Source organism: Hirundo rustica, chromosome 14 (assembly GCF_015227805.2).
Source record: "Hirundo rustica isolate bHirRus1 chromosome 14, bHirRus1.pri.v3, whole genome shotgun sequence".
NCBI classification, from domain to species: Eukaryota; Metazoa; Chordata; class Aves; order Passeriformes; family Hirundinidae; genus Hirundo; species Hirundo rustica.
The window spans coordinates 16,726,458-16,796,948 of record NC_053463.1 but is presented as its reverse complement, the minus strand read 5'-3'; the positions used below and the strand labels follow the sequence as shown (position 1 = coordinate 16,796,948).

General features: G+C 52.3%; 1 long non-coding RNA gene across 2 annotated transcripts; it reads left to right on the top strand.

Moving 5' to 3' along the window:
* Positions 1–60,450: 60,450 nt before the first annotated feature.
* LOC120759274 (uncharacterized) lies at positions 60,451–65,404 on the top strand. 2 transcript variants are annotated; one of them, XR_005703144.2, is made up of 3 exons: positions 60,451–60,581; positions 60,706–60,898; positions 64,990–65,404. It is a non-coding gene; the product is annotated as an uncharacterized LOC120759274 (long non-coding RNA). The 2 variants fall into 2 exon arrangements; XR_005703143.2 differs by lacking the exon at positions 64,990–65,404 and adding an exon at positions 62,255–64,907.
* Positions 65,405–70,491: the final 5,087 nt, after the last annotated feature.

Sequence of the window (70,491 nt, the reverse complement as noted above, 5' to 3'; positions counted from 1 at the left end):
GGAAACAGGGTGGCTGCAGTTTGTCAGGAGAGCTGGAGATGCTCCAGGACCTGCTGAAGTCAGTCCTGTGCCGTGTGCTCCAGGATGACCCTGCTGGAGCAGGGGGATCAGGTGACCCCTGGGTTTCCTCCCTGCCTTCCCCACCCTGTGATTCCCTGATTCCATGTGGCTCCAAGCTACACTTGCCCGTGCTAATGACAGGCTAGAAAAAAACCCTCCCTGCTGTGACCCAGAGCTGCTCTTTCCTCCTCAATGACGGTTCATTGATTCCTGTTGCTTCCCTTCTGGCTGAACAGATTTTGATAAGTTGGGCATTTCCAGATCTGCTGCTATTAACGTTCAGCGGGGCCCAGAGCTCCTCTGCCAGCGGTGCTGCCGCTTCCAAGCCTGCTGATTTCAAACTCCTCATTGCTGAGAGACCCTAACATCGCTCTCAGTTCCTAATAGACTGGAAAGTATTTCATCATCTTCAAGCAACGAAAGCAAATCATCCTTCTTTCCAAATACCGACTAAAAGGCTGTTTGAACCCTTCTGCATTTTCTGCATAATCCTTCCCAATTCTCCTGTCTGCGCCGAGCAGTGACCCCATACTGTTGCTAGGATTTCTTCTGCAAACATAACTTTCCTGTGCTAAGCTCTGTCAGCCATGGATTTTATTCTGAGGTTTCTTTGTTTCCTGCTTCTGTTCATGTAGGTCAGGAGTTTTTCCTGGCGATTGATTTACAACCAGCTCGATGTCGTAGCAGTGTTTGACATTTTGGGGCTTTGTTTTCCTTTGCTGATGTCACCAACCAAACTTTGACCACGCCAGTCAATTTTTTTTAAGGTTTCACGCCGAGTGTTTGACTCTGTGATATTTTTTAAAGTGTCAGGTGAAATGGCAAGAGGATTAAGGAAAAGACACCATTTTCCTGGTGCTTTTGATATGTATCTATCTCTGTATAATATGTTATTATGTGTTATCCATCAGGAACTGCAGTGACAGGACAAGGGTTCAGCCTAAAAGAGGGGAAATTTAGGTTGGATATTGGGAAGGAATTGTTCCTTGTGAGGGTGGGCAGGCCCTGGCACAGAGCAGCTGTGGCTGCCCCTGGATCCCTGGAAGTGTCCAAAGCCAGGCTGGACAGGGCTTGGAGCAGCCTGGGACAGTGGGAGGTGTCCCTGCCATGGGGGGTGGCATTGGATGAGCTTTAAGGTCCCTTCCACCCCAAACCATTCTGGGACTCTCTGATCCCATTTTTAATATATTTATATTTATTTTGTAAATAACCCCCCCCCAAGAGCAATGCCAAATTTGCCAAGCCTGAGTCTTAACCTTTGAATGAAAGGCTTGAAATTTAGGAAAGGAATAACCCCAGTGAAAAGTGTGCAGGTTTTTTTCCCTTTTCCTCTGAAATATGCCAATGTTCTGAGGCTCTCTCCTTGCCAGCCTGTGGATGCTCAGCTCTGGATCCACAGGGCCCTTGTGCAGCACCAGCCCCGTTCCTGGCTGGAGGCAGGAGCAGGATTGCCCTGCAGGGCAGAGCAGAGGAGCTGGGATGTGCCAGCAGGGCTCACAGCCAAGGCAGGAGGGAGAATTTAGAAGATAAACAGATGTAAGGTAGGAAGAGAAACAGAAATAGCTGAAGAGGCACAGGTGGGACCAGGGAAAATCTGCAGCGGAGAGGTGGAAAATTGGTGCTTTTCCAGGTGTGATGTCTATTGAGAGTGTGGGATGGATCCCAGCACCACCCTGTGCCTCCAGATTTGGCCAAATTAAAGTCTTTGTCAGGGGTGACAACACCCTGTTGATCTCAGAACCCCCTTTATTTGTAGATCCCAGGCCACAGAAGGGGATGAGGACACTGCCATGCTGTTTTCCTCCTCAGCAGTGTGTGGGGAGAGCTTGGGGCTACCTGTGCTCTGCCCTGGCATCCTGATCCATCCCCAGCAGCGCTGCAGGTACAGGAGATCATCCCTGAAGCTCAGGTGATCCCTTTCCAAGCCCCTCCATGTTCCCCAGGCTCTCCCATGCCTTGTGCTCCATCCCCAGCCGTCAGAGATCCCTTATCAAATCTCATTCCTTTATCAGAGCTGTTGTCTCCTCTTCCCAGCAGCCTCCTCCTGGAGTCCTAGAGTCCCAGAATGGGTTGGGTTGGAGGGACCTTAAAGCCCATCCAGTCCCACCATGGAAGGGACACCTTCCCTAGCCCAGGTTGCTCCAAGCCCTGTCCCCCTGGCCTGGCTGATTCCCTCGGAGTGGATGGGCACAATTCCTGCCTGGAGACATCCACGTGTGCAGCTGCTCCTCCATGGCCTAACAGAGCCCTGTGTCCCCTCCCTCGCTTCGCTGGGGTTTGCTTTGGACTGTAAATGTTGGTGGCCACAGGCCAGGAACTGATAACCAGACAATTAGGCAGGAAAAGTGTACTTATTTATCCTCTCTGTTAGGCCTTCCCACAGGCCACAGGAGGTGAGCAGGGAGAGCCCCCGGTCCTTTGCTTTGTCTGAGCAGGATGATTGTTGTGTTCTTTGCACCTGAAAGGCCCCAGCTTTTTTTTCTTACAACTCCACTTGCAGCGCTTCCAATCTGCAGGGCTTTTCCCAAGCGAACCTTTCCTTGTTCTCCCACCACTGTGTCTCCTCATTTTCATTATTAGCAGATGGAGTGTGAGTCCCAGCCCTTCCCTTCCACCCCTCCTGCCAAGAGGTCTCTGGGTTTATTTTCTGGATATTTAATCTTGCGCTGCTTTTCTTCCACTGGTTTTGATTAATTTTATTCAGGTACATAAAATTATTTTGTGAGTGACACTCACCCATAAAAAAATCCTGTGGAAAGTTAAGATGCTCTAACCTGATTCCAGTGAGAACATTTCAGGCATCCTTCTTCTCCAATTTGAACTTCATGATTATTTTCCTGTAATCCACTTTTAATTGCGAGTCCCCTGCATTCTGCTGGTTCACACGAGGTGGCTGCTGGGGAATATGAAAATTCCGTGGAAACGTCAGGGCCATCCTGTGAAACGGCCTCTCCAGGCAAGCCCATCTGGGGTGCCACATCCTGCCACGTTCAGAGGGAGCTGCAGCGCTGCTGGGCTGGGGCTGTGCAGCTCTAATGAGCCATTGCAGCAGCCAGCAGCTTCCCACTGGATTTGCTGCATATTCATGTGGCTTCCTTCCCCTTGTTCCAAAATTCTTTCTGGTAGATTAACTAGGAATTCTCAGTTGTTCTGTCAAGTACTGTGGTGCCCGAGGATGGTCCTGCCCTTCCCAGCCCTGGCTGAAGAATGGGGCTGGTGTTTAGAGAGCTCTTCTCCTGTGGAGCCAGGCTGGGAGAGCTGGGGATGCTCCCCTGGAGAGGAGAAGGCTCCAGGGAGAGCTCAGAGCCCCTGGCAGGGGCGCCAGGAGAGCTGGAGAGGGGCTGGGGACAAGGGCTGGAGGGACAGGACACAGGGAATGGCTCCCACTGCCAGAGGGCAGGGCTGGATGGGAGATTGGGCAGGAATTGTTCCCTGGCAGGGTGGGCAGGGCCTGGCACAGGGTGCCCAGAGCAGCTGTGGCTGCCCCTGGATCCCTGGCAGTGCCCAAGGCCAGGTTGGACATTGGGGCTTGGAGCAGCCTGGGACAGTGGGAGGTGTCCCTGCCATGGCTGGGGATGGACTTTAAATCCTCAAACCCACCTGAACTATCCCATGATTCCATGAAATTGTAATTCTCTCCTACCTCATTTTGCCCATCACTCGGAGCTGCCTTTGGATCTGGTGCCCAGTTCCTAAGGCAGTCGGTTAACTGGGGCAGGGTGTTTAGGAGTGGCCAAGGCCGCCTCTGTGGGTCAGGGAAATCCTTCTCATCCATCCATAGCAGTGTGTTGGAAACCCATCTCCCTTCTCCAGTGGTGCTGGCAGGAACAAACCTCTCTGTGCTTGGAGCACAGCCACTGGAGGTGGCCGTGGTGGCCCTGTGGCTGCCCTGGGCTCTGGGCTGAGCTTTGGCAGAGATTTTACCTTCCCCAGCTGGGGCTGGAGCTGTCTCCTGCTGAGGAAGGGAAGCCTGGGCTGGGCCAGGGGTGCTGGAGCAGAGGGGCACAAATCCATAAATCCAGGGTTCACATCTGCCCCTGGCTGGGTGAAAACAGACCTTTCACTCCCGTTGTTTGTAAAGGAAAAATGCCCAGAGTCTTTCCTGGTATTTCTCTTTCTTAGGTGTTTATTGCTAAGAATAAACTGCTGCTTCACCTCCTGCCCGCCCTCCGAGCTGCTTGGGGCTGGCAGTTTAGACTTCAGCTGGAGCTGCACAGAGTGGGTGACCTTGTTTTCCAGAGAACTTGCTCAAAGGAGCAGGAACTGGATTTTGCTCCATTCCCCCTTCAGGAGCTGCCCCAGCAGGGAAAGGCCCCTGTCAGCAGCTCCTTGCTAGGAACTCACACACAGGGAGGCCTGAGCAGGAGTCAACCACGCTGGCATCACGCTGGGATAGTTTTCCTCTCAGAAATAAGAAGTGGAGTGAGCCACAGGCTGAGACAAGATGATTTTCGGTTTATTTAATGCATTGTTGACTTGTGACAGGTCTCTGGAGCAGGCCTTGCCCTCCTGCTCCTCATCCTCAGCCTGTCCCACAGCTCCTGCATCAGCCTGGCTGCGAAAAGACATCCAAAGCACAGAAATGAAAAGCTGTGGGGGAGGTTTGGGAGAGCCTTCCCCGTTCCCTTTGCTTTTGCACACAAACTTTGCCGTTTTGGGTCCTGCCCCGGCCTCCCTGCGGTGGGGTGGGGCTGAGACTCCCGAGGGCCCACAGAGCACATGGAGAGAGCTCCCGAGGGCACCAAAGCACAGATTTCCAGGGAAAATCAGCTTGAGAGCACTGGGACACCCTGCAAATCACATCGAGGCCTCTGAGGGCACTGCAAAAGAAACAGGGGGGCTCCAGGGGCACCCAGATCCTCTGAGGGGCACAGTCGGAGCAGGACAAACAGAGCAGCGCCGCTTTCCCTCTTGGCTCTCCTCTTCCCTTTCCATCAAGGGAACACAAAAGCAAACCGAGAGCTGAGGGAAGTAGGGGGAAGCAGAGGGATTTGGGGCACTGAAAAGCAGATGGAGGGGTTTGAGGGGCCCTGGTGGCACCAAAATCCACATGGAAGCATGTGTGGGCTCACCATGAAGGAGCAGAAGCCTCTGGGGACACGGGAGGGGCACCAAACCCAGATGAATTCCATATATGAGAGACCAGGTAGGGTTTTTTCAGCCTGAGTCCTGGATCTATCCTCTCTCCTCCATGTGCTGGCATCCAGGTTTCGGATGGATTTCACGGTGCGTGAGCATCCCGGGAGAATTTCCTGCTTGTGGAGGAGAAACGTTCCCGTTCCCACCCGGATCTTACAATGCCTTGTCAGTGACAAAACATTCCCAAATCCTCTCATTTATCAAATGGCCAATCCTGTTAACAGCTTAAGAAACATAATTACCTGCAATCTCTTCTGCTATTCATTTTCTGCCTGTACTTCCCTCTCCCTGGCAGCTTCCCAGGAGCCAGGCAGGAGCTGCAGCCTCAGCACTGCAATTCCCCCTGCAGTGGGAGTCACGGTGCTCCTGGGGTTTTTTCCTCCCTGTTTGGAGCAGCAGCGCTCAGGTGAGGGGGGAGGCACCAGTTGGCTGCAGCTTTCTGTGTGCCGGCTGCCTTGGAAGTGCTGAACCCTCTGGACAGGGGGAACATCATTGACCAGGGTCTGCTTTTAGGGTGGAAAAAAATCACAGCCAGATTTCACGGAATCGTGGGGTGGTTTGGGGTGGAAGGGACATTAAAGATTACTCCCATGGGCAGGAACACCTCCCACTGTCCCAGGCTGCTCCAAGCCCCAATGTCCAACCTGGTCTTGGGCACTGCCAGGGATCCAGGGGCAGCCACAGCTGCTCTGGGCACCCTGTGCCAGGCCCTGCCCACCCTGCCAGGGAACAATTCCTGCCCAATCTCCCATCCAGCCCTGCGCTCTGGCAGTGGGAGCCATTCCCTGTGTCCTGGCACTCCAAGCCCTCCCCATGTTTTTGGGAAGCTCCCCATAGGAACTGAAATGCTTGTAGCCACAAGGTCTCGCCAGTCCTTCTCTCGTCCAGACTGAATTCCCTTGCATTCCCTGATCTGTGGTGTAGGTGGCTCTGGGAGAAGCAGCAGGAGAGGCTGGGGCAGCTTTGGGTGCTGGAAGGGGCTGTGGGAGCTCCAGCAGCAGCAAAACAGGACCTGAAACATCAGGGGACAGGTGAAAAGGGGGAAATCAGATCAGCTGGAGCCAGCGTGATCTCCTGGTTATGGCACTGCTGAAAGGAGCTGATTTCCTGATTTTCCAGTACATTTCCAACTCCTGAGAGCCTTCCCAATGCCTTGTCTGGCCCAAATCTCAGGGAGGATTTAGAAATGCAGTGTTTGCAGGCTGCAGATTTGTGCTGCCCTCCTAAAAGCTGGTTCTGCATGGAGCAGCTCGATGCAAGGAGAACTCTCCAGGACCACAACAGCTTCTTGCAGAACCAGAAAATTCCCAGCTCTGTCCTCACCGTGCCTTTTGTGCCTTAAAATCCTGTGCCATGCTGACATCCTCCCTGTGCAGTAACTGGCCAGACAAGCCCTGTCTGCTCTCTGTGTTCAGACCTGCCTTGGGTTGGGACGGATTTTTCCGATTCCCGCTCCCCTCCTCTCTCGGCTATTTTGGATCCTCGGTGTTTTGGATAAATGATACACATTCCTTCTGACACTTTCATATGTTATTTTTAAGCAGTTTTGTTATGCTGCTTGCCAACATTTTCTCCTCGCAGTTCTTTGAATTTTGTATTTAAAACCCCCATGAATAAACTGTGTAACTGTGTACAAATCACAAGGTTTTTGTGTGTTTTTTTTTTTTTTTTTTTTTAAAGTCAGGCAACATCTTAAGGGATTTGGGGCTTTTTGATCCTAAGATGATGAATTCAAGAATATTTTGGCCACTATTTTACAATAACCCTTTCTTAAGAACAGTGTGAACCTCAAATACTGCGTGTGGCCAGAACTGCCTAAAAAACTGCTTTTCCTTTTGGAAATGGTTTAATTTATGTCTCAAAATTCAGCCACTCACAGAACAAACATCACCCAGACCCAGAGGTTTTGGATGGCTCTGGGTACCTGCCTGGAGCAGGGAAAGGAGTGGGATAAGAAAGTATCCAAGTCTTGAGGAGGGGTTGAACCAAGCTGAATTCTTGTGTTTAACAAGATATAATTTATATATAGGGAAATGAAGGGCTCCAAGTGAATAAACTGCACCAAAAAAAAAGGGAAAACAGCCCCAATAATAATAATAATAATAAACTAGGACAGCTATGCTTTTCTAGCAGAACTTGCTATTTCTTTTATGACATTTATCTCAAATCATGCAAACCCTTCAGAGCAGCGCTAATGCCCAGTGGAGTTCTCCAACCTAAATGTCTCGTTGTCAGTGCAAGAAACAAAGAAAATGGAATTTGAATGCTGGATGCAACAACAGGGGCTGCTTCTCCCTGCTCCAAGTGGGAATGGTGGCTCCAAAGAGCCTCACCAGGATAGACCCAAGAGCAGACACCTGATTTGTGAAGAAATGCCCGAGATCTCAGCTATTTTTCCCCATGATTTGTTTCTTCCTGGAAAGAAAAATAATAATAATAATAAAAAGCCCCACACATAACAGTTGCATAAAGACGCTGTGATTTCAAAGCAAAATTTGAAAACATTTCTGATTTGCAAGTGGCATCTCAGCATTTTCATGAGAATAAAATGCTGCTGTGATGCTTTGGTTAAATATTTCATTCCAGCTCCCTGAACAAACTTAAAACCTTATTAGGAGGCGTTTTGACATAAAAGTGAGCTTCTCTGTGGTGCCCAGAGCTGAGACATTTCCAGCTCCAGTGCAGCTGCAGGAGCCCTCCATGCCAGGAGATGATCAAAGGTGCCACCCCTGAGCCCCTGCTTGTCCCCACATCCAGCCAGGGGGAAAAACACATCCTGAACATCCCCAGGGCTGGGGGAACAGCATGGAAAACCCATGGAAAACACACACTGCTGTCAGAATCCTCCTGTGAAAAGGTTGGGCAAGTTTTGCAAGCAGAAATGCTCTGCCTGCGTTCAAATTGTGCTGCAAGAAAACCTCAGCCAGCGCTGGCTGCTCCATTTCTTGCGCAGCCCCGGGAGAGGGAAATGCTGGAAAAAGGATTTTGGGGAACAGGAGGAGAAGGAAACATTCCATGAGGGCTTTTCCCAAAGCTCCCTGCAATCCCCATGAGTGCTGCCCTCGCATTTGGGGGGTGGCTTGTGGCAACTCCCAGGATGTTCCTGGGATCACGGGGTGGGGTGGAGGTAACTCCCAGTGAATTCCCAGTCCTGATGTGGGAGCAGGGAGCTGTTGTTCCCCTCCCAGAGGCTGGAGCACATCTCCCATGGCGTTTAACCCCAAAACAGCCATTGCTGCCCTGCTGGTGGGAGGAGAATGTGGGAACTGCTCCATCATGTGGCAGTGTGGGGGTTGGGATGGGAATGTTGACCAGAACTCCCAGTTTCCCTGTGTTTATTCCATTGTTCCTCATGGTTCTGTGCCACGCTGCTTCTACAGGGCCGAAATCCCCAACGCCACCGTGGTGGCAGCGCTCCTGGAGTATCTGAGGAGCTGTTCTGGGACTCTGAGCATCCCCACTCCAGCCCCCACAGCTCCTGGGTGTTTATTCTGGTGCCTGGTTGCCCTTAGCACAGCCTGGCCCGTGGGGTGGGTGCAGGGCTGAGCCTGCAAAGCTGAATTTGTGGCTCTGGGTGACCCAGAGCAGGATGTGCTGCAGGACACATCACAGGAGGGGACAGGGATGCTTCGCTGGCTCCTGCTCTTGGGTCACACAACCCCAGGAGTGCTCCAGGCTGGGGCAGAGGGGCTGGGAACAGGATCAGGGAAATGATTGCTGGGCACTGAGAGGACCCTCGAGGGCTGTGTCCAGGTCTGGGCACCTCAGGAAAGACCTGGAGGGGCTGGAGGGTGTCCAGGGCAGGGAATGGAGCTGGGAAGGGAATGGAGCCCCAGGAGAGGCTGAGGGAGCTGGGAAAGGGCTGAGCCTGGAGAAAAGGAGCTCAGGGGAACCTTGTGTCTCTGCACAAGTCCCTGACAGGAGGGGACAGCCGGGGGGGGGGGGGTCGGGCTCTGCTCCCAGGGAACAGGGACAGGAGCAGAGGGAACGGCCTCAGGCTGGGCCAGGGGGGGCTCAGGGTGGACAGCAGCAGGAATTTCCCCATGGAAAGGGAGCTCAGGGATTGGAACTGCCCAGGGAGGTTTGCAGTGCCCATCCCTGGAGGTATCCAAGGGAGTGCTGGAGGTGGCACTCAGTGCTCTGGGGACAGGGTGGGGATGGGGCACAGCTGGGACTTGATGGGCTGGGAGAGCTTTTCCAACCTCAGAGATCCTGAAATTCTCCCTCTAGGGCTCCACCCACCCCCCAGGCAGCCTCAAAGAGGCTCTGGAAGCACCAGCCTGTCGCTGAGCAGCTTAACCAGCTCTTGCTGCGTGTGAGTGAGGCCCCAGCTCACGCAGGGAGGGTACGAGCAAGTGGAAATCAGGGCTTATGTTTGCCACTGATAAATGTATTAATCTTTAGAGCAGAATTTCAACTACAACCCTTTTCCAGGCACCTCAGCACTCCCTTATTTTGCAGGCCTTGTAAAGGAATGTGATTTTGCCTTTTAACTGGAGTGTATCTTATGCTAAGCAGCGAGATTAAGCGGAGGGATCCAAAAGAAGTTGCTGAATGGCAGAATTGCCTTTATAAATAACATTAATAATTTATCCGATCCAGGGGTTTTTTGGGTAAATGAAATACCTGCCTCTGTATAAAGCCCACTGAATAGGAACACATCTCCGCTTTTATGAGGCTGGGATTAAAGAAGGGAAATGCTAAGGGGCTTATCTTCGCTTCAATTTGCAGCCCTTCCGGCTAATGGCAAACTCATTTAAGGAGCTGCTGTGTTTGTGCCAGCTCGGGCTTTGTTCTCGGTGCTGGAGCTTGGCTGCATTTCCCACCACGGCGCTGGGGAGAGCTGAGAGGAAGCACTTTGTTTTCCTGACCTCAGATTGCCAGACAAAAGCCAGCAAGAATCGTTTTCCTCCGAGCTTTCCCTGTTCTGGGCTGGGCCGGGATGCCCATGTGGGAGAGGATGGGGCTGGATGAGCGCAAGGAGCGTCTGTCAAACGTGTGCTGGGATGCCCTGAGCCCTCCTGCACCAACAGGCGTGAAATGGCAACATTCACCCCCCCAAAGTCCAGGAGCTGTCACTTCGCAGCTCTTCTTTCATGCCCGGTGAAAATCAATCGCTTCAAAGTTCACTGAAGGTGAAGGCGACGTTTGCTTTCCATTCAGGGCTGAGCCATCCTCAGGAGTGGAGCTCTCGAAAGGGAGAATAGCAAAAATCAGCAGAAAAAACCACTCTGAATAATTCCAACTAGGCAAGGGAAAAGCAATTTGCTCCTAGTTATTCCTCAGACAGAAGTATGAATATAAAAAATCATCGGCTATTTACCCTGCCTGGACTGTTTGCATGAGGTTTGTGCCATCCCAGCTTTGCTTCACCGACCTTCAAAGACCTCATCACTGGATCCTTGAGGCATTTAAAGAAATCAAGGGGCTTGGGGGATTATTTTTTATTATTTTTTTATATTTTTTTTGCATCAGCAGGGCCCAAAAGCAGAGAAAACAAAAGGGGTCCTAAATCTGACCCTAAATCTGGCTGCTGCTTGTGTGTGCACTGACCTGGATCAGGCTCTGACCGACTCTACCAGCAAGAAAATTTCATCCAAAATGATGTTACAAGCTCTGTGCTTTGCATTCAGAGAGTGAGGCTGTGGCAGAGGCAGGTGGGAATTTACAATCTGCTTTAGCAAAACCTGAGATTGTCTTTAGCTGGGTGTTTAAAGGCAGTTTTATGTCACCCACATCTGCTGCTGCCCAGGCGGGCCCACAATCCCCAGAGCTGTGCTGCTGCACGAGGAGAGGAAACAGAAAGGGAGATGAAGACCTCCTAAGCTTTATCAAACCCCACCAAAAAGTCAGGAGATTTGAGGATTATGCCGTGTAATTACATTACCTGCAGAAAAAAGTTGCGTGAGAATTTCCTGTCTTGTGCTGCCAGCGCTTTTCAGCCATTAGTAACACACAACTTCCCATTGTCTTCTCCCGAGGCACAGATGGGCTAATTTTCAGCTACCTGATAATTACACATTGTTTGAAACTATATCAAAAGCTTCCACTCCTGCCATCCTGCAGCAGCCATTCCTGCAGCTCCCCAGGTCCCTGGCTGGGGCGTGCAGGAGTCCCCATCCCTCAGTCCATCTGTGCCTCCAGGAGTGGAGTTCCCGCTCCCACTCAGGTTTCCCAGGCTGTTTTTGTAGGGATTTGCACCTTCTCCAAATGGGTTGGGATCACCGAAGCTCCACCTAGAGCATCTTCCCTGCTCCATGCCAGCATCCCGGGTTTATAGGGGATAACGCTACATCAAGATGGTTCTGCTGAAACGCTCGAGGGGATGCTGATGTTGTGGGGAAATGAAGGATAAACCAACACCGGAGGCTAAAAACCAGCACAACAGAGGTTTAGTCTCAATTTTCCTGGGCAAAGCTGGGGATTGCCAGGCTGGAGAAAGGCAGGATGGAGAGGGAGGGTGACAGCCTCTCCTCTACAGCCTAGGTGGGGGCTGGAGAATCTTCTTGTCCCTTGATCCCTCCTCTTCAGGAGCGGTTTCTCTGCCAGTTGAGCTCTGATTGGATTTAGAGGCTGTTTTTTAGTGGGAAAGTGCAAAAGTCCTCCTCACTCGTGTGTTTGCTGCTCCCCATCTCAGGTGCTCCTCTTCCCTTATCAAGGAAGGAAATTAAATTGGGTTGACATGACTGGCTCTTGACAAACCCATGTTCTTTGATTTTATTCATCCTTTAACAAGTTGCTCATTTTAGCCTTTCCTCCAGCCTCTTACAGGGAATTTAGATTAGAATGATTATTCAGGGCTTTTTCTACTTTTTTTAAATTTATTTTTTTAAAGTATCCTCTTCAAAGAGAGGTGCTTCTCTCACCTCCAGGGACCTCTGCACCTTCATCAGTTTTGGAGATAACCACCAAGGGTTCAATGTTCCAGAGTGTTTTTCATCAGACCCTCTCATTTTGAATACATCTGACACATCCAAATAGCTCCAATCTCCTTCCCTTCCTCTGGCCTCTCCCACAGTTCCCTTCAAAGCTGTTTCATTGCATTTCATCCACAATTAACCTTTGGATAAAGACTGAAGCAATGGAGATGGGACAAATCCCTGCTTGGAATGCTCAGTCTGTTCTCCCTCCCCAGACATTCAGGGCCCTCTACATTTTCCTGTTCTCGTTTTACATCTGATTTATTTGTGGGCCCTTCTGGTTGCCTCCAAAACCTCGTGAGTGACTCCCACTGTGTGAACCTGTATCATCCCTCTTTTTTCCCTTCAGGAATGTGCTCGTTCCCACTCTCCACATGATTTTTTCCAGCTCCCAGACCCCGCTGCTGCAGTAATTCCATCTAATTATGCTCCTTATCAGCTTTCCCGGGAAGCAGTTTGTTGTTGTGCACCATCTTTGGTGTCTTCTGGGAGCTGCCAGTTCTCCTGCATTTCCTTCTTGCACATTCCCATCCAGGAGAGCTCCTCCAGCACAGCCCCAATCTCTGTCAGCTGCTCATTAGTTTGTTATTTCTATCATCCCGCCTCGCTGCGCTGCTGGGAAGAGATGCTCAGGTGATCCAAAGCTTCTCCTATTCCCAAACCTCTTGGGATGTGAGTTAAGGACTGGCCTGATAACGCTGCAAAACTGAAGGGAGGGGATGGCTGAAAGCTTCTGGGATCCTGGTGGTGACCCTGAGTGGGGAAGGCGTTCCCCGGGGGAAAGAGATCCAGAATTGGCCAATTTTTCCGTATTGGATTGTGTGTGGGATGTGCCAGAGCCTGGCATCTCCTCTTGTTCTCCCTGCACACGGTATGGGATGGAAAAGCGGCTCTGCCCATGCCTCGGCTCTTCAGGACTTTGATATCCTCGGCTCAAGAGCACCAAGGTGTCCCCACCTCCATATCTCTGGTTTTGGGGTCCCTGCCTCGCACTCCTCAGGTTTCCACATTGCCCAAACATCTTTTTGTGTCTCCTGTGGCCACTTGGAGTCAGGAGCCTCAGGAAAGGCATCTCCCAGAGGGAGGAATTCCCTCGGGGATGTTCCACGCTCGGCTCCCGGGATGCGATTTAGTCTCAGGTTTAACGAGCGCTCTCCCTCTCGCTCGCTCGCCTCGAGTAACGAAGCAGCGAGATAAAAGACAGGGCCACGGAAGGTTGTTAAAAAATTACTTGCAAATTAACGCGAGGACAAAGTGTGTGAGTTAATATCGTCTAAAGACCCTTGAAAGCGGCGCTGGCGCGTGCACCCTCCGAGCGCCGACATTCCCCGGCACAGCTACACTGGTAAACCGAGCCCAGGGGGCTTGATTAACAGGAAATGTTCAGAATGCCAATTAGAGCAAAGTTTACCGAACAAATTGTTTGCACTTGTACCCTAGAACCATCATGAATTTTAATTCCGCATGGATTTATGTGGCTGAAACAATAATTAAAGATACATGAACGCCTCACGTTCAGGAGAATCCCCCAGGGTTGTGCTGGAGTTTTGGGTGGGGAAGGGGGTGAGGAGCCTGTTTGGGCAGGACCTGCTCTCTCCTGGGGGGACGTGGGGAGGAGAAGGCTTTTCCTTATGGAAATGAGCAGTTTTCCAAGTACTGAGCTCCCGGATTTGTGCTGTGTTTTGCCTTTGATTTCTCTTTTTCTCACTTTTTTATTCCTTCATTTCTGTAACCTGACAAAGAATGGGATATTTTCCCAATAAACAGTGGCTTGTCTTTTCCTGCCTCCCACTTTTGGAGGCTGTGAGATCTTAAATCAGCTCCTTGTCTCGTCCAGAACTCGAGTCTTGCCCCTGCCTGCAGCCTGGGAAGGTACAGAGGAATCCCTGTTCTCCTTATCCCTGTTCCTGCTCAGCCATTCCCAGGTTTGGATGTGGGGGAAAGGCAAATGGGGACAGATCCCTTTTCTCCTGATCCTTGCTGAGCCATTCCCAGGTCTGGATGTGGGGGAAAGGCCTGGAATGCACAGGGAGCAGCTTTGCCCCCAGGAGAAGTCACAACCAGCGGTGTGATGTCAATGTGTGTCTTCATTTGAATTCCTCTCCTCCTCTCCTGGTTGCTGGTAAATAAGTTACACATATTTTTAGAAGAAGTTATTTTCTGTCACTGCACTTTTAAATGTCAAGCTCCTGGAGAGGAGTCTTTGAGAAAGTTTAAGGTCAGTCAGGCTTTAAGGAAGAAATACAGGTAGGGAAGAGCAGCAGTGGTCGGGCTTTGGTCCAGCCTAAGCCTGGCTGTGGTTTAAATGCTGGGCAAGCAGGAGCACCCCACACAGAGGTGACAGCCAGGGGCACGGCTCTCCCCGTCCCTCAGTCATGGAAAAATGGAAAACCTGGGCCAGAAAATGCTGGATGAAAATTCTGTGTTGTGTTGGTTGAGGAGCACTGATGAATAATTCATCCCCCCAAAGGTCGGTTTACAAATGATTAATTAACCTTAAGAGAAGTTGTCCTCACTGGCAACATCCATTGTCCTGAACGGCTTCATCCTGTCTGCATGGGCTGTTTACACACAATTATTTGGGAAAAGGATCGAGGACCCTCGGAGCAAGCGGAGAGGGGCCAGCACCAGCCATGGGGGTCACAGCGGCTCCTCAGCCTTTGCTGGGCCCCTCTGGGGTAAACCAGGCTCAGGCACTGCTGCACCTGCTGAGCTGTGGCTGGGAAGGTGCTGGAATTGCACAGAAAACAGTTCAGCATTTGTTGTCCTGCTTTCATGTGGGAGTGTGGCTGGGAATGCCAGCGCTGCATCTCCTGCTGGGACTAATGGCTGTGGGGACACTGCCTGGGCAGGCAGCCCTGGTGTCTCAGGGCCTGCTGCATTTGTTACCAGCCATTCTCATATGCACTCATTAACAAAGTGCTCCTTAAAAGCTCTTCCGGTGTCTGCAGTCATTCCTGGCTGATCCCTGGAGCTGCCTCACCTCAGCAGAGTCTGGAGAAACTGCAGCAGCTGGGGACCCCCTCAACCCTCTGCCCCCCGATGCAGGCTCCAGGAGAGCCCCCAGCTCTTGCCAGGGTCACTTACGATGCTGATATTGATTTATTTTAATTAATGGATGTGTTTTATTTTGGCAGAGTTGATGGCTGAAGGCTGGGCCCCGCAGTACTTCTCCCAGGACAAGTGCGTGGAAATCTTGGCTTGTGCTGTTCCTCCAGCTCCTTCCTCTTCCTTGCCCTCCCAAAATCAGCAGGACACCGGGTTCTTCTTGCACTAAGAACAATTTACCCTCTCCCCTGACACAGCTCCTACGTTGCACAAAGTTAAGTTGATTTATTCTTGCATTTTTTTAGTCCATAAAGTAGCAAAAGCAGCACATTCACACCTAAGTGCTCCCTGTCCTGAACTGGGGGAGGCTTCTCGAATATTTTAGCTCAGGTCCTGTTTCCAGGAGCAGAGGGATCACAGAAAGCACAGGAAGAGTCTGGGGGAAAGCACAACAAAGATCCACATCGTGAGCAGTTGGGTTTAGCTTGGTTAAGCGGGGCTGGACGCCAGAGGTGCTGCTTTGGTGGGGTGTGGAGCCTGAGCTGGGTTCAGTGATCATACTGGTCATACTGGTCACTGCGCTGGGAATCTGGGGTTCAGTTTGAAAGGGAAAATTATATTGGATATTGGGAAGGAAGTGTTGGCTGGCAGGGTGGGCAGGGCCTGGCACAGGGTGCCCAGAGCAGCTGTGGCTGCCCCTGGATCCCTGGCAGTGCCCAAGGCCAGGCTGGACACTGGGGCAGCCTGGGACAGTGGGAGGTGTCCCTGCCATGGCAGAGGGTGGAAGGAGGTGATTTTAAAGGTCCCTCTCAGTCCAAACCATTCTGGAGTCCCTGATTCTGCACAAGCATCTGGGACGCTGATGGACCCTCTGGATTCAGCTCAGAAATGATGGAGAGCCCGTGCACAGCTTGGTGTCACCACTCAGCTGCCAAACCACAAAGTCTTTCCCACCTGTCTGCTCCTCTCCGCATCTCCTGGCTGCCAATCCCTGCAAAATCCCTGCCAAACTGCTGGAATTGGGAGCAGTGGGGTCATGGGGACCATGCAAGAGTTGCAGCACCCACTGTGTCAGCCCTGCCTGGTGTTCCTCCACCTCAGGCCTCTCCTGCAGCTCCAGTTTTAATCCTCATATTTCTGCATCTGTAGGCTTTCTTTTTTTTTTTTTTTTTTTTTTAAGAAGTATGAAAATGATTTACAACATTTCACATTGCATTTTTTTAAATCCCTTGAAATGAAAACAAATCTTTTCCCAGCTTTGCCTGATTTCAAGGCCTCGCTTTTGTTCGGCTCTCACCAAAGAAAACTATGGGTGGGAGAAACTCCTAAAATCCCCAACCACTGGAAAGAAAATTGGTGTTTTTCCAAGTTAAGTACTCTGATAGAACGAACATACATGTTTAATTTGAAAATGTTGATTCCAAATGGATTTTTGTTTAAAAAAAGCTTTCCTAAAGCAAGTCAATATTTGTAATCAAATTGAAATTTCCTCTGGGAATTATTTATTTTCATGAGGTCTAATTTTTGCAAGGAAAAATTCTACGCAGGAAGGGTTTAAGGCGCTTTAAATCAGCTTTAGGAATCCGGGAGATGGGAGGGGGCTGGGAAATCCCACTCAGGCTGAGCCCACTTGCCTTTGATGAGGGTGAGCTGATGAAAGAGTTTAAAGTGACTCTTTCTTCTTCGAAAAGGGAAAAGAGCGAGCAGGAGGAAAGGGGAGGAATTGGGAGGGAGGGGACATCCAACACCAGTTCCCTCCCACTCCCCTCCTTTATATTCCTCAAAAATCAAGAATAAAAAAATCCATGTGGCCCTAGGATTCCCCTTGGAAGCGTTGGACAGCAAAGTGAGGGACCTGAGCTGGACCTGTGGTGGGGTTCCTCCATGGCCAGAGGGGACAAGGGGCACCCTGGGGAGGTGCAGAGCTCCCCTGCCCTCACCTGGCACCTGCTGCAGGAGATGAGGTGTGCAAGGAGTTCATCTGCCTCTAACAGATGAGCTGAGGGGGGCAGGTCCATGGCCACCACAGGTCCATGGCCACCACAGGTCCATGTCCCCCCCAGGTCTCTGTACCCAGTGGGTCCATGTCCACCACAGATTCACGTCCACCACAGGTCCACGTCCACCACAGATTCCTGTCCTTCAAGGGAAAATTGTCACGGCACAACCTCAGTATGATTTTCCTGCAGAATCTCTGTCCATTTTAGAGCAACAGTTGGGGTTAATGACGTGCATAATTTGCGTTATTGTGCCTTTTATTTATTTCTACTATTATAAATTGCCTGCTTTCATGTTTCTCTTCATGTTGATGCTCTGGGAACATGACGGAGTGGTGGGAAAACAACAACAGAGCCCTGCAGTGTCATCCTGGAACCCAGAGCCAGCATTCCCGGGCTCCAGACGCTCCCGGGAGCACCGTGGCAGATCCACAGCTCCGAGGCAACTGCCAAGCTGCAGGGTTATTGGGAATGGAAACAAGGGAATTCAGGGTTTCTCTGCTCCCCAAGAAAGAGGCAGGAGGCAGGACCAGCCCCCAGCATCTCCTGACACTGCTCCTCTGCCTGCACCCGAGGGCAGGGGGTTTTGGGGACCTCTTCCAAAGGAGCAGGATTTCCCTCCTCATCTCAGGCTGTACCCAAGGAGATGGGGAGGGATTGACTCCAGTTTTGCTGCAGCTGGAGGGGCATAACGAGACTGCAAGCTGTGGTGGCTCCAGGCACAGCTCCTGGGGCATCGTGGGTGGCTCCTCACCACCATCCTCCAAGCTTTATGAACAAGCCCTGATTATTTTCCAGCTCAAACTATTCCTTACCTCCCCAATCTTGCTGGTTCAGCCCCTTTTCCAATGGATTGGGGTGACCTGATCACCAAACAAAACCCCTTTTTCATCCACCAGGCCCTGATTTTGTTGTTCTGCCCAAACACAATCCCTGCCTGGGCTTGGATACCTGTGGGGAAAGGCCCTGCTGAAAACATTTGAGGCCTGGCAGGAAAATGATCAGAATGATTGGGGTGATTAATTTGGAGTTGTTGAAGACCCTTTTAAAAGATGCCCTAAATGTGCTCCAAAAAGCCACACTGATCACAAAAGCAATGAAGAAATGCACCTTGATGAGATAAAAGGTGAAAGAAGCAATAAAACCAAATAAAGCAACATACATAAGAAATGGGCTAAGAGCAAGCTGACATCAACAATCACTGGGCAGAAAAAAAAGGGCTGCAAACAGGGCCTGACAAGAACCTGAGTTGGGAAAAGAGCTTCAGTGGAAGTGGAGAGGTGGTTTCCCAGTCCAGTGCTTGGATTCCCAGGTGTCCTGGCATTTCCTGGCAGGAGGGAGCATGGCAGGGCTGCTCCAGAGGGTCTGGGGTGGTTATTTTCAATGGAGAATTCCTTCTTTGGACAATACTGAACTGTTTGTGGAATGCTCCTTCCTCCCCTCAGACAGGGATTTTTAAAATAAATTTGAAATCCGAAGCTCGGGAACTGAACTCTTCAGCTGGAAAGGCTTCTGATCCATCTGTTTCAGCTCTTCTATCACTCCCAAGGACACAGAAAAACACCTTGTGGTGTTTTCCCATCATCCAGAGCACTGACTTCCCTGGCAGGACCTCAACCCATTGTTTTTGGCGTTTCAGGAACAAATCCAGCATTTCGAAGGGCAGGAAACATGCTGGGAACATGCAAGACCATCATGGATGCTGAAAATTCCCTCCTCCAGGTGTCTGGGAGCTTCGGCTGCATGTGCACAAGCATCCAGGTACCACAGAAGAGAGAGGAGAGAAATTCCTGCTGCCTTCAGGGATCTGCCCATAAAATGGGGTTTTCCTGCTTGCTTTAAACAGTTTTGCTCTGTCTGAGGTTTGGATCCAGGTTTTTTAAAAAGGCTCCATGTCAGAGCTCAGGTGGGTTCAGGGTCTCCTGTTTTCCAGGCTTGGTGGGAAAGATCCCCCTCAAACAGCCAAAATCCCGGGAAGCCTTGGTCTCTGCTGGCACTGGCACAGAAACCAGGAGAACATTGACTTCCATGGGGAGATGCAAACACAGGGAACTTCCAGTTGCCAAAATCCAGTCAAACCTGACCTCTGGTGAGCTGCAGCCTCCACGCTCTCTAACAGCCCCTGCTCAATACGGGCACTGCAGTCGTTTCCTTGGAGGGCTGGAGGTCCCAGAAATGTTTCATTCCCAGGATTTCTGTGCCTGTTCCCAACTGCAAATCCCACAGGGAGAGCCCAAAACTGTGGATTTTGGGTTATCAGAGCACCTGAACCTCCTCAATTACAGAAAATCCAGAGTGAGACAGAAAGAAATGATCTTTCCCAGCAGGATGGTCCTTTCCCTCAGGTTGGTTTTCAATTTTGGAACCCCACAAGGAAAAGCCTCCAGGAAAAACCCCTTCCCTGCCTTTGGAGCAGGGCAAATACCCTAGGGAGTAAAGACCCAGTTAGAAATAATGAGAAACTTCTGGGGAAAAAAATAACCTGAGTTTGATGATAACCCAAAAGGAAGAAACAGAAGCTTCTCTGCAGAATTCCTCGCCTCCCAAGCCAAGGATTTCACCAGACCTCAGCCCTGTTCAGCACTACAAATATATCAACAATTTATTACCTTGTTCCCTGGATTACTCCCAGCTTTTTGAAACCAGTCTAAAGCACAGGCAAATCCATTAAAAAATTGATTCCTTGTATTTCTTTACACCTGCCTCTAACCTGAGTCCCTTCTCCGTTTAACCCTGACTGCAGCAAATTCAGCCTTTGCCTTTCCTCTCCCCAGCAAGGTCTTACTGACATTTTTGGGATTTATCCCTCATCCTGCCCTTGAGTGTCCTGGAGCCACGGGGTGGGAGATGCAGCTGCAGCTCCTGGGAATGGGGGGATAAAGCTCCTTCTGCCTCCACCCCGGGACTGCTGTCAGCAATTCCAGACAGGCAGAGTCTCCCTGGCTCCACCTGCACCCCAAAACCCACAGGCTGCGGGGGTTACACTGGACTGAAGCTCCAGATTTCTGCCCAAATCTGAGCCTGGGGTTTTTCCTCACCGTGGGGTTTATCCAGAGCTGTGGCAGAAGCTGCGCTTTCCCGTCCCAGTTCCACGGTCTGAGATCTGCCTCCTTTGAGTGCTTCAAATCCAGCAAATGGGAAGCACAGCCAGAGGTGGTTCAGGCTGGAGAAGGCACCATGCTTTTCCCAAAAATCTGAAAGCAGCTTACAGCAATCACCACTGCCAAACACCTCGAAAATCACATCATTTCACATGGATCCTGGGCAGCAGGAGCAGAGGGTACAGCGTTCCCGGCGTAAAGCTCCCTCCTGCAGCCCTGGCTTTGCCCGGGGGGGGTTTGATGTCCCTCCTGTCCCTCCACACATTCCCACCATTCCATGGTGTTCCATTCCGTTCCATTCCATTCCATTCCATTCCATTCCATTCCATTCCATTCCATTCCATTCCATTCCATGGTGTTCCATTCCGTTCCATTCCATTCTGTTCCATTCCATTCCATTCCATTCCATTCCATTCCATTCCATGGTGTTCCATTCCATTGTGTTCCATTCCATTCCATTCCATTCCATTCCATTCCATTGTGTTCCATTCCATTCCATTGTGTTCCATTCCATTCCATTCCATTCCATTGTGTTCCATTCCGTTCCATTCCATTCCATTCCATTCCATTCCATTCCATTCCATTCTGTTCCATTGTGTTCCATTCCGTTCCATTCCATTCCATTCCATTCCATTGTGTTCCATTCCATTCCATTCCATTCCATTCCATTCCATTCCATTCCATTCTGTTCCATTCCATTGTGTTCCATTCCATTGTGTTCCATTCCATTCCGTTCCATTCCATTCCATTGTGTTCCATTCCATTCCGTTCCATTCCATTCCATTGTGTTCCATTCCATTGTGTTCCATTCCATTCCATTCCGTTCCATTCCATTCCCACCACTCCTGCCAGGCCACTGCTGTGCAAAGCCCTGGGAGCACTCGACAGCAGTGCCAAAATCCTCCAGCTCCAGGGTGTGGTGCCAGCAGGGTCAATCCCATCTCCAGCAGAGCAGGGACCTTCCAGGCCGGGTCACTGCACAGTTAGGCTGAGATTAAGCAAAGCTTAAATAACTTCTGGGAGCTGGACTCCAGCTGATCACACTGGAGGTTGTCACAGGAGGGTCCAGGACTGCAAGATGTTCCTTCCCACCCAAATAAGCTCCTAACAAAGCAAATCCTGCCAGCAATTCCACATCCCTCTGCTGGAGCAAAGCACTCCCAGTCTGGCCAAGGAGCAATGGAAGGGTTGTGCTTGAAGGAAAGACAGACTTGGAAAAAAATTCCCACCTGGATTCCTGCTTCCAGCTCTGGGGGCCCAGCACAGGAAGGAAAATGGGGAGCTGCTGGAGCAAATCCAGAGGAGACCATGAAGATGCTCTGAGGGCTGGAGCCCCTCTGCTCTGGAGCCAGGCTGGGAGAGCTGGGGGTGCTACCTGGAGAAGGCTCCAGGCAGAGCTCAGAGCACCTGGCAGGGCCTAAGGGGCTCCAGGAGAGCTGGAGAGGAACTGGGGACAAGGGCTGGAGGGACAGGACACAGGGAATGGCTGCCACTGCCAGAGGGCAGGGCTGGATGGGAGATTGGGCAGGAATTGTTCCCTGGCAGGGTGGGCAGGGCCTGGCACAGGGTGCCCAGAGCAGCTGTGGCTGCCCCTGGATCCCTGGCAGTGCCCAAGGCCAGGCTGGACACTGGGGCTTGGAGCAGCCTGGGACAGTGGGAGGTGTCCCTGCCATGGATGGGGTCTAACTTGATGACTTTCATGGTCCCTTCCGACCCAAACCATTCTGGGCTTCCATGAAGGCTCAAGGGAGTTATTCCTTAAAAACAGTGGGTTTTGGACCCAAATCCTCTGGATGTTCCCTTGGCTCCCTCTGGTTTCACAGGCAGATGCAGAGTCATCATTTCCCTGATTAAACATCAATTTACTTGTAAGGCCTCAAGATTTATAATAAAATTAAGGGCACTTAATTAAGGACCCTGCAACTTTATTTTGCTGATACTCTGCTGGAGCTGTGGTGATTTCGCTCAGAGCAAACCCCTGAACGTCCCAAATCACCCTTAATCCCGCAAATCCTGCATCAAACCTTCCACCTGCTGGGAGCCAACAAATGAAACAGCTCCAAACTTTCCCTGGAATAACAAGGACAATCAACTTCAGCAGCAGAGAGAAACCCCGGGACCACAAGATGCTTTTGGAAACAATTTTTATTCCCCAGCCTATAAAAAAATATGTTTGATGCCAAGGGGAAAACACAGGAGGGGGGTTTATAGGATAGGCCCAGCCTAAGAGAAAGGGGAGGAGGGAGGAAAAAGAGAAGCTTTAGGGGACTGTGGCACTTCCAGCTGGCGGCTGGTGACAAACCCCAGCCCCGTTTTTCACCCTCTTACCACCACCTCGACACCAGCTTTATTCTTGTAAAATATTCAGTGGCTCCCCTCCACAAATTTCCAAACAATTCGGCTGATCTTGCAGGTGAAAACTGGTTTAAAAATTAATTGCAAGCTTTTAAAAATTAATAATTATTTCGCTTAATTAAGCTTGCAGCTTCACAGTGTTTTAAGCTGTGAACAATTTGGGAGCTGCTGCCGTTGGGATGGAAAATGCTGGGGGATGAGAGCTGGAAATCTGTTCCCTTCATTGTTTCCCAGAGCAGGTTTTTGGGCTCTTCCGCATCATCTGCATCATTATTGATGGCATTCCTGCCCCTATCAAAACCTGGATCTATAACATGGCAATTTTACTGGAATTTCTTTTGTTCCAGCCTAATCTAAAATGTTTTCTTGTTGTCCATAACACATTTGGATATGGATTTTTTTTTAATGGATACTCTTATTTCTCACATCCATTGTTCTTTATTTCCCAGTGTCTAATTTTTAATCACAGCCATTATCTTCCTCCCTTTCCTGATTTGTTACTTATTATCAGCAGGCCGGCTCATTCCTCTGGCTTCTTTTGTTTTTTTGCCAGGATGTGTTGTGATTTTTCCTTTGTCATCACCATAAATACTCGTGTCAAGAAGGAAGGGAAACAAAAGCCATTTATTTCAGGGAGAATCTGAGAAATTCCTGCTTTCCAGTGAAGCAATGGAGAGACCTTTAAAAGTCCAGCAGATTTTCCTGTGGGCCTCAGCCCAATTCCTGCATCCAACCAGGATTTTTAATCTTTGGGATCTCTGGGGCACACGGCAGGAGCTGCTCTGCACCCTGGCCTGGCCTCAGCCCCCCAAAATCCCCTCAATTTCCTTAATTGTGATTTACAGTGGTTAGAAATCCATAAAACTTACGGATTAATAAATGGTTACAGATTAATAATTAATTTATTCAGATTTATTAAATCTTACGGATAAATCTGAATTAATATCATCCTGAAGAAGTGGATGCGTGATAGGACTCCACATCTTTAATGGCTTTAAGCTGGAAAAAGAGAGATTCAGATGGGATATTGGGATGAAATTCCTCCTGTGAGGGTGGAGAGGCCCTGGAATGGATTTCCCGGAGCAGCTGTGGCTGCCCTGGATCCCTGGAAGCGTCCAAGGCCAGGCTGGAGCAGCCTGGGGTGGTGGAAGGTGTCCCTGCCCATGGATGCTTTACCATCCCTTCCATCCCAAGCTTTTCCATGATCTCCCTGCTCGGAGCAGGGCTGGAATTCCGGGGAGTTCAGGACAGGGGATGGAATTTGGGAATGTGTTTTTAGTGTCTCCCAGAGCAGGAGAAGGCAGCAGAGCTTTTCCCTGGCGTTGAGTGCTCTGCACTGTCCCTGAGCTGCACTGCTGCTCCCGGCTGCCCCTTGCTTTGCTCGCATTGATTTTCGAATAATGACTTTTCATGAAATAAATTTCAGTGGAGAAAATAAATTATTTTCGGGCCTGGGCCGCTCCCGGCGCTGATTCCCCGTTCCCAGCACCTCGCTGGCATCTCAGCATTTCCATTCCAATGCGAGGCGTTCACGACTTTATGTATTTCCCTTTTCATGCAGAAAATCTGCCTATTTCTACTCAGCACAAGAGGAACTTTCGCTGGGTTGTTTAACCTTGAACAAATGCTGCTTTAACCATTTTCAGGACAGCGGAATGACAAATTCTGCCTCTGCCTTTCTGCACCGCCGCTCCGCGGTTTAAACCTGAACGCGGCAGAACCGAAAGCAAAATACAAAATGTTCCTTTTTTTCACCCCGGCGCTGCAGTGGAAATGTGCTGTGAGCCCTGCTGGGGTTTAGAAATTTTCTTTGAAGCTGTGGCCTGTTGTTTGCTTTCCCTGGCTGTGTTTGATGACCTGCCAGCCTTCTGCTCCACCCAGGATCCCATGGAAGTGTGATCCCAGAGACGCCTCCTTGGGTGCAGCCCCAGGCCTGGAGCTCTCCTGCAGCATGAGGTGAATTTGAAATCATTTTCCTCCTCCAAGGCTGGTGAAGAATTTAAACCATGAGCTCGATTCTCCTCTCACAGTGATGGAAGGTGAGCTGCTGTCCAGTGGGGAATGCTCTTGGAAAAGCAGCTGAAAGTCTGCTCCATGAGGAAAATCCTGTTTTTCCACCTCAGGCTGAGGCAGTTTCCAGTCAGGATTAGATGAACACAAAGCCGTGCATGAGACCCCATCCTCATCCTCAAGTGAGAGCTTGGCCCAGCCCACCCATTTCAGGAGATTCCTGAAGAATTCCCAGATGAAGCTTCCAAACAAGAAGGAAAGCTGAGGGGAGCAAACCTGGCCAGGTGTGGGAGGCCAAGGAGAGGCAAAGCACCTCTCTGCATCTCCCGGGAGCTTTTGGTTTTCCTGCAGCCCACACAAACCTGACCAAATCCTGTGGGGAAGAACTTCAGTGACACAAACTCTGAATAAAGCAGGTTCTTCCTGCCCCTTTGGAATGTCCTGATCCAGGTGTTGTCCCGGGTTCTGAGCTGCAGGAAGTGTGAATTATCTCCCCTGTGCCACCCCTGCCCATCACTCACACTTTGCTCGGAGTGCAGAGTCTCAATCCACGAAATCGCTCTGCCTGCAGAGACATTCCTCAAGCCTTATCTTTCCCACTTCTCTCTCCATCTTTCCTCCTTCCTGTCTTTCCTTTTTTCTCCTCCAGTGGAGGGAACGGATCTGCAAGCAGTAGTTAAGTAGCAGGTGAAATATTGATCTGTGCAATGACAAATTGATCTCTTCTGTTTTGTTTAACATTTTTTCCCCTGAAAAATTTCCACACTCAATTTACTTTTAGGCTATCACGGATCACTGAGGAGATTTTTTTTTTTTTTTTTTTTTCCTAACTGTACCGGCAATGTGGGCATGCAAGGAAAAATTCACATTTCCTGGGCACTTATAGCATGGTGAAGGCTTGTGACTGGTTCAGCTCAAATCCCAGAATCCCAGCATGGTTTGGGTTGGAAAGGACCTTAAAGGTTATTTTATTCCACCCCATGGCAGGGACACCTCCCACTGTCCCAGGCTGCTCCAAGCCTGCTCCAGCCTGGCCTTGGGCACTGCCAGGGATCCAGGGGCAGCCACAGCTGCTCTGGGCACCCTGTGCCAGGGCCTCAGCAATATTCCTTCCCAATATCCCAACTAAATTTCCCCACTTTAAGTTTTAACCCATTCCCCTTGTCCTGGCCCCCAGTTCCTGATGTAAATCCCTCTCCAGTTTCCCTTTAACTTGTGCAGACACTGGCAGGAGCTCTGAGGTCTCCACACTCTTCTCCAGGCTGGACAGTCCCAACTCCTCCTACAGGACTGTTGCACCCTCCCACAGGCTTCTGCACATTTTGCTCCTGTTTTCCCGGCCTGCTGTGAGCTCCTGCCGCGGCTTTGCACCAGGAACTTGGAATATTGAATAATTATAGCAGCTTCGTGGTTTAACTGCTTTCCTTTCCTTCTCCTGATCTGCTGGGGTGCTGCTCCACCATGGGTCCCTGGGTGCTTCTCTCGGCGCTTTCACTCAGCTGATTTATCCCTGAATTGTGTTTTTTGCACAGTTATGAGACGGAGCAGAATTTTCTCTTGAACGCTACAGTTTTACACTGCACTCTTTAAGCGTCTCTGGTGAGGATTTTCCCAAACCTTTCCCAAACCTTTCCATCCTTTCCATGGACCCCCTGCTCTCAAGCTCACGGGCTCCAAGAGCTCTCGGTGCAGTGGCTCTTCCCCACCATTCCAGATTCCTTCCCGTGCTCCCTGAGGTCTCTGTCATATTTTGCTGAGCGTTTCCCCAGCTCGGAGCTGGGCTGGGCCAGCCCTGGATTGCTGCTGGAAGCATCCCTGCATTTCCCACCTTCAGCTCCTCTGGAACAACCTGATTTTTAACAATTCCCTGCTCACCACCACCGAATGGCTCTTTCCTGTGCCACATCCTTCGGGCTCGGGGGTGAATTCTGGGTGCTCCTTGGAATATTTTCGATTTCTCCATTTTGCGCCCCCACTTCCTCAAAGACCGCAGATTTTGGGATGGATCCCCCGCTGTTGGGGTGCCACAGCTGCTGAGGGGGTTGGCAAAAAGGGTTTATGATTAGACTTATCGAGGTTTATTTTTAGATTTATTAGGGTTTAATATTAGATTTTTACACCTCCTCAGAAAAAGGGTTTGTCTCTTCTGTCACAGCTTTGTCTTCTCAGACTCCTTTTCTCATTTCTCTCCTTTGAACGTGACTTCTGCTTTTTGAAGGATACAGTTTTACTTCTGACAGCCTCCTCTGGACAGCTCTTTAATGAGAACTGCTAATTTTTTGCCCTTTTAAGGTCTCTTTTGATAATTGTATAGGTTTGCTCTCATCTTCTAATAGAAGATCTTTAAACAATGTCTGTGTCCCCTGGAAAAATGTCACCCTTTTGCTGGCTGCTTTTAATTTCTTTTTAACAAGCCTCTCCCCTTTTATGTGGAGAGCCTTTTTGAAATGAAGTTGTGATGAACTCTTGCAGGTTTATTTTTAAATTCCTACAACGTTACCGAGTTTAAGTACATCGAGACATTTTTATAGAGCAACCCCTCAATAACAGCATTTAAAATTAGCCCTGTGGCCTGCTCAGGATTAAATCTGGCACTGCTTCTCCTGGCTGTCCCAAGAAGGAATTCTGTCCTGTTGTTTTTCCGTGGAGTTTTTGGAATTCTCCCCAGTCCTGGGCTGGTTTGCACCCCCTGGGCCCCAGATTCTTGATGAGTTTTATGGTTCAGAGTCCCCTGCTCAGGTGGGTGCTGACGTAGCCTCGACCTTTTGCTTTGGTTTTGAATTTAAACTCACAGAGTGAGTAATTTTCTAATATCAATTGTTCATTAATTGTTCGTTGCACTAATAAACACCCAGCCCTCTCCTGCACTTGCCCCACTGCTGCTTTCTGTCCTGGCTCTCATGGGCTCTTGTCCCTCTGATTTCTCAAAAATCCCAAAAGCTGGGATAAAACCTCCCACTGGACAAAGGGGACATCCAGGGCACCCCCTTCCCAGGACAACTTCCCACTCCAGCTGGGATTGCTGCCCCCAAAAACTGACACCTCCAGCTTTACCTGGATTTGTACCTGCTGCCAAATAAGTCAACATGGGGAAAACAACACCAAATCACCCATTTTAGCAACGGAAAGTCTGTGCTGATAAATACAAAGTTTAAAGAGAGCTCCCCACCTCCCTCAGCCCCCAAAGCTCTTCCCAGGGAAGGAGGTTATTCCAACATCTGCCATAGGGGAGCCAGGAATGTGTGACCGCGCAGAGGGAGGTGGTGACAACCCAAGCACCTTCCCCTCTGCCACGATCTGCGTGAGAGCAGGATTGCTCCCGAGCCCCATCATTTCCTCTGAGGTTTTTATCACAGCTGAAAACTGCCGGGAACACTCGACAGGGCAGGAGAGGAGGAAAGGGAAACCCAGGAGCAGCCACCTACCCGGGCTGGGTCTGCCTGGAAACGTTTGGGAAGTGAGTCTGCTCTCCTTAAAGACAGTGGGAAAAGCCTTGCCCGTGCCAAAAAAGTCTGTCCCGAGGTTTGAGGGGGATGCACTGAGCTCTGGAGGAAAGGCAGGGATGGCTTTGCTCCTGTCCCAGGAGCAGCACAGGCTCCACTGGATTCTCCTATTTTCTCTTGGCTCTTTCCAAGCTGTTGTAAACTGGTAGGAAGTCACTGCCCCATTTATAAAAACCCCAGATCCTGAGCATCACCCCTAAATCAGTGGGGAGGTCTCTGCTTGCCCAGAGCAGCTGTGGCTGCCCCTGGATCCCTGGAAGTGTCCAAGGCCAGGCTGGAGCACCCTGGGCTAGTGGGAGGTGTCTCTGCCCATGGCAGGGGTGGGATGGGATGAACTTTAATGTCCCTTCCCTCCTGATAAATCCAGGCTTACAAAACCCAGCGAGTTTCGCTCCAGGTGAGTGCAGACAACATTTCCCAACATTCCCCTTTTCCCTGTTCAACCCCCAACCTGTTTATTCATTCACAACTGTCACAGTTTCATTTTCCCCTCCGTTCTTGCCTCAAGCATCTCCTCTCCTGCCCTGCCTGGAGCTGCTGGGATCACTGGGCAGCCACAGCCACATCTCCACTTGTCTCTGCTCCAGCCCCTCCTGGAGGCTCCCGAGGATTCTATTTGCTCTGCACAGGCTCAGACCCTGGGCTTTAGGGATAAACCAGATTTTCTTCTGATTAAAGACTTCTGGAAGATTAAAGATACACAGCCGGGGCCCAAGTCAAAGCTGCAAAGCAAAGATCACTCTGCAACTTTGCACTTGGCAATTTGATTATTTTTCTTTCAGTCCGTTCTCCTGCATTTTTAAACACAGAAATTGGGAATGACAATCATCTGCCACAGAGCAGCACAGTGCCCTGCTCAGGAGCAGTGCTCAACAAGGAGAGCCAGAGTGGAGTCAGAACAATTCCCAGGGTTTTGGCACAGCCAGTCCAGCTCTGCTGGATGCTCTCCCACTCCCTACACAGCCCCAGGCTCCTGCTTCGGTCTGGCTTTGTTCTGCTCTGCTCCACTTTCTCTTTCCCTGCCATTCCAATTGTCTCCATCCCACACAGACAAACCTCCCTCCATCGCTCTCCACGTCCTCTCCCCCAGCCTGGATGAAGAAGAGACGCCTCCATCTCCCCCAGCAGGATTTTCCCCCAGTCCCACGGCAGAACAGGCTCTTCTCACACACCTGAGGCAGGAACAGCAGGGCTGGCTGGACAAAGGGCAGGGGACACAGGCAGCCCTCCCAGCGTGGGGCACAGAGCGGTGCCCGTGGGAGCCAGGACATCTCTGCAGTGCCAGGGACACAGCCTGGCACACGAGCAGCTGGACTGGGTCAGGATCCCCCTCCTCCTCCTCATCTCACTCATCCCACTGAGCAGCGTCTCCCCAGAGCGTGTCATCATCCCAAAACCATTCTCCAGCCCTAAAGCCTCTCAAAGCTCCTGCAGTGCCCGAATTCTGCTGGTCTCACCAAGCACACCCCCCCAGCCCTTGGCACAAGCGGTGGTGCCCTCTGTCCTGCCAGGCCCCGGGGCCCTGTGTGGGCTGCTCTGAGGATCCCCCTCTGCCACGGGCTGTTCAGGGACACCCAGGAGCCACCTGGGCCACGTCAGTCTGTCCTGAGCTGGGAAAGGATGAGCGTGGAGCAGTCCAGACAGGCCTCCAGCTGGCCCAACAGCTGCTCTGGGACCTGAATCCCACCCGTGGGAGCTCCTGGTGGCTTTGTGTGACCATGGATTGTCCTGTCCTGCTGCCACCAAGCTCATCGGCTGCTCCCGTAGCCCTGAGAAAATCCATCCCGTTTCCTCTGTGTCAGGAGCATTCCCAAAAGGCTTTTAGAGCAAAAAGGGCGCATTTTGTTTGACTCTGTGTTAGGTTACTTCCTCTCCTTCTGGAACGAAGATAGCTCAAAGCGACAGTCAAACAGAGAGGAAATAAAGAGAGTTATGAGGAGAAATAAAAAAGGGTTTATGATCACTTTTCCCACCCACCACGTCCTCGCCGGCCGCTCCTTCCTCCCAGCTGCCAATAACTCTCAGAGCATTTCCAGCATCGGGCCTGGGCTGTTCGTCCTTCCATCCCCCCGCTCTGGCTGCACTCTCCCAGCTCTGCTCGGCTTCCCCTGCCCCCGAAGCCTGCTCCAGGTCTGGGCTTCCTCCTCCCATGGGAAGGAGCCGGCTCCCTTCAGAGCATCTCCTGACTCCAAGGCTTTTGTTGGAGAGACCTGCCACACACACACGGAGAGCGCCCGCAGATCAAACAGATGCTGTCTGTCACAGAGCTTACAGCCTAATTACAGGAGATTACAGAAACTATTTATAAATATTTATACCCATTTAAATATATTTATAAACATATCAGGATTGGATAAAAGTGTATATTGTTGTTTTAGCTTAAGACACAACCAAGTATCTTTTATACAATGCTCATACAATAATCATATATTTGTATTAAGCTGCTTTTTGACGAACATGGACAGCAGCTGTTAACATTTGAATCATTGTTAATACAAAGTAGGTTGGCACCAACGAGCTGAGGAGGATGGGTGGATGCTCAGGAGTCTGGAGCAGCAGAGCAGGTGTGCTACAGAGCAGGAATCTTCCCCTTCGCAGGCAGAAATGCGCCGGATTCATCCAGAGGGAGACTGGATCCAGAAGGAGGTGATGGATCTTTTTTCATCATCAGTTTGCTGGTTTATTTTGGCAGAATAGAGCCTTCCCCCGTCCCTCACCTGTGCTGCACCTGGGGGAATTTTCCCACACAGCTCCTGGCGCTGCTTTTCTCACCAGGATCCTCTACCCGGGAGCAGCACTCAGCAGTGGAGCACCTGACTCACTCCAGGTGGAACACCTGAAATCTATTTGCTGTCACCCATGGGTCTCCCAGGCTCCCAGCTCCCCCCTTTTGTGGCTCCCTTTGGATCCCTCCCGAGCCAGGCAGGGCTGTGCTGCTCTCTGTGCCGCAGCTTCGCTGCTTTGTCTGATGCTCAGGAAAGGCTCCAGCAAAGACATTGGGAAAATGTGGTTTCTTCTTTCCTTCCCTGTGGCCTCCTAAGGGACACCCCGTGGGTGCTATCCAGAGGTGTGGCAGGCATTTTGGGTCACAGCTGGCAGAGGCTGCGCTCTCTGATCCAGATGTGTCCGGGAGGGTTGGGGGTCGGACCTTTCAGTGCGTTCTTGTGGAAAGCACGACTCCAAGCCCGCCTTTGGCACCCGGGAGCAGCCAGTTTTCCAGGGGGATGTGGGCTGGGGGGCCACCAGCCTGGCCTGGATGTGGGAATCTGCAGGAGGACAGGGATGGAAGTGCAGGAGGAAGCAGCCAAGTGAAATTTGGGAAACGCCGGAGAAAAGGCAGCTTGGAGCAGCGCCAGGGAGCTGTTGGTGTGAGCTGCTCCTCGGTGCCCAACCCGAGGAGGACCTGGTGGGCTCTGAGCAGCTCAGACGCTGCTCTCCATCCCAGGGGTGCTGCTGGGGGCGTCCAGCCTCCTCCCAAACACCTTTTCCCCCCTCCCAGCAGAGCCCAAAGCAGGGAGCTCGCTCTGTGTTGGCAGCAGGGCGGTTTTGAGCGGGACAATCCCTTGGTCAGGCATCAAACAGAAGCGTGTGAACCATCTGCTTCTTTGACTCCAACACCCCGAGAAAAGCTGCCGGATTGGAAAAAGGATATTAATCTGAAAAGCACACAACAAAGCAACTGCAGGGTGTTTCCCCCCCCAGCCGGAGCGAGCGAGGGAAAGCTGATTACCATGACACGAAGGAGCCCTGATCTAATATTCCACTTCAAGATTTGCAAATAATGTGCCCATTAACATTCATTAGCTCTTTAAATAATACCTGCCAGACCCTCCAGGCGAGGAGGAAAGGCCCCTTCGCCCAGGAATCAATCACCTAACAGCCTCTAATTGTGCGTTTTCCACGGCTCCGGGATGTTCCAATGGAAACAAGGCAGGACAGAGGAGCAAAGCTGGAGCTGCCACTGCTGCTCCCGGGATCCTGGCTGATTAACAGCTCCTCTGCGACAGCTCCCGGGGGTCAGGGTGCTGGGGGAGGCTCCCTGCAGGGATGGGTCAGGGCAGCCGAAATTGCTCCTGTCCTGCAGCTCCCCAGGGCAGCCTGCGGACACCAGGGCCAGGCTACGGAAGAGATGCTGCCCAGCCTGCCGTGCCCCAGGAGGCGACGTTTTGGGAATCCCACTGAATTCCCAGACGTGGATGGGTCTGAGAGGTCTCCTGCAGCCCCCGGGGAAGCCCCAGCCTGGCAGAGGTGGAAAACTCGAGGTTTGAGATCCGGGCACGGCCGTGGAGCTGCGGTGCTCCTACAAACCCCAGCGGGGCTTTCTGCCCTCCCAGCCCCTCGGGAAGGGGAAATCCTCTGCCAGAGGCGAAGGGCAGTCCGGGACAGGAACCTCACCCCTCTCTGCTCTTGCTGGTCTGGGATGCCCAAACCAGCCCCACGGATAAAACCAGTTCTCCAGCCGGCACTGGAAACTGCCCCAGCTGAGAGTCTGTGTTCACACCCTGCCAGGGGACCTTGTCCTGTCACCCTGTGGCCACACCCCACGCAGACTGAGGGCTGGGAGAGGCTCCACCACAGGAACACAGAGAGGTGAAGCCACAAGGCTGCTTTTATCCTTGTGGAGATGGTTCCCAAAGCTGAACCACGGGGACAGGTCCTTGCAGGATTGTGAGTTCTGGGAATTACGGAGTGAAGAGCTCCGGGGAACATAGGGCAGGTGAACCATGAGCAGGCAGCTTCCTGGGAAGGGTGGTGGGGTGGAGAAGCAGCGCCACGGTCACCTTCTCTCAGCTGATTTCCAGAGACGGCTGCAGCCCCTTGGGTCACCCCCTGAGCAGCAGGACCTGGCTCCAGCCCCAGCCTTGCTCTGAGCTGTGCTGAGTCCTTTGGACACACTGACTCTAAAAAACCCGACCCGGCAAGGAGAGAAACCTGGGCAGGATCAAAGGCTGGCCTAACCCTGGTGAGCTGCTCCGTGTGATGGGGTTGTCACCACCCAGCCCAGCTGTGAGGCGCTGCCAGCACTCAGAAGAACTCTTAGGCACTGTAGAGCTCAAATTAATTGTCCACACAAGCACTCTGCATTTTCCTGGTGTGTTTTAGTGCTTTTAAAGGCAGCTACAGCACCAGATAAGTAGGTCCCTGTGCTCAAGGCCACGAGCAAGCCCGGAGGCATCGGGGGGTCTGAGGCACATCTTCGTGCTCCTCAGGAAATGGCCCTGCTTGTCACAGACATTACAGTCAGAGGAAAAACACTTTGGGAAAGGCACACTTTCCTGGAGAAGAGCTGTGCAGCTCTTCAGAGCTGCGTTTGATCAGCCCCAAATGAGTTTGAGGCTGGTAAGAGACAACCCCGAGTGGTTTGTGTGGTCTGGGGGCGGCAGGAGAACGATGGGGGCAGCTAAGGGGCTGCACTCGGCAAGATCAGTGAGAACTCTGCCCCACAGAAGAATATTCCAGAGCAGAGACGGGACTGGAGAGGTCCCTTCCAAGTGTGAAGGTGAAATACAGAGAGGGGGACAATCCCTTTTTTAGTGTGCAGATGATCACGGAGCAGCGGGGAAGTGCTCAGGAAAAGGAAATAGTGTGGTGCAAGTGCCTCTCTCTGTAGATATTGCAAAGAGATGCAAGAGCAGGATGAGTTTATGAGGGTGCTTAAAGGGCAGTGATCTGATGAAGAGGAGAAATGCAGAATTAATGTTCTCGCCTGGATTTCTCCACAAATTTACCATGCAAGATTTGGCTGGATGGCTCCACGCCTCTGAGAGAAATTAAAGGGATTTTCCAGTGGCAGAGTGGAGCAGTGGTTGTTGCCATCACACTTTGCTATGCAGAACACAGTGGCCATCACTGCTGATGGAGAAAAGAGATCATTTCTAGACTGGTCTTTCCCAGTCCCAGTGTCAGGTCTGCCCTCTTGGAGCCAAGGTCCCCCCAGCTTCCAGGGTGACAATTCCCACCCCAGACCTGCTCTCCGTTATTGCTGAGCTCCCACTAATCCTCCCTGTTATCTCTCAGCAGCTCCCATCTCATTTATCCTACTGGCTTCCACAAACTTCTGTAATCTCAAACTCCTGTAAACTCGAGAAAAAATCCGATTTATGTTCTGTACTCCCCATTCCTTCCTCCTGCACCTGTGTGAACATGGATAAAATCACTGTTTAATAGGGCTGGTCAAGCCTGGCTGCTCCTTGCCGTGCCTCCTGCCAGCCCCTTCGGATCACCTATTAAAAGTTGGTGTGAAAGTCAGGAATATTAAGGAGAGGAGGGAAGCATGGGAATGCCTGGAGCAGCCTGAGGGCAGCCTCGTACCTGGAACTGCTGTGGGGGAGAAAACAGGAGAGATGGGATCCACCCAACAAGGTCTCAGGGTCTCCATCCCAGGAGGCTCCTGCATTCCAAAGGCACTTGGACGTGACCCTGCCCTTTCTGAGAGCTGTGAGAGGGGTTGGGGGGTCCCTGTTTTGGGGGACCAGGAAATGCCATCCCACGGGGGCTGCTGCCCACCAGCATCCCTCATCCAGCCGCTCAAAGGCACGGAGAGCGGACACTGGCCAAAGCCAACTCTCCAGAGTGGGAAAGGCTCCACCTGGCTCCGTTTCAGGAAGGTTAAATTTATCCCAGAACAAGCACTCGAGCGGTTTTCAGCTCCTTTTCCCCACAGGTTTGGTTTGTTCCTTCTGCAGTGCCTTGACTCACCAGCCTCTAATTATTGCCTGCAGATATAAACATGCACTTCTCCCTGGAAAAAAAGTCCATTATTTTCCCCTAAAATGGAGGGCAGTCTGCAGCTGCTTGGCTAATGTGAACTCTTGCAGTATGTTATCAAAACAAGCTCTCCCCTCTCTGCTCCGAGGGAGCTGCAAACGGGGCTGTCGGCACCAATTTCGGGAAGTTTTGTAATCCCAGCCCCGAGTCTGAGGAGCACCAGACTCTGTAATTTTCCAGCACTAAAATCAGGGAGCCGGGGACAATTCCAGAGCACAGCTAATCCCTCTTGCAGCCATTTGGAGCAGGAGGGGAAGAGCAGAGGCATCAGGGAGCCCTTTCAGATTTCACAATTATCTCAAATCGCTCGAGCTCGGTCCCTGTGGAGCATCAGCAAACTCAAAGCCCAAAGGCAGAAGAACTTCAGACAAAAGGCAGTTCCCTCCGTGTCCTCACACCTTTCAAACACCAGTGCCTGCCACATTTCAAAGCTGCAACGATGACTGGATTAAACCACCTGCAACAAATCATTTCGATGTAATTTCGGTATTAAAAAAAAAAAAAAAATCCTTGTGTCATTGTTGGCCGTGAATAAAATGTTATGGGAGGAAAGGTTATTTTAAAAGCAAAATTATCATTGTGGATTTCATTGATTAAATTCTTGCAGCATTTCAGGAGCCCTACAACAGTTTAAAGCTTAATTTTTGACAAAATAGCACTTTGATACAGAAAAAAAATCTTCTAAAAACTAGCTGGCTCTAATGCTGGAGAACCCATAAAAGTGCAGGAAAATAAAGTGCTGGTATTAATTTTAATATATAACCTATTAAATAGAGGCAATAAAATGTTAAACAGGAATAAAATATTACATTATTATTATCAGCATAAGGAAGAACATCCAAAGCAGTGTTGGGTATTCAGGAAAGGGTGATCCCAGACTGGTTTGGATTGGGAGGGACCTTCAAGCTCCTCCAGTTCCGTGGGCAGGGACACGTTCCACTATCCCAGCTTGCTCCAAGCTCTTTGCCAAATCCAATTCCGTCCCAACCCACCCTTCCCAGTCATTTATCCCTGGAGGGTGGGTGGTGGCACTGGGGAAGGGCCCCTCGCAGCCACCCCGAGCTCATCCTGGAGCTGCCCTTGACCCTTGGGACAGCCAGAGATGTTTTCTGCTCAAGGACTGGAACAGCACGAGGGCAAGACAGATCCCAGGGATTTTATGGCTCTGTCGTCGATGATCCTTTTCCATATTAATTCCTAGCCCTGGTATTATCGGAACTGGGATAATAAGAGTTTGTTACACTGGATTAGACTGTTCAGGCTCTAATCAGACCAACAGAAAAACCCTGGCTCCACAGAAACGCTCCCATTCCAGCCCTAATAACAATTGGGGTCTGACAGGCAGGGGGAAGGGGCAGCCACAGCTCCTGGCCCCCCGCACACATGGAGAAAGGAAATCCTCAGGGACCTTGCCATGGCTTTGAAATGGAGAATCCAGGCCAGGACAGTGTGTGACCACGGCAGGGAAGGGTGGCTGAGGACAGCCTGGGGTGGCCTCCAGTCAGGAGGGCATGGAGGCTGCCTCTCCCAGCAATCATTACAGGTCAGGGCCTCAATTAACAGCCGTTCCAGCAGAACTTCCAGCTGCACAGTTAATTAGAGGTCACCCAAATGGAGGGTGCTCTTTTTGCATTCCCAGAGCAGCCAAAACTCAGCACGGGCTTTGTTCCCTGCCCGGGAAGGAGCAGGGGGTGCTTCCAGGAGGGAATCTCCTCATTTTAACCCCTCTGATCCGCGAGTGCCAGGAACCACGGGCACTGCCCAGAAGGGGCTGACTAAACCCACAACCCTTGTTCTGCTCTCCTCTCCCTGGAGCACCAAACATCCCCGGGAGAGCTGGGGGAGCAGCCAGCAAGCCTTAAACCACATCCACAACCAGCAGCCCATTAACTTCCTCGGCAATCCTGTTTAGGGAGCGGCCTCGTGAGATGTGGAGTAACAACAACGTGACTTTCCTATCACGGAGAGAAAATACTTGATTGCGCTCCTGCTTTATCTTGGGAAGCCAGTCCCTGCCACTGCAGCTGGAGCTGGAGCTCTCCCTCCCCTGCTGCTCCAGGTGATAAGCCCCACACGGAGCCTGATCCTTGTGTCTCGTTTGCCCAAGTGACAAGATCCTTCTTTGTGTCCAAGTTCTCCTCTGGAAGCGCCTACCTGAGCGATTTTCACCTGAGGGAAAGGCTTGCGAAGGACTCGGGCCTTTAGCGCTGTCCTGGCTTTACAAGGAGAGGAGCTGCTGCGAGGTGGGAGCAGTTCCGAGGTGGAAAACAGCCTGGAAGCCACCCCATGCTCAGCTTTCCTGGATTTCCCTGTTCACGGTTGTTCAGCACTCTGCTCTCAGTGACAAAACCCTGCTGGCACAAAAAGCCCCAGGCTGTGGTCACGGAGCTGTGACCGTGCTGAGCCACCACGGCAGGATGAGAGGTCCTGGTTATCCCACAAGGATCCCACACCAGCAACAAAAGCCCTGGGGAGAGGCAAATCTTCAGTGCTGGGTGTGGGGGCTTTGTTAGGCACAGCCTGGGAGCTTGGTGGTGAAAAGCTCATCCAGGGAAGGACCAGAGGGTGGGATTTGCTCCCTAAATGCTGTTGAGGGTTAAGTTTTCCTGTAGAATTTTTCCCCCCCAAATAAGTCACTAGGAGACTAAATACTGATAGTTAAAGGGTGCTCAACCCAGACAAAGGAAGTTGATCACTTAGTTTTGGGGGAAGGAAAAGGCGCCCGAGAGCTGAGGGTGGGGGGACTGATCTGCTCTCGGTTTGCCGGGGAGCACGGTTGGGTTACTGGTAGCTGCCTGGAGTCCACGGTAACGGAGGAGTCTGGTCCTGGGAGTTCTATCATCTGTTGGAGCACCCAGGAATTCGGAGTTTCTTCACTGCCCTGCTGGATTTCGGGTCAGCCCGGGTCCAGCTGCTGCGGGTTCTCCGGCACTGCCCGTTTCATCTGCCAGGACACCCCCCTTCCTGCTGAGGACAATCCACGGCTTCCAGCCATCAGCGCCGGAGCTTCCACCGTTTGCCCCTCGGGGTTCTTGGTTCTGTTCTACTATTATTATAATTGCTGTTGTTGTTTGCCTGTCCTGTTATATTTACTAGTAAAGGACTGTTATTCCTTTCCCCATAGCTCTGACTGAAAAGTTTTTCTTAATCTTCCAAATTCTAATGACACAGAGGGAGGATTTGAATTCCTCATTTCTAAAGAGGCCTGCCTCTCCCTAGCAAACACCTGTCTTTCAAACCAGGACAAGTGCCCCCAGGGTTATTTCAGGAAGTGTGGAGGGAAGAGTTGAGGAATTCTCCAATCCCGTGGGTCTGGCATGGAGCCTCCCCTGAGGTGTGTTCTGCAGGAGTTGATTGATCCCACTGGAATGAGACTGATCCCACTGGAATGAGGCTTGGAGGGCACCGGGATGCCAGCCCCGAGTCCTCAGCGCTGCTCCCCCTTCCAGGGCCGGGGATGTGGGACAGGGCAGGCACAGCTGGAACGCTGCAGCCAGAAATAAATTCCTGGGGTGATGGTGAGGGACCTGAACCCTCCCAGAGGCTCCTCCAGCACTGCAGGTACAGCTCACCCTGCCTGGGATAAGGTGGATTAACTGATTTAATTCCTTATATCCATGTTTCAACAACCACAGTTAAACCTCCCCATTTCCCATGTTCCAAGCATGTTTGGGTGGCCTGTGTTTTATTCATAGTAACTTCTCATTTTCTTGGTTCATTCTCTTTTGCCTAATAAAGTGCTTTCATTTACCTTCATTTCCATATTGTACTGTAGCTAAAGAACAGAGATACAGGGAGCTATGAGAAACCCGGAATAGATAATTGGTTAATTAAAACAACTTCCCTGGTATGTGGTTTATAACATATTGTTCTCACGGAAGCAACAATCTGGTGAACTGCTCTGGGTAGGTAATTCCAACTTCCAGCTGCCTTTAATGAGTGTATCCTGTAAAAGGGCTGGGAATGATGAGATCTGGATAACCAGGCTCCCTTTCCCACGCAGATTTGAGTGGCTTTGTATTAAATCTGTATCCAGTTTCCTCTCCCCATCCACTACAGACAATTTACAGTTGTCATGGGAATTCATCCACTGCACACCCACCCACCCTCCGCTGTCAGCAGGACCTGTGGGAAGCACCTCGTGGGGAAAAGGCACATTCCCAGCTGTCTCCCTTTCCTAAAAGAAGTTTGGATGAGGTGGGATGCCGTGGAGAGAGGGCAAATCCCTGCTCCAGGCAGGAGGAGCTGGAAGGGACAGGAGGGTGGGATCAGGGTTGGAATGCTGGGGCTGGGAATCTGCAGTCCTGTCAGAGATCCCACAGCGAGGGACAGGGATCGAGGAGCCAAGCCTGGGAGGAAGAGGGAAGATCTGGGATAAGAAGTGACTGCTGCAATCCCAAAATCCATTAATCACTTGCCTAAACCAAGTCTGGAATCGAGGATCTGCCTTCAGGGACACCCTGGGCATAGGAAGAGCTGTTAATAACCCTTTGGAACATTCCCTTCTATCCAATCTTCTCCCTTTCCATCTCTCTTGGTGTGTTTTCCATCTAATATTTAGGGTGGGTCTGTTCAATATGGTGGAAGTTTGGGCAAATCCATCCCAAAGCTCTGGATCTGTGTCCCAGCAGCCTGGAGCAGGCAGAGGTGCCCCTATGGATCACTTTTTTAGCCTTTGGGGTCACTTTTCTAAGCCTCTGGCTGTGCTCTCCCCCCAAAAATTGGTCTGACAGGTGCTGGAACATCCCCCTCTCCCCACAGGAGAAATCCACTTCTGTTTGAGCTGGAGATGAGGGCACTGAAATTCAGCTTCCTGATGTGTCCTTGTGCCCTGTGAACCATTGCAACAACCCTCCAGACACCTGGATCCCTGCAGGAATGCCCTGAATTTCAACTGGAGCCCACCTGCCATGCGAGAGGGGGTGGGATGCACACCTGCATCCAGGTAGCCCCCAGGAATCAGGCAGTGCTCTCTGCAGGGAGCAAAACAGCACCAAAAACTCTCCTCAAAGCAAGCAGGGGAAAAAAAAAAAAAAAAAAGGAGAAATAACAGGGAGCTCTGGTTTATTCCTCAGTTCCAGGTGATTTAAGTAATTGGAAAATCATAGTTGTGAAACAACTCTTTGCAGAGCATCATAATCAGCAGCACAGCTCAGCGGGGCCTAAGTGCAGCAGAGAGCTTTAAAGACCCCCTGAGCAATGTGCTTTTGGGGGAGCTGTGTCATTTGGAGACGGCATCTCTGCCAACAGCAGCTCCCAGCAAAAATACCGAGTCTGCAGGACCAGAAGGATGCAGAGATTCAGGGAATGCTCGGGAGACTTTCGCCAGCTTGCTGGCAGCCCCCGTGCCGCCCAGGTCGCGCTGCTGCACGAACACAAACTGCAAATTATCCCTGACATTTCCACGGTGCAAAGGAAACTGTGAGCACGTGGCTGCTCATCCCCTGCGCTCTGGGAGCTTTGGGAAAGCTCTGTGGGCTCGGAGGAGGGAGCTGGCTGCCCCCAGGAGCGCAGCCAAGCCCGGCTCCAGTGGCACCTCCATCGGGGCCGTGCGTCCCGGCGTGAGGCATTCGGATCACGCAAAGCCCCCTCCACGTTATTAATTTTGACTCAGCGCTTTGAGTTCTGCTCTGAGCGATCCATAATCTCCAACCAAATAATCATAAAGGCCCTGCTGGCCTTGAAACATATGTCTCTGACAAGAGCAATAAACCCATTTATTGCTATGGTGGCCACTGCAGAAGAGCTCGTGCGATGCGAGCGTGAGATTTCCTCGGAAAGGGAGCCAGGCCCGGCATTAACTAAATAAAAATATTACTCTTAAGATCTACTGATCATGTATGTGGGCATTTAAATATCAGAGATAGTTACGGCTGTGAAGGCTGGGAGAGCCAAAAAAAAAAAAAAAAAAAAAAAAAAAGACATAAAATGAGATTAAGACAGGAGGATGGAAACTGCTGCCATAAAAGTAACTCAATAAACGAGGCGCCGAGCTCGAGCCTGCACATCCACGAGCATCCCGTGACCATAAACCCCGGGATATGGCAGGATCAGGTCACAAAAGCTCCAGGAAGAGGAAAATGTTTCTTTAGCAGCCACAGGTTTGGCCAGAATGCTCCAGCCAGCGGAGCAGGGCACCAATTTGAGAGCTTTAGGAGCAGCCAGGGTCTATCTGTGGTGCTCAGTGGAGCAGAGCAGGCACTGCCCCAGAGGTTCTGAAGCAGTAAATGGATTGGAGCAGTGATGATAACGTGTTTGCAGGAGAAAATTGCCTATATTGAGGCAGTGTCATGCTAGAACTCCCCAACAATAACAGGCAGGCTCAGAAAGAGGCAAAGAAACAGATTGGGGGAGATTTTCTGGCTTTTAAAGGAAATTAAACAAGATGGAAATGCACTGAAAGAGAGCTGCACGAAAAGAGAGGAGCAGCGTGGGCTCCACTGGGGTGTCCTGAGATATTTAAGAACATGAATGTGGACAGGACCAAACAAGTTTTATGGCCTGAGCTCCTCTCTGCTGCTACATAAAAATCAAGACACTCGTGGAAGTGGAGTTAATTCACCATTGCATATGCAGACAGAACAGCTGTAATAAAAGGAAATGTGCTCCTTGGCTGGTATTTATTTTTCAAATGTTCCCACTAAAATCCTGGGAACAACAGCAGCAGAAGTGCAGGAGGACACTCCAGACTTTTATGGGGGGGGAAGAAGTAAATCATAAGTGAAGGGAGAACAGACGAAATGAAAGTATGGCATTGCCCTGGGTAAAAAAGTACAGGATCGATGCCAGGCTGAGATTATTACAGATTATAACAGCAGTTCTAGGGTTTTCCCCCTTCTTCACATCATCTGTGGAGGTCGTAATCTGCCTGCAGCTGGAATAGGCTCCTGTGGATACCTCAAAGCAGCGACTATTGCTCAGCTGGGGGTACTCAAATCCTGCATTTCCCCTCAACCCTCACTTCAGTGTGAGGATAAAGACACTGCCATATAAAAATATTGAATCCTAAAGTCAGGGATAGCTCCGACAGACAGAATAACACCAGACTCTGCCCTTAAAAATATCTATTTATCGCCTAGCAAATAACCTTTATGACGGAGATAATTCCATTTGCTCACTTCCCGCCGTAAAAAAAAGTTTATTCTGCCTAAAACACTTCCCACGAGCTTCTCAAGGGTGATCATATTGATGGGATGCAATAAGAGAGGGTTTGGGGTGCTCCAGGCTCTCCTGATTGCCACCAAAGGCGGAGGGGGAGCGGAGATTTCCAGAGGAGCCTGTGGCACGGCAGGAACGAGGCAGGGAAGGGAGGGTGCAGCCCTTTCCCAGCAGTGTTTGGGATGTTAAGAGTGACTCCTCAGCATCAAAGCTGTCCTACTTCCCCAGCCTTATCATATTTGCCAGAGCACAATGCAGGGAACAGGACTCCAGCGCAAATCACATTCCGCTGCAAGCCTCGGTGATAAATAAATTACATCCCTCCTCTCGAAACAATTTCCCATGATCAATAATGAATAAAAAAAGTCAGGTCCAAAGCAGTGTTGTGACAGCCCCGCGGAGAAGTGAGTGGCAGCCAGGATTTTGCTTCAGCAGCAAAATCAGGGCCTGATAAAACATCGCATTTCCCCGGGACTCCAAAGATACTGGAAAATAGGGAGAGAAACTCACATTCCACCCCCTCCACAGAGCCTGGCAACACATTTGATATAAAAAGCCTTCTCCTGCACAGAGCATTGCACAAACAGGGGTGGGTGGGGTAAGCTCTGTGTCCTGAGGGCCAGGGCAGCTCCATCTGGGCACAAAAATGGCTGGGATGAGGCTGCAAGGCCAGGAAAATGTTCCCTCCCAGTCCCACAGCCTCTGGAAGCAGCCTCGGCTCAGTATCAGTGAAGTGTGGGATTTCTGCTCACGACATGCAGAATTTGGGGCTGAGATGAGATGTCCTGGTACCCTGGGCCTTCACCATCTCAGCCCCTCCTGACGTGCAGCCGCTCCTCCTCTCTGCGTTTCGGGGACATCCCAAAGGCGTTTTCAACTCACAGCTCCTGCACTTCTAAATCTCAACTCCTTCACCCGTCCTGAGAGATCCAACAACTCGAAATATTTATTGCCTGAAAGAGGTGAGGAGTTGTATTGGGAAACAGGAGTCTAAAACTTCTGTGGAACACATGGGATAAAAGCGTTGTAGCATGGGGAGGAGCTGCTCCAGTCTACAGCTGGATGACCTGTAAATAAATCCTTAGGGGATTGAAAAAGATTGTGGAAACCCAGAATCGGGGGTTGGGTGGGAAGGGAGCTGAAAGCTGATCCCATCCCACCCCAGCCATGGCAGGGACACCTCCCACTGTCCCAGGCTGCTCCAAGCCCCAGTGTCCAACCTGGCCTTGGGCACTGCCAGGGATCCAGGGGCAGCCACAGCTGCTCTGGGCACCCTGTGCCAGGCCCTGCCCACCCTGCCAGGGAACAATTCCTGCCCAATCTCCCATCCAGCCCTGCCCTCTGGCAGTGGGAGCCATTCCCTGTGTCCTGTCCCTCCAGCCCTTGGGAATTGTCTCTCTCCATGTTTCCTGCAGCTCCTTCAGGCCCTGCAAGGCCACACTGAGCTCACCCCCAAGCTTCTCCTGTGCAGCTGAACAATCCCAGCTCTGCCAGCCTTTGCTCCCAGCAGAGCTGCTCCAGATCTCTCTGGAGCCATCAACACAGAGTGATCCTGCAGGTGCTGTTCTTTCTCTAGAAAATTCCTGTGATTTTCTGAGGACAATCTTGGGCCAAACCTAATTCTGTCCAGCAGGAACACGGAGCTCAACTCCTGGACCAACACATCTCTGTCCTCTGAGCTCAAGGCAGTGGCTTTGGGGCTCTGAGGTTGCCGGGGCTCAGGTAATCACAGAATTCCCAGTTATTATGGTCTTTACTGAAAGTGTGCCATCCTCATCTCTAAACCAGGCATCAGCTTCACAGATAAAAACAGAACCGCAGAAGCAAATGTCTGTGGTGGCCACAATTTGCAGTTCCAGTGACTCAGCTCCAAGCAGAAGGAGAAAGTGCAAATCCATCCGGATGAGGATTTCCTTAAAAGCCTCGTAAGGACCCGCTGCACAAAGCTGAGAACTCTTGTGGCTCACATATCCGAGAAAAACAACACATTTTAAAAAAGCAAACCTTGTTGAGAGGAGGGAGAACTGAGAGCTGTCTCGAGAACAGTTGCCATGATGCTCACAGCCCCCAGTCCCACAGGTTCGGAAGGAGCTGTGCTGCCCTGCCAGCATTCCTGATGGCTCCAGGAGCCCGGAGCGGAGCTGGCTCCGTGTGTGGAGGGTTCAGCAGCCCCTCAGCCCTCTCCCCATGGCCAGTCTGGTTTCTGGCCTTCCCCACACACCGAAAGCTGCATTAAATCTCTGCTGTGTCTGGGGGATCAGGCCCAGCTCCCCCAGCCAGGCCAGGCAGGGATTGTCCCGCTCTGCTCGGGGCTGCGCTGGCCTCACCCCGAATATTGCTGGCACTTTTGGGCACCACAGTGAAAGAAAAACTGTCACCCTGGTTTTTCTGAGTTTTTTTAAGGCCTTTTTGAATTTCATAAATGGAGTCAGATCTTTTAGTTACTGTACAATATTAGAGCAGTTTTCTACCTTTTCCCACAGATGTAACATAAACAAATTCTTTGTTTTTCATTCTCTGTCCTTTGTTTGCATATTTCTAACCTGAAAACAATTGTAACTGACAATTGGTCTGGCCACTGAGGCTGAGGGGTGGAAACCCCAAAAAGCCAATCTTCTGCTAGACCCACAAATGTATAAAAAGTAAAAATAAACAAAGGGGTTTCTTCTTCTTCTCTCGGCTCTCTCAGCTGGGAGCTGGTTCAGAAGGACCTCTGCGAAAATCTCTTGTCTGCGTGTGACTGCTTTGTGTGTCTCGGTGACAAAAAACCATCAGAGTGTCCAAAGGGAGCTGTGAGAGTGGGGAAGGGCCGTGTGAGGAGCAGCTGAGGGGACTTAGGGGAGACCTGGCAGTGACAGCTCAGGGACAGCTCCAGCTCTGCTCCTGGGACAGGGAATGGCTGCAGCTGGGCCAGGGCAGGCTCAGGGTGGATTTTGGGAGAAGTTTCTTCCCTCAGAGGGTGCTGACACTGCCCAGGCTCCCCAGGGAACGGACACAGCCCCGAGGCTGCCGGAGTTCCGGGATGCACAGGGTGGGATTTTTGGGGTGTCAGGAGCTGGATCACGATCCTTGTGGATCCCTCGCAGCTCAGGATGTTTTGTGATCCTGTGATTAAAGTGCTGGAGCTCACAGCGAGCTCCACTTTTCCCCTCAGAGGCTGAGTCAGAAGCTCTGAGAGCAGCAGATCAGGGAGGGAAGGGAAACAGGAGGAGGAAGCAGCTGCTCCTCTCCCAGCACAGAGCACAAAGCTTTTCAAGGCCACCTCTCTGGTTTCCTGCTGGAAGCATCCCTGATTCCATCTGAGTCAGCCCAGCTCCCTCTCAGGGCCCAGGTGGGGCTGGCAGAGCTGCCCAGCCCTTCCCCAGCACAGGCAGCCCCCAAACCCACGACACCTCACTCCAGACGCCTCGGGGCGTCCCACGCCAGCCCTTCTCCTCCAGACAGCAAACAGTGAGCAATTGTCACCTGGGTGCTGTGACTGGGCTGCCACCCTCCTGCTGCAGAGCCCACAGCAGTGACACATTCACAGGCTCTCCTTTCTTCCTCTGACTCACTGGCTTTAGGAGAATTTGGTATTTTAGAGTTGGAATTAAGAGCTTTAAAGTACCTTGGGGGATTATCTGTGGCTTGTGAAGCTCCTGGATGTTCCTCTGAACCTCTGGATTGAGTATGAGGGCTTGAGGGACATCTGGGTCTATCTAAAGGGGAAACATGGGCATGTAGTTATTATTCCATAATATGCTCGCTATAATCCTGAGGCTCAGGGATCAGGAAGAATTCCTGTTTCTGCCACTGGAGGTATGACTGGGGGTTTGGGGTTGGGTTTTTTCCTTCTGTACCACCAACAAGCAGCTGCAGGTAGAGGCAGGTTTGGTTTGGGAAGATGCATGTTGACCTGATCACCAGATTTGGGAAGAAGGAGATTTTCCTCAAATCAAGGATCCTAGGGATGCCTTTCTATCTCCCACCTTCCTTATGACATGGAGCTGCACTCTCAAAGGCCTCCTGGATGTTTTTATTGGGCCAAGACCCTCCTGTTGCAGGAGCCCACAGCTGTGGCAAATTCACAATCTCCCTCTCCTTGTTTCTGAAGTCTTTGATATTTTGGACTTGAAATCAAGAGGTTGAAAGCACCTTGGAGGATTATCTACGGCTCGTGAAGCTCCAGGATGTTCCTCTGAATCCCTGGATTTAACTCCTGTTTCAGAGTTGCCATCCTCCAGTTCCATGTGTGATGGGAGGCACCCAGGAAAGTCCCTGCCAGGCTTATCCTGCCTGATCCTCAATAATTCACCAGAAACACTCAGGAAATCCTGCTGAGTGGCCATAATAAACTGCTCTAATAATGTTCCCAATTAATTATCAGCTCTATCTTTTTACCAGCTGTCCTGCTATTTTATGGAGGAACAGTGTGGAGCAAAATCACTTGAGCAAAGTCGTTCTGGTCTCTGTTTCAGCCCAGTGTTCCCCTCTCGCTGAAGCTTTCCCAGTATTCCACATAATCACAGGATGTGTCATTAAGCCCCAAGTTTCCCAGGAGTTTCTCCAAAGCCCAGTGCACAGCGTCTCTAATTTAAATGCATTTGCCTCAATAATACAATTTAATAACTACCACAGTTACAGTTTAGAATGAAAAATAACTCCTTAGCTCCCTAAACTTGCAATATTCCGTCCTCTTGGCTTGTTTTAATTACTAAGCAGCAATATTTTTGGAACATATTTAACTTTTCTGCAGCACTCCCATCAATTTTATCGTTCGCATTTAGCAGCGGGCTTTACACCAGCATTAGATCCCTTTTAATTCCTATTATCAGATTTCTTTGAGTTCTAACACTTGGCTGTTTTCTTCTTTTCTTCTTTACTTCCCTAACTAGACTTTCAAATAATGTAATAGCTCAGCTTAAAAGGCAAAGCCCAGATAATTGGGGCTGGATTAATTAATTTCTCTTCCCTCCTTTCCAGAGGTGTCTGCACTCACAGCCACTGCCTGTCACCTGCATTTAAAGGAATATCTTAACCTAGAACAACGTTGTATAAGCACAGAGATCCTTCATGTGCATTTACTGTTGAGGCACTGGCAGCCTTCCAGCTGCCAAATTTATCCATGAGATCGGAGGAACTGGAGAGGAGACAACCAGTGGTTCCAGTGTGACGGCGACTCACAGACCAGTTTATTCCTTTTTTAAAAATGTGGAGAGTTTGCATTACTCCAGCAAGGCAAATAATCTGTTTATTTCTCTATTTTGCGCAGCAGAGCTGAGGGGTTTGATTTCTGATTGATCAGGCAAGGAAAACCCTCCTGGGAACCAGCAAGTTCTCCTTCACCTCTGCCTGGGTTCAAGCGGCAAAATCATCACCCCACTCTGCTCGCCCTGTCCCTCCCAGGCCATTCCCATCCCTCTCCCAGGAAAAATGAGGGGCCCCACTTGCATTCCCTAGGAGAATGTGGGGTTTGGATCAGCACCAGGCTGGGACCACCCCTGCCCACGGCCCACCAGCCTTTTGCTGGCGTCACGCTCCCAGCTGTGCCCCCAGGGAGGCTGCAGCCACTCTGTCACCGGGAATTGTGTCCCCACTGGAGCTGGAGCACGGGGATGCTCCTGGACCAAGCGAGGAGAGCTGTCAGAGGCAGCCGAGCTCTCACAGCTCTGGCTGCTGAAGGTCTCAGCTCCTCCAGCACCGGGGCTCCACCAACAGCCCCGGGGCTCAGCTCAGCACCTGCTGCTCCTGGGGCGGGCAGATCCCCCTGGATCTGTCCTGCCCCACCCTCTGAGCCTGCTGCAGTGAGGGGGGAGGTGGGATTCACCCTCAGGGGGATGCGGGGCTGCTGTGCCCTGCTGGAGAAGCCAGGCTGGAGCAGAGCAGTGGCTGTGCCCGTGCCAGCAGCCTTTGGAAAAGCGGCAGCGTTTCCTGGCATGGTGAAGGAGTTCCCTGCATCTGTGCAGGCATGTTGAGGCACTGATTTCATAAATGCTGGCGTTATTTGGAGGAGCTCCCTCGTGATGCTCTCCGTCCTCCCCCGCTGCTGTGCCCCCCTGAGCCTGACCCCAAAGTGGGGACGGAGTGCAGGGAGTGGAGGGGGTTGGAGAGGGGCTCAGGCCTGCCCAGGCGGTGGCCAGGAGGTGGCCAGGAGGTGGCCAGGCAGGCTGGGAGAGCCTTTCAGGAGGCTGAGCCATCCTGAGAGCTGCTCTCCCCTCCCCGGTGCCTTCCCCCAGCTCTCCCTGCGCTTCCTCCCCTGCCCTGCGGTTCTACGGCTATAATCAAATCATAACTTTTATTAAATTCGAGATTACTTTTTAATGGAATCAATTTCTTGTGTGGTGCTTTTCCCTTCTGCCCCACGGCTCAGCCACGCTCTGCACTTTTGTGGTTTTACTCGGGTTTTTATCTCTGTTGCTGCCTTAATGCTGGGCCCAGGGCGAGCACCCCCGACCCTGTCCTGCCTGAGAGGGACACTTGTCCCACCTGCTGTGCCCAGAGCAGGAATTGCTGCTGAGGGACACCACAGGGGCAGCAGGATTTATCCCATGTTCCAGCTGGCAGTGGCGATGGAATCAGCAAGAAATTTTCCGCCGGAGGGAAGGGAGCCCTCCCCTTTCCCTTTGGCATTGGCGCTGCATTGGAAACTGTGCTGGATCCAGTGGCTGTGGAGCTCCTGGAGGCAGCTCAGGGGGATCTTCTCACCCTCTTCATCATCCCCTGTAGGAAGACAGAAATTCATCCTCTTCGTCATCCCCTGAAGGAAATAGAATTCATTCTCTTCATCCCTGTAGGAAGTCAGAAATTCATCCTCTTCCTCATCCCTGGGGGCAGTCAGACATTCAGCCCGCACTGGGCACGATGCCTGCGGCTCTGTGAGGATTCCCACACCAGCACAGCCTCACGTGGATGTCCCCGAGCACAGCAGCTCAAACCTTCATGGCTTTACAGTTTCCTGAGAACCTTCTTGCCCAAAATGGCTTCATCTTTGCAGTTTTATGTAACTTTCCCCTCATCTTCCCCCCCTCCCCTCGTGCTGATTCCTTTCCCTTTCTTCCCCAACACCTACAGACTGCATTATATCCTCTGATGCAAAAGCCCCATTCTGCTTTCACTTGTAACCATATAATGACAACAAGACAAATAACAGTGACAGCTTTTATTTGGTCCTCCTCCTGCCGATGCTCTTGAAAAGGAATTTCACATCCTAGCTTCGGATCTCACATTGAAACCTTTTCGATTCCAAAGCTTTCTCGGCAAGGATTTTCTAAATCCTGCATTTTCTAAAGCCTTACTTAGGAGCCACGGGTCAGGCTGTGTCCTTGTTGGTTCAAGACCTGGCTCGAATCCAGGTGTCCCTCTCCCAAAAACTTCCTCTCAGTTTGGAATTACCTGAGTGCTGCAAAGATGGATGTTCTGCTCCGAAGGCACGTGGTGCGTGGGCTCGCGGGCTTTGTGCTGTCTATTACAGAAGAGTTTCACTGAATTTCTGGGGGAATTTAAATCTAATTCCTCCAAAACAAATAAAGATGCATTATCTGGAGTGGTTTCTTCAGATGACGCTGGAGCAGCAGGTCCTGAGCCCAGGGATGAGCAGAGGGGCTGTGAGGCTGCAGGAGCCCCACATGGAGCAGGGAAGGGGTGTCAGACCCCACTGGGGGTTAATAATGTGGGACAACCATCCCCAAAATTCCACATCCCGACCTTTTCCTTTCTTCTGCCTGCTTGATGCTCATGTTCACACCAAGAGCATCCTAAATGTTTGTCCTGACCACAATCCCTGTGCTCATCCCACTGCTGGAGCCAGGCCAGAGGAGGCACCAGGATGAGCAGAGGGATGGAGCAGCTCTGCTGGGAGGAAAGGCTGGCAGAGCTGGGATTGTTCAGCTGCACAGGAGAAGCTTGGGGGTGAGCTCAGTGTGGCCTTGCAGGGCCTGAAGGAGCTGCAGGAAACATGGAGAGAGACAATTCCCAAGGCATGGAGGGACAGGACACAGGGAATGGCTCCCACTGCCAGAGGGCAGGGCTGGATGGGAGATTGGGCAGGAATTGTTCCCTGGCAGGGTGGGCAGGGCCTGGCACAGGGTGCCCAGAGCAGCTGTGGCTGCCCCTGGATCCCTGGCAGTGCCCAAGGCCAGGCTGGACACTGGGGCTGGGAGCAGCCTGGGACAGTGGGAGGTGTCCCTGCCATGGCTGGGGTGGCACTGGATGGGATTTGAGATTCCTTCCAACCCAAACCTGTCTGGGATTCTCTGAACCTTCTCTCCTGCAGAAATAAAGTTGAGCTCTGTTGTTTGATTTAGCCAGGACAAACCAATATAATCTTTTCCCTCCAATCCTGGCTCTCTCTTTAGGTTTAATAAAGGATCCACCTATAGATTGGATTCTGGTGTGTCTGCTGTGCTGTGACTGAGATATCCTCCATGGCTGAGCATCCATGAGGCCAGAATTGGGTTGTCCATAATTAACACCTCTCCAGAGGACTTCATAGCTTTTAGCCACTTCCAAAAGAGCATCAAATGCTTCTTTTGGGAATTTGAAGGAGACTTTATATCGTTCTTTGTGTCCCTCCTAAGATGGGAACCCAGAGCTTTCTCCAAACTCGAGAAATGTCTCATGCAGTGACCGGGAGATGAGAAGTTCTGAGTTTGCAGCTATTCAGGTAACTTTGCTCTGTCTCCTCCTTTCAAAGTCTGATTTTATTTCTCAGCCAAGTCCATTCTGGCTGTATCTGTTCCTGGGAACAAAAGGATGTTATTCTTTGAGCTTCATTTGAAATGCTCTTCCATGGTCATTTACGAAAAGCATAAAAATAGCTCCAGTCCTGAAGCATGAGACACATCACCAGAAGATGTGTGTGTGTGTGTGTGTATATATATATACATATATATATATGAATAGATATTTGTGTGTGTTTGGGTGTAGTTTTTAAGGATGACATTCCTTTTTTTTTTCCTCTGCCTGAGCATGTGGGGTTTATTTCTGCAAAGGGGGAAGGTTGGTTTTTTGTTTTTTTTTTTTTTCCCCAGTCTCACACAAATCACCAGGACTGGGGGAGCTGCAGCTCTGCCGTAACTCTGCCTGTAATTAATAAATCATCTGAAGAGCAGAGAGTAACAGGTCCACTTTGAGGGCCAACAAGAGACTTCTAAGTATAGAAGCCTTTGAAAATTTAAAATCAGAGTCCATTTTGGTGTCCGCTCTCAGCTCCTGGATTTCTGTTGCTCCAATCCATGGGGAAGCTGAAGTTTTGTAAATCTGAGTCCCCTGCAGGTCCAGCAGATGGGAGTGGGGACTGGGCACGGCTCCAGCTCCGTGGAGCTCAGGGATGGACGTGCCCCTTTCCCGAGGATGGGGCTGGTGGCATTCCCACGGCTTTTCCCACGCTTTGCTGGCGAGAGCAGCATTTCAAACTCTGATTTCTGGCTGGGTTTTGAGCCTCAGGTTGCAATAAGTAATTAACTCTCTCTGTTACACTCCTCAATCAAACTGAGTCATCCTGGCTGCTTCTCTCCAGTTTTATTAAGTAAAACTGGATTAAAAGATAATTTCCTACAAAACCATCATTGTCCCAAGGTTGGCCATCCTTGGTGACCTGCGCAAGCTTTGCAGGCGCTCCAACAATTCCCTCACGCCTCCTGCCTGTCTCCCTGCTCCCAACACCCAGCTGGAAAAATCCCTTTCCTGCCCTACACCGGGATAGTTTGGAATTTCCCATTTCATTCTCCAAAGCACCCGAGCTGTCCCCATTTACCTCTCTGGGCTGGTGGCTCCTGATCGCCACCCCGTGCCCCCTGACCGCTCCCACTTCTCCCCTGGCACAGAGATCCCGCTCACTCCAGGCTGGGATGTGCCTGGGAAGGTTCTGGGTGCTTCCTGCCCTGTCCCTGCTGGCCCAGGGCACGGTGACCTGACCAACATCTCCCCAGGCTGCCCATTTCCCTCGGAACAAGGAATACAAATGCTGTCCCTCGGGCTGGGAGGGAAGCACACTTTTCAGTGCCACCTCCAGGAGGACAGCCTGTCCTTCCTGCAGAGCCGTCCCAGCGTAGCTGCAGACAAACATTATGTAAATGTCTGTTCCACAGGCAGGCTCAGAAAGGCTTCGTGTGCTTCACTAGGTCACTGGCAGAGAACTCAGGGCAGCCTCTCACATTTGCATCCCTGCCATCGGAGCCCGTTCTCCAGCTGATGGCTGTTGTCCTGGCTGGATTTTTTGGGAAAAGGACTTGTTCCTGCTGCTGGGGATGCCAGTGGAGGCCTGGATCTCCATGGGAGGTGTTTACCTGCTCTGTCTCCTCATCCACACCTCCAGTGAAGCTGCACTGGGAGAGAAGAGAGGAAAAATAATTGCAAAGGATGAAGGGAGTCAAGCCCAGGCTGGTTGTGGGGATCACAACACCCTCAGACTCTTCCCTTTGTCCCCATGCTCATGGGCTGCCCCAGGGCTCCAGGACTGGGATGAGATGCTGCTCCCAGCAGGACCAGAGCACAGCCCCTGGGAAAGGGCTCGTTTTCCAAACAATAACTGCACACAGGACACTCCATGCAGCAATAACAATTTTCTTAGAAGTGAGGTTTCTCTGCCAAAAGTCCTTGAATTTTGCTCCGATGACCCCGTGTCCCGCTGTGCATTGCTGGTTTCCAGGGATGCTCACGGGATTTAGGCTCGTGTTCTATTTTTATGGTGTTGTCCATCGTTTATGGAGTTGCTGTTATGTGCTGTCTCTGCACAGCCCTGTGGCCATTCCCAAATGGATTTCCCAGAGCTCAGCTCCTGCCCTGCCTGCTCTGGAGCTCTTCCTCCCAGTCTGCCCAGTCCAAAGCAGCCACATCTGCATGTGCAGTGTCCTTACACTGCTCCCCTCCAGCTGGTCAACTTCTGTCTCAGGAGATTTCTTCCCTTTCTCCAGGACATTTGCACTCCCAATCCTTCTGGGACTGAGAAGGATATCCAGCACTTCCTGGCATGGAAGGAGTGTAGGATGAGTGGTTCCCTCCCCTTCCAGTGGAGGAGAATGACAGAAATAGTCCATTTTGGCCAAGGAGGACAATGGGCTCCTGGAGTGCCTCAGGAAGAGCATTCCCAGCAGGTCAGGGCTGATCCTGCCCCTGTGCCCAGCCCTGGGGGCACCTCTGGGTGCTGTGTCCAGCTCTGCATCCTCAGCACAGCAGGGACAGGAGCTCCTGGAGCTGGGGAAGGGCCTGGAGCATCTCCGTGCCCAGGAGAGGCTGAGGGAGCTGGGGCTGCTCAGGCTGGAGAGGAGCTCAGAGCTGAGAGGGGCCCTGAGCCCGGGGTGTGCCTGGGTGTGCCTGGGTGTGCCTGGGTGTCCCTGTCTGTCTGTCTGTCCCTGTGTGTCCCTGTGTGTCCCTGTCTGTTCCTGTGTGTCCCTGTCTGTCTGTCCCTGTGTGTCCCTGAGTGTCCCTGTGTGTCCCTGTCTGTTCCTGTGTGTCCCTGTGTGTCCCTGTGTGTCCCTGTCTGTCTGTCCCTGTGTGTCCCTGTGTGTCCCTGTGTGTCCCTGTCTGTCTGTCCCTGTGTGTCCCTGTGTGTCCCTGTCTGTCCCTGTGTGTCCCTGTGTGTCCCTGTGTGTCCCTGTGTGTCCCTGTGTGTCCCTGTCTGTCTGTCTGTCTGTCCCTGTCTGTCTGTCTGTCTGTCCCTGTGTGTCCCTGTCTGTCCCTGTCTGTCTGTCTGTCTGTCTGTCCCTGTCTGTCCCTGTCTGTCCCTGTCTGTCTGTCTGTCTGTCCCTGTCTGTCCCTGTGTGTCCCTGTCTGTCCCTGTGTGTCCCTGTCTGTCTGTCTGTCTGTCCCTGTGTGCAGAGCAGGCCCAGGCTCTGCTCCAGGCCCAGCAATGGCACCAGAGCCCCGGGCAGGGACTGAGCCCAGGAACTGCCCTGCACAGGAGGCACAGCTTCTGCCCTGGCAGTGCCCAGCCCTGAGCAGATCGTGCACAGAGGCTGTGGAGTGTCCCTCCCTGGGGATATCCCAGATATTCCTGTGCCCTGAGCTCTGGGATGGCCCTGCTGGAGCAGGGAGGTGGCACCAGGTGAGCTCCTGTGGGCCCTTCAGCCTCACCCACTCTGGGATTCTGTGACTTCTCAATGTTTGTAAGAATTTACCCAATTCCTTCTCCTGAGCCTGAAAACCTCTCCTCTCTTCTCCCTCTGACTCTTCCCACACCTTCAGGTGAGGGACCTGATCCAAACCCTTGGATTTTCCTGACTGGAGACCCTCCCTTGGGCAGGAGACCGTCACCCTGTGCTTCCAGCATGAGAAGAACCTTGAATATTCCGAGTAGCGCTCCTCCATCCCCATATTTAATGCACCTGTAATGCCGTTCCCTTAAAATATAAAAAAGCAGGGGGACTGTAGAAGTAAATGTAGTGCCTCCATAGCATTCTGGAAGTAAATATAGTGCTTACCTGGAAGAAAGCACTGCAGGAATACTAAAAGTGAGTTGTTTGGTTTGACAGAGCACAATGAGTACCTGCCTTCATTACTCTGCTGAAATATGGGCTGCTCTGAGGCATTTTGATAATTATTTGTGTCATACACTTATTTATTTATTTTGCCTTTAGCCCAGCCTAGGTGTGCCAAGGATTTTGTGGAGAAATCCTCACACTCTGTGTGTGTGTAGGAAGCTGCAGCAGTTCCCTAATTCTTTGTGGAATGACAAGAATCGTTTGTTTGTTGTTTTTATTTTAATCCTGGAAATGAACATTGGTAATCACTGTTCTGAGGAGCAGCAGCTTCAACACAGTCCTGCAAACTCTGCTGAAAGCAAGCACGGGAAATTTCACCCTTGGAAAATATTTTGCAAAAAATAAGGCGTGAATTTGAACGCACAAAATCAATTTTTTTTGCATCCTTGGCAGCAAAAGCCTTAGTCAAATTTCTATTAAGCTCTGGGAAAGCTGTTTTGTGTCAGGAAAGACAAAGTCTTTCTTGGATTTTCTTCCACAGATGCCAGGCTTCTAATGAAAAACCCAGATAGGAGGAAAACTAGTGGGGTTCAATGTTCCTTCTGCACCAACTCGGTAATTAAAAATTGGGAAAAGGATTCCAAAACACTAAAAATGGATGTAGGCCAAAAAATGGAGTTGGGAATGGACAATGTCCCCAGCCTGAGGGTGTTTAACAGCCCTGTCCCTCACTGGTGTCTCTGCAAACCCGGAATTTCCAGGGTGGGAAGCACAGGAGGTTGTGGGGTGGGCATGGAAATCAGCAGCCCCTGGATCAGCAGAGGGAATCAGGACTGGGAATTTGTGTTAATAAAGCTCCTGAGTCCAAGCCACGTGTCAGCAGCAGGATTGCACTTCCCAGGGGTTGAAGGCAACGAGGAGGAATTTGGGATGCAGCTGGAGCACCTTTTCTTTTAAAAATATCCATAATTCCTTTTATGGTTTGGCTGATGGAAGATATTTCTTTGAGTCAGGAGGGAGCAGGAGAGATGCACCAACCAGTGCTGTGTCTGTGTGTGTGAGGAGCTGGGAAAGCACCAAATCCTTGGATATCCACGTTTTCCATAGGTAACACATCCACAGGGTCCAAGTATCTGAAAGAAGACTACAAGGAAGATGGAGAGAGATGATTTCCAAGGGGCTGGAGGGACAGGACACAGGGAATGGCTCCCACTGCCAGAGGGCAGGGCTGGATGGGAGATTGGGCAGGAATTGTTCCCTGGCAGGGTGGGCAGGGCCTGGCACAGGGTGCCCAGAGCAGCTGTGGCTGCCCCTGGATCCCTGGCAGTGCCCAAGGCCAGGCTGGACACTGGGGCTTGGAGCAGCCTGGGACAGTGGGAGGTGTCCCTGCCATGGCAGGGGTGGGATGGGATATTTAAGGTCTCGCCCACCCAAGTTTTCTGTGATTTTGTGATTTGAAATGCAAAGCTCCCAGAGTCTGTGGAGGGCTGAGGATGGGAACTGTGGGTGCTCTGGCCTCAGGCCATCACTCATTCCTGGGGAATGAGCCCCTCCAGACTCGTTCTCCCGCTGCTCTGAGCGTTTTCCTAGGATTCCCAAGGCAGGGAGAGCCTTCCCCTCCATCCTCTCCCCGCGGGGCAGCAGAGTCCCTGCTGGCACGGTGCCCGTAGCTGTGGCTGCCCCGGCTGTGCTGCCCCGGGGCTCCAGGGCACCCTGGTGTTGCCTGTCAGGGAGATTGGTGGCATCTGAGCCGCCAAACGTCCCGAGCCATTTACAAAGCGCCGCTCGCCCGGCCCCGCTCGCCGGTGATGAATGGAGTTATTATATCCGCACAATCTTATCCTGCCCCCCAGCAAAACTCCCTGCTGGCTGCAGCGGGGCTGGGGAGGGCTGGGCAAGCTGACGGAGCGCTGATCGCATTTGTCTTGCAGGGAGAGGGAGAATTGAGGGCTGCGGTAAGCGGCATTAAACAGCCAAGGGTGCGGGATTACAGCTCGGCTGCTCCCCGCCCGCTGCGCTCTCCCAGCCGCTTCCCAGGGCCTTCCCATCATCCCTGGGCGTCGGGAATGGTTCCTGGAGCTCTCCTCCCATCTTCTGGGGTGCCTCAGGTGGGAAAAGCAGCCTTGCTCTGAGGTGGGGTCACCTCATGCCGCAGGCCGGACTCTCTCCTGGGGCGGCACCTGGGGATGCTGTTCCCGGGCTCTTTCCTCCCCACCCTCCTATTCCCTGCTTTGGGAATGTTTCCACAGCAAAGACCACCTGGAGGAAATAACCTTTCCTCCATGCCTGCTGTAGCACCTGTGCTGCCCGGACAGGGCTAATTAATGAGTAAGAATTCATTAATCCTCCCAAGCTTTGGGAATGGGGAGCCATCGGTGGCTGAGCCCTCACACCCGGCGTTCCCTCTGCACCTGCAGCCAGGCTGGGCATTCCTCTGTGGCACAGGAGTCACCTCAGCAGCAGGAGGGTGCCAGCCTGGAGAAGGACTTGCAGAGAACGGCCTGGAGCCCCAAAGGTCGGGACAGGAGCTCCTGTAGGGGTGGTGTCACTGATGGAAGGGGTGATGTGCAGGCCAGGGTTGTGCTCGGGTGTCTCTATGGGCACAGGAGCAGCGACCAGGCTGTGACACCGGCATGGGGCGCCCCGAGCAGCTGTGGCCAAGGCCGGGATGGACAGGGCTTGGAGCAGCCTGGGCTCCTGGAAGGTGTCCCTGCCATGGCATGAGGGGCACCGAGGTGCGCTTTAACACCCCTTCCATTGCATCCCATGGCTCTGTGAGCCCAAAATTCCACGATCGGTGTGCCAGAGCAGCGAGCAGCAGAGGCGCTGCTCCCCCCGGGTGCGCCCCCGGGCAGTGCCGGTGTCACCGAGGGCGTTGGAATTCCACGGACGAGGCGCATGGACGCTGTCCCCCGTGTGCGCATTTACCCACGGAGCACCCGAGGGAGCCGCAGGAATGCTCGGGGGTACTCGGGTGTGCTCGGGGGTGCTCAGGGGTACTCGGGTATGCTCGGGGGTACTCGGGTGTGCTCAGGGGTGCTCAGGGGTACTCGGGTATGCTCGGGGGTACTCGGGTGTGCTCAGGGGTGCTCAGGGGTACTCGGGTATGCTCGGGGGTACTCGGGTGTGCTCAGGGGTGCTGGGGGGGTGCTTGGGGGTGCTCAGGAGTGCTCGGGGGAGCTCGGGGGCTCAGCACCCCAGCCCTGCTGGGGACAGGCTGGTGGCAGCAGGGGGCTGTGGCGGGTCGCGGCTCCCGGAGCGGCCCCGGGGAGCTGCCCTTCCTCTGCTCCCGGCGTGGGCTGTGGGAACCTCCGGCCTGCCCGTCCCCCTCGGTGCGCGGGGAGCGCCCGCCCCAGCCCCCGCCGGGGTGGCGATGCTCGGGGAAAGTGTGGGAAGAAGGGCTGGGAAAGGCACGGCCGCGTCCCCCCGGAGCCCGAGCCGGGGCAGGGCAGCGGCTCCAGCGCAATTCCAGCCCCCGGGAATAGCAGAGAGGGTTTAACCCTCTGCGCGCTGGGCGAGACGCGGCTGGGGATGCGGGACAGGCACTCGGTGCCAGCCGCGACACAAACGAGAGGCACTGGGAACAACTTTGCCTGCTCCTGCCTGTGCGAGGGACACCGGGGACAGCTCTGTCCACCTAAGAAAGGGACACCGGGGACAGCTCTGTCCACCTAAGAAAGGGACACCGGGGACAGCTGTGCCCACGCCTACCCAAACAGGGGACACCGGGGACAGCTCTGTCCATCCCTACCCAAGAAAGGGACACTTGGGACAGATCTGCCCACCCCTACCCGAACAGGGGACGCTGAGGACAGCTCTGTCCTCCTAAGAAAGGGACACTGGGGACAGCTCTGTCCATCCCTGCCCGTGCAAGGGGTACTTTGATAGCCCTGCCCACAGGAGCATCCTCGCAGTGATGCCACCAGCACCAGCTTTGTCCACTCATTAAAAGCCTCGGAGTGACTGAAAGTCCCAGGGAGGGCTGGAAAAGGCTTTTGCTGTCGTGTCCAGGTGGGATCAGAGGCTGGAAACCCAACAAGGCATTTTCTCATCCTGGAAAAGCACCGCAGGCTTGGGTTCCTCCCCGAGTGACAGCCCTGCCAAGGCACTGTCACACATTCCCAGGCAGCATTAAAGGAGCGGGGAGAGATGGCAGCGAATTTGCATTAAAAATGGTCACGTTGGCATTTGCTTCGTGCTGAACATCGCTGCTCTTCAAAGCAGCACACATTTTCACAGGGAAAAGGAGAGGAAGGAGCACACTGTCCCAGGTATGAGACCGAGGCCTTTGTCCCGAGCAATTTTCGTCTTAAGAATAAAAGAACTGCATAAACGAAAATACTGCTGAGCACATTGGTTTGCAATTTTCCAGCCTTTAAAGGCTGGTCCCATCACTTTCCTCCCAGAGAGGTTTGTTCTCTGGCCCCTGAGGACACTGTTTCCTTGCCAGATCCTAATTTTCAAACCTCAGCTCTTTCAGCCCGTTCCAATAAACATCACAAGAATGTTGCTAAATAGGGAAAGCGCTTTTTTTTTTTTTCCCCTTTTTTTTTTTTTTTTTTTTTTTTTTTTTTTTTTTATTTTTTTTTTTTTTTGTTCTCCTTAAGCCTTAAGCAGGAGAAAAAGATTTTGTTAAATGTTAAAAAAGGATTGCTGGGGGCTGAGGAGCAGTTTATCCAAGCAGGAAGGGTTTGGAGAGGGAAGGAAGGGTTAAACCTTTTGGAGCTGGGGAAGTGGGCCTGGAACATCAAGGAATGTTGCCCCGGTAGTGGAATTAGTGGGATGTTTGCAGTGCCCCTCTGTATCCCAGCTCTTCCCAAGGATGGGATGAAGATGAACGTGATGAGATGAAAACGGCCACGATCATCAAGTTGTTTCAGGCAGTTTAAAGATTCTTGTCCTTTCCCTCACTCCAACATCCCTGGTCCCATCCAGCCAGGCCAAGGCCATGGCTTTGGGCACAGGGAGCAGACTCTGAGCCTAGCTGAAGCGTGCCAGAGTTATTAGCGATGATTTGAATGAAGTGAAAGCTCATCGATGGCTCTGGGCACCAAGGAGCTGCTGGAAAGCTCTGACTGACCGTGCTGGGCGCTCTGGGGTTCCTGAGTGACCCTTTGTGCCATCACCGGGGTGGCTGGGGAAGCCCAGCTGCTTTCCCTCTCTCTGGGGAAAGCTGGGAATTGTTCCAGCAGCTCCATGGGTGAGAAAACCCCAAAAAGGGGCCGCTAAAGCCTTGAGAGAAACCAAAAACCCTTCGAGCAGAAGATGCTGCAGGAGCTGCTTTGCCCTCCCAGAGGGAGGTGAGAGCTGAGTCGATTGGGGTGGAAAATTCCCGAGATTTGCAAGTCAAAGAGAGACAAATGAGTTGTAAGAGGTCGGTGCTTTTCCGGGTCAGGGGCTTTATCCAGCGACAAATTCCCTGCTTGTTCCCAGGATGTGGAAATTTGGGGATTGCCACCTGAGCTGATGAGGTTTCCTGGCTCCGTGTGGCCTGGGAATACCTGGAAATGCCGGGGTGGGAGAAATTTTAATCTAGGGGGTACCTGCACAGAGGGTAACCACGCACCCCGAATTTTGTGCAATTCCACGCGTAGCACAGCAATGATTTAATGTGCTCACACATCTAATGAAAATAATTTGAATTTAATGCAAAAATGAGGAAGAGATACGTGGCCATTTTGATCCCTAATCCATCCGTTCCAGCGGATTCCAGAGCCTGGAATTCTGTTGCTAAATTCCCCAGTCTCATTTTAACTTCCTTGTGGTTTTCTTTTTCTTTTTTTTCCTGCTCCTCTATTTGCAATTTCAGTCAGCCGAGTGAGCGAGCGCTTGCCACGCATTGAGACATCCCTTTAACTCCCTTTCCTGGATGTAATTTCTCGGAATTTTTGTGAAATCCATCTGCATGGATCCCAGTGCATACAAATCCAATGACACCATTCTAATCAGCCTTAAATGCTGCAGCAGCCCGCTCCCATTTAAGCTAATAGCTCCCAGCAGGCAAAGGTTGTTATCCTTTATGGACCAGCCCTCTGGGGAGCCACAGGGAACAGCTTGGAACAACAGGGAATGCATTTGGAAGTTGCCAAACTTTACTTACTGCCTCGCAGGGCTTTGGGATTTGGTGATTTTTAATTTTTTTTTATTATTTTTATTTTTTTTTCCCTTCTCTATATGCAAGGGAAATGTTTCTGAGCCTCGATGTGCTCATCTAAAAGGGGAATTTCAGTTTGTTATCCTTCTCTCAGATTCCCAGGATTATTGGCTCTCACCTGCGTGGGCATCTGGAAGATTTTGGACTATCTGTTTTTTAGCCGAGGAGAAAACTCGAGGGACTTCCAGCCTGAGAAATCCCAGCGAGTTCTGGGGATTAGCACGTGGCCTTCCAGGCGGGGATGTTGGAGGCAAAATCCTTGGGAAATGCCAGAGCTCTGCTAACAGGTTTGTAAATGGAGGTGCTTCGGTTTAAAAGGGGATATTTATTAGGTGTGCTGGTGGAATGAAAACAAGCACAGATGGGGGATAAATCTCCCTGAGCAGCACTGCAGCACTCCCGGATCGTTCAATAACCAGATTTTAGCACCTTTAGGCCTCCCAGCAGCTCCGGGGGTGGGACAGGAGGAGCGGCCAGCTCCTGTCCAGCCACTGCCTTTTCCAGCTGCTTGGAATTTTCCAGGCTCTGTCTCTGCCTCTAAGGTTTTCTCACATCGGTCTCTGCTCTAAGGGTGGGTGGGTAATGAGGAGAGGGGTTTGGATGAAAGGAAAGTACTTTGCAGAATTCCAGAATCATTAAGGTTGGAAAAGGCCTCCAGGATCATGGAGTCCCAGCTGTGCCCCATCCCCACCCTGTCCCCAGAGCACTGAGTGCCACCTCCAGCACTCCCCTGGACACCTCCAGGGATGGGCACTGCAAACCTCCCTGGGCAGTTCCAATCCCTGAGCTCCCTTTCCATGGGGAAATTCCTGCTGCTGTCCACCCTGAGCCTCCCCTGGCCCAGCCTGAGGCCGTTCCCTCTGCTCCTGTCCCTGTTCCCTGGGAGCAGAGCCCGACCCCCCCGGCTGTCCCCTCCTGTCAGGGACTTGTGCAGAGACACAAGGTTCCCCTGAGCTCCTTTTCTCCAGGCTCAGCCCTTTCCCAGCTCACTCTGCTCTGGAGCCAGGCTGGGAGAGCTGGGGGTGCTCCCCTGGAGAGGAGAAGGCTCCAGGGAGAGCTCAGAGCCCCTGGCAGGGCCTGAAGGGCTCCAGGAGAGCTGGAGAGGGACTGGGGACAAGGGCTGGAGGGACAGGACACAGGGAATGGCTCCCAGTGCCAGAGGGCAGGGCTGGGTGGGAGATTGGGCAGGAATTGCTCCCTGGCAGGGTGGGCAGGGCCTGGCACAGGGTGCCCAGAGCAGCTGTGGCTGCCCCTGGATCCCTGGCAGTGCCCAAGGCCAGGCTGGACATGGATTGGAGCAGCCTGGGACAGTGGGAGGTGTCCCTGCCATGGCTGGGGTGGCACTGGGTGATTTTTAAGGACCATTCCAACACAACCCAGTCCATGATTCTCTGGGAATGCCTTGGGATGCTGCTGCACTCCACCCCTCCTGGGAGAGCTCCTGGGAGCCCCAGCCTGGCCTGGAATCCTGGCACACATTCCATGAACCATCCCTCAACATCCGACTCCAGCCTGATTGTTTGGGATGGGCCCTTGTCTTCTGTAATCCTCACTGTACAAATCTGCTGCTGGGGATGGATTTATTCATCTCCCTGGCCCAGATAACATTAATGGGACACAAATAATGGACTGATTTTCCACAGCACTCCTGAAGATGAATGGGCTTCCTAATCCTTCTTTTATCTGGGAAGAGTTGGAGCGTAGTGAATTGAAGGCCTGAAGATTCCTCTCTGTGCACTCCCTGGCCTTGCTTGAGGTGCCGCTTAGCATTCCGTGGGCAGGTTCCTGAGGCTTGGAAGTGCTGATCTCCCTTTGCCGTGGCAGCTGTGGGATGTGAGATCTCCAGGGTGCAGCCAAGGCCCCTCAGGAGAGCCTGAGATGGTGCCAGCGGCTTCTCTGGAGCTCTGGATGTCACTGCCACCTTGTCTTGGTTTGGAATGACAGGTGTCTGCTGAGGAAGGCAGGGGCCGCCCTTGAAATGGAGAATGTAATCCCACTCCCTCCGAATTATTATCATTTTGAAATTAAGGGGCTCTCAGGCAAAGATATGGGAACAGGGATAACGGTTCCTTAGTAAGAAAGTAAAAATAATAATGCAGTAGGACAAAAACACCACCACTGACAGAGTCAGGGATACAGCCTGACCCCCGTTGGTCAGGGTGCTGGTCACAGTCCAGTCCAGCCCTCCTGCAGTGCCAGGTGTGGTTCTGCTGGAGCAGAGATGATCCTGTAGAAGCTCCAGTGGTGCTGAGATGGCTCCGGGGTTCCTCTGGCAATCCCGTGCACACAGGCTGTGCTGCTGTTCCCAGTCCCAGGTTTGATCCAGGTGGGAATGCCGGGCTCCTCCCCTGGGTGGAGCATCTCCCAAGGGATGATGGAATGGTCTCAGTGAGCCTGGATGGCCCATGAACAGCAGATATCCCTGCAGGGAGGATGGGCCTGGGAGGGATGAGAACACTGCCACAGCTGGTTTAACAGATTCAATAGAATACAAACTGCTGGTTACATCTTGCATTGCAAGCCAGGACACACCTTGCCCACAACCAACGAGGGAAGAGCAGAACAATCCACAGAATACTCCCTGAATGCTCCTTGCACTTTCTGCTGGTTGGTTGTTGTGCTCCCTGGGATCTCTGTGCATGGGCTGCTCCAGCCTCAGCGATGATCCCCAGTGCCCAGGGCAGGAGATCTCCTGAGGGGCCGTGGTCGGCCCAGAAATGGGAAAATGTTCAATCTGGGAAGAGGAGGACAGTGCTGGCAGCTTTTCAGGATTTTATGGCACAGCAGCAGGTCCTGCTTGGTCCCAAAAGGAGACAGATCCCAATTGTTTAGGTTGGCAAAGACCTTCAAAGATCATCAAACCATGTTCCTAGGTGGGGTTTAATGCTGAGGGTGTGGGATGTCCCACAGGGATCGGTGAGGGTTTGCCGTGGGATGGGGTTGGATCTCTGCACGCTGTGTGCCCTGGCAGACCTTCTCCCCCAAAAAACCAAAGGTGATCTACAGGGTGCTGGACCTGGATCAGCTGAGCCAGAGTATTTGTTCCCCAAAATCCTCTCTGGGTTCTCCTCTGCTTGTGTGGAGGTCCCTGAGGAGGTGGAAACTCTCCTGAGGGTCCTTTTCCTCTAGCAGTCACTCTCCAAGGTTATTCCCCTGCTCCTGGAGACACTCCTCTGTTCTCTGGCCATCTCCCTGCCCCCAAGGCTGGCCCTCCCAGCCCCCAGATTTCTCCTCCAAAAGAAGCTCCAAAGCACTCCTAGACTTTTTTGAGGCCAGAGGCTCCTTTTCCACATATCCACACAGCTTTTCTCCTATCCCATCCAGTTCTGCCCTCCACGCTCCCAAACTTCCCTTGTGCTTTCCCCACCAGCCCCACAGGGAGTGTTGGATTCTCCAGGAGCTGAAGCGGCACAGGATGGAATGTCCATCTCCTGGTGGCACTTCCCAGCTTCCTGAGGGAGCCTGGGAGCAGGGAGGGATCTCCCAAAGGCCCAGCAGTTCAAAGCTCGTGGATTGTCCTCTTCCCTGCCACCAATCCATACAAACCTGGCCATATTTCAGCCTTCTGTGCCCACCTAAACTCTGTGGCTTTATTTTCACCACAGGCTCTTTGTTCCTGGATGCTCTGGAAAGGGAATTAGTGCCTAATCCTTCTATATGTGACTCCATGCTTTGCATATCATCCTTGTGTCCCTTGTCCCCGACATCTTCCCTTTTGTGACGAGCTGAGCTCGTGTCTGAACTCTCTTCTCTGATCCTAGAAGGTTTTTTCCTCCCATCCTGGGAGATTACAACTAATTCGGTGCCCAGCCATGCATGCCAAAATTTAAATAATAAATCATCTCTCCCTGCCAGCAAACACCCCTGGACACGAAGGCAAAGCCCCACTCCTTCCCGGGAAAATGGGGCTCTGCCTCAGCCTGAAATTTCTGGGAATTGTGGATTGGGGGTGCTTCCCACCTGCCTGCACATCCCCCCGCCCTTCCCTGCCTGTCTTGGCTCTGCTCTGAAGGAAATGATTGTGTTGGGATCCTCCAAATGCCAGGGAAGGGAGCAGGGGAGCCCAGAGGAGCCAATGTGGGGCAAGGATTGGAGAGAAGACACGGCAAAAAAAAATAAAAATGAGAGCAGGGAACAAAATGTGGGGTGCAGGAGGATGAGAGTCGGGGTGTGACCCACGTGCCAGTGTGCTAAATTCCCCTCTCCACCACCATAAAAGGGTTTTATCCTCTAACCAACACCGTGGTGAGAGGTTTATTCAAGTAGAAAATTTTTAATTGCATTCTCTTGTAGTCAAATATTAATGGAAGGACCTTGTACAAATAAAAGTGAATAATGCAACAGCTTAGCTGACAACATTGTTTCACATTCATTGCAGATTGTGAACCTTCATTAAAATGGATTATTTTTGCTTTGGAGATTTAACCAGCAACATGACTTTCCCCTCTCGCTGGCCCTGTTCTGCCTGAGCCCGCAGAGAGCTTGGGCCAAGGAGGAGCTTGCAAAATTAATTCTGAAAGAAGAGGCTGAAACTTCCAGGATGTGAATTCTCCTCATCTCAGAGGAGAGCTCAGCGCAGAAATCATCAGGCGAGGGCTTGGAGCAGAGCCCCGCCGTGGAGGAGGGCTCAGGGGAGCTGGGCAAGGCTTGGGAAAGGCAGGGAAGGTCTAAGCAGTGACCTCTTGGAAAGGAATCTGAGGGGATCCCAAACCCAAGGGGGGCCTTTGCTTCAGGACAACAACTCCACGGGCTGGGAGGGTCAGCTGCTCCTTCTGAGCCAGCCAGGACAGCGTGAGGGGTCTGAGGGAGCTCTGCCTCGGCCCAGCCTGAGCACTCCTGGTCAGAGGATCCCAGAATGGCTTGGGTTGAAAGGGAACTTCAACCTCATTCCAAACCCCAGCCATGGCAGGGACACCTCCCACTGTCCCAGGCTGCTCCAAGCCCCAGTGTCCAACCTGGCCTTGGGCACTGCCAGGGATCCAGGGGCAGCCACAGCTGCTCTGGGCACCCTGTGCCAGGCCCTGCCCACCCTGCCAGGGAACAATTCCTGCCCAATCTCCCATCCAGCCCTGCCCTCTGGCAGTGGGAGCCATTCCCTGTGTCCTGTCCCTCCATGCCTTGGGAATTGTCTCTCTCCATGTTTCCTGCAGCTCCTTCAGGCCCTGCAAGGCCACACTGAGCTCACCCCCAAGCTTCTCCTGTGCAGCTGAACAACCCCAGCTCTGCCAGCCTTTCCTCCCAGCAGAGCTGCTCCATCCCTCTGCTCATCCTGGTGCCTCCTCTGGCCTGGCTCCAGCAGCTCCAGCTCCTTCCTGCGCTGGGGCTGGGGCTGGGGCAGCTCTGCAGGTGGGCTCTCACCTCAGCACAGGGGCAGAATCCTCCCCTCCCCTGCTGTGGGATCAGGACTGGGTTGGTTTTCCTGTTCCACCACAAGGATTTTCCCCACTCCCAGCTCTCCCTACTCTGTCTGTGCTGTTCCAAAGCTTTGGTGCCTCCGTGCCTGGAGTGTCCCTGCTCATCCTGCAGCCCGGTGCCGGCTCCATGACTGTCACCGCTGAGCGCCCCAGACAGCTCCAGCAAAGCCCCTCTGCAGGGAGGGATCCAATAGCCACAGGAGGTATTGAAACCTCTCCAGATTGTTGCCCCAGGCCAAGGGAGCAGCCTCGCTTGGGAAGCACGAGCAGGAGGCTCCCATCAGGAGCAGGAGTCCCAAAGCATCGCTTTCCTCATGAGAATTTTAGAGGGATGTATCCCAGGTGCTCAGCTGGCCTCAGCATTGTGGTGTTTGTGGGCACAAAGGAGCTTCAACTAATTGTCCCAAAAATCCCCTTCTCCTCACTCATCTCCATAGTTCTTGGCTGGGAAGTGGAAGCTGTTTCCCAATCTTTCCAGCCCCACGTTTTCCTCGTACCTAACCCGGGATTAATTGGGTTTGGAGCTGCGGCTGTGGGAAGGCTCTGATGTCCTCCCGTACAGTTTGACTCCAGAGTTCCTTGGCAATTCTAATTCCTCGCTCACATTTCGAACAGCAATTCCGTGTTATTTTTAGCCCTAAAACATTATGAACATAGAGGAAACGAGACACCTACAGAAGTTGCCCCTGTGCAAAATTATGAATGATTCAAAAGTGCTGTCGCAATTGCCAAGCTCTCCTGTTCTAAAAAGCTTTGTAATATTCACAGTATGGGCTTGGCTGGCTCCTGAGCAGTGCAAAACACCCGGCAGAAATTAATTGTCGAGCCCTGAATTTACCCTCAGGGAATCAGAGATAAAAGCACCGAGATCGGGGGTGGGGGGGTGATAAGGGAACCTCACCCTCCACCCTGTGCAAAGGGAAACTGCTCCTGCCTCAGTTTCCCCTCCTCCAGCATGGCTCCGGGGGGTGGGAAAGCGGGAATATTAGCACCGGGGGATCCCATTAAAGCAGCTTTAAGGGGTTGGATCAATTAATTCGCTGCTGGTATCTCGTGGTGCAGGTGTTCATTGTCCCCACGGAAGTCACTGTGAGCTGTGGGGTGACCGGGGGATTTATATTTTACAATGGCCTCACTGTCGAGGCGGACAAGCCCCTGACATGGCAGCACTTATAGTCCATAAAGCAGCAATTATTCCTGTTATTAGATCATCCCATTTCCAGCCGGAATCCTTCGCCTGTGGAGCATGCAAAGCGAGCCGGTGCCTCTCCCAGTGCCGGGCTAATCTGTGCTAATCCATTATGTAAATCACCCGGACAATAACCAGAGACAAACGTTCCGTGTCTTCCAAGCATCCGGCCCTTCTTTAATGAAATTTGGCCCACAGACGCGACGGTTCGGGCTGCAGGGTGCTGCGAGAGCTGGGTGGGAAGAACAGCTGCACTTGGCGATTTGGAGGCGCAGTTTGGAGCCCTGGGGCACCTCCTGAGCTCAGCCTTTTCATGGGGCTGCTGAACTGGTCCCTGAACACTCCCTGGCCCTTTGAAATGGGACCCCTGCCCTCAAACCGGGCCAGTTTGGAGCAGCTGCTGCTGCCTCGGGGCAATGCTCTGCACGCGCAGTCACTCCAAAATGTGGCATTTGTGACCAGGGCCTTCGGGAACCTCAGGGACAATAAAACTCGACTGGGTCAGGAGAGAGTGTGTGTATTTTTCTTACTTAAAGCCACCATAACGGTGACATCTCCATGTGACAGCAGTGGGGCGCTGGATGAGATCCCAAAGGGCAGCAGAGCGTGCAGGGGATGGAATTCCTGACCTCAGGAACAGCAGGTCCGTGCTGGAGAGCTTCTCCAGTGTGTCCATCCTGCCCCCGGACACAGCTCAGACACCTCTGGAGGTGTCCAGGTGACTCTGAGGTGTCACTAAAGGGCTCTGCCCACACTGCTGGCTGCTCCTCATTGCAGCTGGTGTGGCTGTTCCTTACAACCCCCTCGTCATGGATCCCTCATCCCTGATTCCTTACAGCCCCCTCATCACGGATCCCTCATCCCTGATTCCTTACAGCTCCCTCGTCATGGATCCCTCATCCCTGATTCCTTACAGCCCCCTTATCATGGATCCCTGATTCCTTACAGTCCCCTCATCATGGATCCCTCATCCCTGATTCCTTACAGACCCCTTATCATGGATCCCTCATCCCTGATTCCTTACAACCCCCTCGTCATGGATCCCTCATCCCTCATTCCTTACAGCCCCTCTTATCATGGATCCCTCACCCCTGATTCCTTACAGCCCCCTTGTCATGGATCCCTCATTCCTGATTCCTTACAGACCCCTCGTCATGGATCCCTCATTCCTGATTCCTTACAGACCCCTCATCATGGATCCCTCATCCCTGATTCCTTACAGACCCCTCGTCATGGATCCCTGATTCCTTACAGCCCCCTTATCATAGATCCCTCATCCCTGATTCCTTACAGACCCCTCGTCATGGATCCCTCATTCCTTACAGCCCCCCTCATCCCTCATTCCTTACAGTCCCCTCATTATGGATCCCTCATCCCTGACTCCTCATCCCAGTCTCCGTGGTGCGGATATTGAGGGGATAACTACACGAGGCCTGGCAGCAACCCGCCGAGATCTGGGCTCTCCTTTGGTTGTGCTCCTCGCTCCCGTCGCAGCAGGGAGAAGCAAAGCCACAAGGGGATGCCAGATAGATTCCCGTCTCTGCCCGGATTTCTGCTCCTCGGGAGGGAATCTGGGCTCTGGCGATGAATATTTTAGAAACGTGGGGCCCGGGAATCTCGATGGCAGCATGTTGTAGCGGCACTCCGCAAAGCAAACACAGCCCCGGCTGTGCCTGTGCTCCCGCTGTCTATCGGCATCTCCGAGCCGAGCTGCGAGACTCCGCCGGAGCCGCGCGTCGGAGCCGGCTCTGCCTCCCCCCGTTTATTCAAATAAACCTCGGGATAATGACATGCAGAAATCCTCTGCTCCCGCAATGTTGATATTGCACATTCGGGAGGCACCGCAGAGGGGGTGCGTGTGGGCAGAGCCATACGGGCGGTGGCAGCTGCTGCCAGGCTGGCACAGCGGAGCCGCCGCCGCTCCAGACGCTTCCCACAGTCTCACACTTCGCTCGAGCACCGAATTCCCTGCCCAGTTTGAGGTGCCGAGCCCCTCCGCACATCCCGGGAGGGAGGATCCGCCAGCGGCGCGGCGCTGGGAGTTATTTTGGGAGAAGCCGCTCGGCCCCGGTGCTCGGCCAGCGCCAGCGGCCGCTCCGGGCTCATCCCGGCTGGAACTGCTCGGGGATGAGGCACCCGCAAGGCGCATCCAGCCGCAGGGGACTGGGGCCCGCAGGTGCCTGTGCCCTGGCTGCAAGTCCAGAGCCTGAGGAAAAGCCCTGGGCACGTGGGAGGCTTGGATGGAGGAGAGAAACGGGATGCTGGCTCCTGGAGCTGCAGCTGGACACCAGGACATCTCCAGCAGCTCTGCACCCACCTGTGGGAGCACCTGGATGTGGCACTGGGCGCTGCTGGCCCTCGGGACAGCCCTGTGCCCAAACTGACAGTGGGGACAGTGACACGGGGCTCTGCAGCCCAAAGTGCCAAAGACACCTCCCTAAGCTGCATCCTGTGTCCCTCCCTCCTCATCCCCATCCTCATCCCATCCCCATCCCCATCCCCATCCCCATCCCATCCCCATCCCCATCCCCATCCCCATCCCATCCCCATCCCCATCCCCATCCCCATCCCCATCCTCATCCCCATTCCCATCCCCATCCCATCCCCATCCCCATCCCCATCCCATCCCCATCCTCATCCTCATCCTCATCCTCATCCTCATCCTCATCCTCATCCTCATCCTCATCCTCGTCTTCATACCCATCCTCATCCCCATCCCCGTCCCCATCCCCATCCCCATCCCCATCCCCATCCCCATCCCCATCCCCATCCCCATCCCCATCCCCATCCCATCCCCATCCCATCCCCATCCCCATCCCATCCCCATCCCCATCCCCATCCCCATCCTCGTCCCTGTCCCCATCCCATCCCCATCCCCATCCCCGTCCCCATCCCCATCCCTATCCCCATCCTCATCCTCCCACATCCCTCTGCAGCTCAGATGCACATTTGAATTTTGTTCGGTGGGTGCCCGGTGGAAAAACTCTGGAGCTCCAACACCGACAGCAGGCAGGGAGGTTGGAGGGAAATCCAGCCTGGCTGGACTTCGGGAGGAAGCAGGAGAAGGGTGGGAGAGGAGGAATCCTGGGGCGGGAGAGGAGGGAGGCAGGAGCACGACTCGGAAAAATTCCAGATATTTTCCTAGGGAAAAGCGCCTCTATTTCCACCAGAGATCACAAAGCCATGGAAAGGCAGGAATCCTGCTGTGCCCTGGGAGTGGGAACAGCCCAGCCTCCAGTCCCACCTGCAGCTCTGCCGCTGGGATGAGGCTGGATTT